Below are 70,441 nucleotides of genomic sequence, written 5' to 3'. Positions count from 1 at the left end.
CTGCCATGGAGACCTCCTTTCCTCCCAGAGTGCAAGATGCTGCTCCAGTCCTTTTATGAGCAGGACAGAGAGCACAGGCAGCCCTGTGGGGACTGACAGGACTGGGGACACCAGCTGCCACCCACTGGGGAACCGGCCCAGGGGGGGCTGAGCTCTCTGCCTGAGATGTTCCAAGGGGGCACGAGGTGATGGGTGAGTCCTGCCTGGTGGGACACAGCCCAGGGAGGGGTGAGCTGCCAGTGTCACCTGGGAGGGAGCAGAGAGGAGAAACTGGCTGGGAAATCGTGTGGGGAAACATCCCCCTCTGCCAGGAGCCTGGGACAGACCAAAGCTCAGAGTGCTGCAGGTGCTGCAGGTGCTGCAGGTGCTGCAGGTGCTGCTGGTGCTGCAGGTGCTGCTGGTGCTGCAGGTGCTGCAGGTGCTGCAGGTGCTGCAGGTGCTGCTGGTTCTGCAGGTGCTGCAGGTGCTGCTGGTGCTGCAGGTGCTGATGGTGCTGCAGGTGCTGCAGGTGCTGCAGGTAAATCTGACATTCCTCTGGGGAGGAAACAGGGATGCAGCAAAACCCCAAAGAGGCAACAAAGCTGCGCTCCTGCTTCAGAGGGGCAGAGCAGCTACAGGGACAAGAATGCAGGCAGGGAAACCAGGCCATGGAAGTCAATGCAAATGACTTTGATCACGGAGTTTCAAGCCCATTTGCTCTGTAGGAAGCACGGCTGTCAGCAGGGATAGGCAGTGAGAGGGGTGGGATCTCACAGCTTTGTGAGATGAAATGAAGAATGTGGCAGATGCTTTTTTTTTTTCCCCTCCCCTAGCTTCTGAGGGCCCTTAGCATCACTTTGGGGGCTGATTTCAAGCTCCAGCTCCATGCTTCTTTGTCGAGCTAAGTGGCAGCACTCTGGGTAATGCTGGTATTGCTCCTGCAGGGCGAAGGCATGGACTCCAGACAGGACTGGGGATGGTTTTGGGCAGGCTTGGAGCACAGGAAACCCCAAGAATGCCCCTGGGAGGTGCCTGGTGAAGCAGCAGAGCCCCTCCAGGAGCCACAGGCAGCAGCATGGGAAGGGAGGGTGGTACCTGCACAGGGCTCTGCGCCCGCCCTGGGGAGCGCTCCAAAGAGGAAAAGCTCCAGTTATGTCACTCATCATTTCTAGGCATTTTTAAAAAGAAATCCCTCTGGGGCAGAGGCTCTGTTTTCATTCAGAGCCACACATGATGGGATGTGTGCCTTTGCTCTAGTTTCTGAGCGCCACTGTTGTTGTAGGTTAATTATCATTAGTAATTAATCATCACCACCCACAGAAAGGCTTTTCCCTGATGGTCAGGAGTCACACAGAGCATTAACAGCTTTTTTTCCCCAAAAAGCAGGTCCAGTTTGATTCAGGGGCTCTTCTGGCCTTGGCTGCTCCTCACAGCCCCTTGGAAGGTGGTCGAGGGGAACCTGGGTTGTTGTCCTGCCTGGTAACTTTTTCTTTTTTAACACAATTTAAATATGGGTAGCTAAATTCTCTCCATGAGAAATGTTGCACAGATTCTCCTAGACTAAGTCTTGATGACTTTTTCCTTCTTTTAATAAGTTTCTGATGCAGTGATACAGCTGAAAAAAAAAACAAAACCAAAAAAAATCTGATGATGCATCCAGTGGCAACACATCAGTTTTCAAAGATGTAGCTGAAAAAAACCCCAAGTAACTGTAGCTACTGCTTTCACCATCATTGAAAAATAAAACCAGGATAAAGCCAAGGGAAGGAAGCGGCATCAGGATGTTTCTGCTGGGGAAGGGGAGACCCCAGGAGCCCCAGTGCCCCTGTTGTCACACAGCCATGGGCACAGCCATGAGCTGTCTCCCCTGGCAGAGGGATGGCAGCATTGTGGCCTCTCCACAGCACTCTGGGGCTGGTTTATTTTTGCCCTCGCAGATCCAGCCGCCAAGTTCCTAAAACAGGTCAGGCATATGGGACCATGGCATGAGCAAACTTGGCTGGCTCGAGCTCAAATTTATAAGGAACTCAGTTGCCTTTTTTATATCTTTTTTTTTTTTTTTTTCTTACCCCCCCTCTTCCAACTCCAAGCAAATCCCAAACATAAATTATGGCAACCAGGCTCTTCCTGGTGCCTGCAGCTGCTCAGCAAAATTGACTTTTCCATCAGCGCTGCCGCTCGGAGCACAAACCCGGCAGCTGAGCACCGGACCCAGTTGGAGCCCAGCTTTTCCCATTCAACAAAAGTTCAGCCAGCTCGGAGCATTTCAGACTCAGCGAATTATTTTCTGACAAACCCGTGGGTTTCTTGGGAAATTTCCGGCTGGCTCTAATTGGGACAGCTGTTAAGGCGGCAGTTTTCACAAGAGCCAAGAGTCGCTTTCAGATGAGCACAGCTCTTAAAACGGCTGCTGCTTTGATAGCTGCTCCTTGCCTTTCTTGTCTGATTATTGGGCTTAGTATCTCCCTGCAAGCTTAAAAAAAAAATTTGAAAAAAATGAAATCCACTTTGCCTGTCTCATCTTTCTCTTCTCTTCACCCAATATTATCTCCTGCCCCTCCTCCTACTTCAAGGAGACTCTGTCAGTTTGAATTTGACCCTAAATCTGAGCTTTGCAAAAATTAACGTGTAGAGCATTTCAGATTAAGAGAATTTCTCTCTCTCTCTCTTTATTTTTTAGCCCCCCCAGGGTTCACAAACGCCGTTGAGAAGTCAGAGTAAACATTTGCCTTGTTGCTTTAACATGGGAGATCTTGCCAAGAGAATTAACAGGGCCTGTCTCCACGAAGGGAGAAAACTCATTTCCTTCTGATGGGGGTACTGAGAGACTCGCTGGCTTTCGGTAATGACTTTGTTTTTAATTTAATTGTTTTTCTTTCCTAATCCCACATACATTTTTGCCATTTAAGCAAGGAAGTTGAATAAAGCATATGAAGGTTCCTAAATAGCTAATTCAGCCCCAGAGTCTATGAGCTGGAAATTTTATGTCCTTAGGGAGCCTTGAGGGTTTGATGGAAGCTCTTGATAAATCCAGATTGAATCTTGCTCTGATCTGCTGGGAATTCCCACCAAGCCCACCTTGCTCCCCACATGGCAATGGGAAGACCTGGAGCCCCAGAAGCCCCAGTTTGTTTTTATTTTTATTTGCAGATAGGAAAATTGCTTTGGAGCAAAGTGAGGAATGGATTAAATTTGGTTCATATTGAATCAATTTATTTTTTTTTTAATATGGCTTTCCAGTGAAAGAGGAGAAATGAAAAAAATTCATCTTGTCATTTCAGTATGTTGTTCAAACCAAAAGAGTGGCTCTTTTTCTATTCTTTTATTTAAATAAAGTTAAGTTTTAAATGAACAATGGTGTGCTGAAGTGGAAAAACTTGAAACATTTAATTTAGAACACAGATCAATGAAACATTTTGGCATTCTTAAGCAAAGCATTTTATTTCAAAACAGGTAGGAAAAAAGTATTTTGATTGCAATGGGTTTTGCTTGGACTGTGGTTTTGTTTGTTTTTCTTCTCATTTAAACTAATTTGCCAAATTCTGCCTATATTTGCCAATTAATTTGATGCCCCAGGACTCTGCTGTGCACCAGATTTGCGGTTCAATTGAAACAAAAAAATCTCAGCACGCAAATCATAGAGCTAATGAAGGTCCCCTGATTTCTGGGTCCTGATGTGCAGGGTTTTCTCACTTGTGCCTCCTGCCAATGCCCATGGGCAGCTCTGCTGTGCTCATGACTTGGGAAAACACACACTGCCAGTGCCATCCCTCTGGTTTTCCTCACCAGAAAAGGTGCCCAGGACCTCTGGAATTCACACCCTGCCTCCAGCTGCCAACCAGCCCCACCCCTGGGTGCCAGAGGGAAGGAATTTAAATCAAGAGAAGTTTATATTTAGAGCTGGGGGTTGCTCCTTCATCAGATTTCGCTGCCTTTAAGTAGGTCAGGCGGGAGACCCGAGATATCCGAGTCCCCTTCAAAGGCATCCGTCCGTCACTTATTATTCCAGGCATTTCCCTTTCACTCTGCCTTCCCTTCACAGCCCTTTGTCGCTGCTGCTGGGCTGTGCTGGCTCTCTGTCCTTCCCAACACTCCATCCTTTCATTGCCTTCCCCACTCCTCCTCCCTGCTGGCTCTGGGACAGCCCTGGGGACAGCACGGTGTCACCAAGGCCGCTGCTCTGGGCTGCAGCCAAGGAGGCTGGAGGGGAGGCTGGGGGCTCCTCACAGCACCACGTCCTGCCACAGCTGCTGTGGGACCTGGGCACCCGGGGGCTTCCATAAAACCAGCAGTGGTGGCAGTAAAAACACCCAAAAGGCAAAAGGATTCCTCAAGCCTCCCTCTTTAACCCTGTTCTAGGAAAGAAAATTTCCTGCCCTGCTCAGCCTGAGAGCACCTGCCTGCTCTCCCCAGCAGCCCTGGCACTCAGGGACCCATTCCAGCCAGTTTTCCCCATAATCAATCCTGCTAATAAAGGCTCTGGGCACATCCAGGGCTCTTCCTGCACGTTCCTGGGCTGCCACACAAACAAGTGCAGACGAGGAGAAGGTGGGGTGCTGTCACGGGGCTCTGGGATGCAGCAGCCTGTCACCTTCATTACCCACAAGGGCTGAAATCCCCTCCTCCAGCACGGGCAGCTCTGGCAGGGGCGAGGGGATGGCGTTGGAGCAGCCCCCGAGGCTGCTCCTCCAGCAAACACTTCAGAATGCATCACGTTGTGTTTGCCCAGCTGACTGGGGTTATTTGAGTGCTCGTAATTACAGATTTTCGCAGGGTGGTGGCAAGGAGCTGGCACGTGGAGGAAAAGGGGCTTGGCTGGTGATGGGCAGGTCAGCAGTGGCCAGGCTGTACTGGGGCTAGGGATGGACCAGACCCTGCTGAGGGTCACCCCAACACACTCACCAGCCAAAACCACCATCATCAAGTCATCCCCACCTGGAATTTTTTGGAGCCATATCCTTTGCTCACTCCCAGTCTATTATGTTTTTCAACCCTCAGTGGAATTACATTTTTTTTTTTTAAACTCAAGGCCTCCTTCAAGCTGATCACAAGGGAATGCTGAGTGCTTGTTTTTTAATATTCTGACAGGTGCTATTTTGCTATTTGCTTGTGATGATTCAGGACATTTGCATGTCTTTGTCCTTAATTAAAAAGCACTTCACCCTTGCTGCAGGGGTATGGAAGATTTCTCTTGATCTGTTCATTTTGGGGGACTTTTAATCAACATATCCACTCTGTAGATGCGGGTGCCTTTCTGAGAGGGGGTGAAGCAGTGTGGAGAGCTGCGTGGGTGTAATTATGGCTTACTCTATTTTTTTTTTTGGGGAGGGGGGAGAGAGGAGGGTGAATTTTACTGCAGTTGAAAGGCATTTTCTAACATCCTGCTGGAAGACAGGAGTCCCCTGTCCACCAAGCACATGGGCAATGACAAAGGTAAAATTTGCTGCAAAGGCTGGAGCTGGCAGGGCTGCCTGGGGAGTCAGCACTCTCTGCCTCCCTGACACGGGCTCTGGCCAGGAGCCTGCAGACAGACCGTCCCCCAGCCTGCAGCACCTTCTTTACACCCCACCCCACCTGCACAGACAGCATCTGGCTCAGCTCATCTCCATCTCTGCCCTGCAAACCCCCGGGGCTGGGCACAGAGGGGTTTGTGCCCCATTTTCTCCATTTGGAGCATGCCATGGATGATCCTTGTTCTCCTCCAAACACAAGCACTTTTTGCAAGGTGAAAAGGCAGCACCTTTCACAGCCAGGCCTTTTTAAATGGCAGCACATGCTGCCTTGGGCTGTCAGGGAGGCTAAAAGTGAGTTTGGAGGAAGGGATTCAGCAGCAGCAGCTCAGCCAGCAGTGACAAGTGCAGTCTGAAAGCAGCTCCTGCTGTAGGAACCTCCCAGGCCTTAGGGGAGGATATCAGGGGAGGGGAGACCCTTCCATGGGTGTCCCTTGTTTGGGATGAGAAGGTGCTGGCATCGGGTTTCAGGGATGCAGAGGGGCGAGGCAGCCCCGGGCAGGCTGGCAAGAACAAGGTGCTGCTCTGCCCGGGCTCCTTGCCCTGATGATGGGACCCAGGCAGAGGCCAGCAGCCCGAGGTAACTCCTTTCATCCCCCCGGATTCTCTGCGGGTGTTCTCACTGACTGGATCACCCTTGCAGGTGGGGCAGTGGAAAGGGGCTGCAGACCCACCTGGAGGGTGTCAGCCAGGAAAAAAACACCCAGCCCCTCCTGTGCTGCCCTCAGCCCCATGGGGAAATGGGAACCAGGCTCTGCCTCGGGGACCTGAGCCTGGCTGGCAGAAGAGAGCCCAGGGAAGGGGTGGAAGGAACCCTGTGTGCTGAGATCCCATAACTGCTCTCTGATATTCCAGCCTTAACACTTCTGTCTCCTCCTAGAAAATACCAGACTGAAAAACAGCTCCAGCAAGGCTCAGTGTTTATCTGTTCTGCTTTTCCAGGCTGAGGAGCACAGGCTCGTGGGAACCTTTGAAGATTATTTCTCTTCAGTTTTCTGAAGAGACTTCAGCCTCCTCTTGAATCTTTTTATTTTGCCTCCTTTCAACGCATCGGCCCGATTTCTCTGAGACTTAACAGCAATGAACAAGATTAAGATTGGAGCTTAGAGAGTATTAGGAGACGATCTCTCCTTCCCTGACGTGCTGGCAATTGCCAGATCCCAGTGCCAGCATCCCTCTCTTGGAGAGGAGCTCCGCGTGAGGCGTTTCTGCTCCGCTGGCTCTGGGAGCGCAGGAGCTGCAGGGCAGCTCACGGTGTCGGCTCCTCTGCACTTCAGCTGCCTCTGATTGCTGCAGGCACAGGGGCTGCCATGGAGGGGGAAACCAGAGGGGAGAGGGGCGCTGGATGCAGCAGCACTGGCTGTTGGTGGACGGGGTCTGGGTTTCCACGCTTTTGGGTGGGAAGGAAGATGCCGGAGCTGGGGTACCTGTGTGCCCAGCAGCCACAGCAGCACAGCCCTGGGCAGCACAGGGTTGATCTAGGTCAGTGTTTCATCCTAGAGCTGAGGAACAGAGCAGTGCTGGCATTTCTCCATGAAGTCCTGGGAGCACGGACTGAGGAGCAGTGGGGACGCAGTGCTGGGGGAAAGGTGCAAAGGACAGGGCCAGCAATGGACAGAGAGCAGCTGGGTGGGGTCTGGGCTGGGGAGCAGCTCTGCCATGCACTCAGGCTGGCAGGACCATGGGGGGCTCTCAGGAGAGGCAGTCCCATTGATTCCCCCATCTGGGAGTGGATAACAGCAGCACACGCTCCCTTCTCCCCACATGAATGATGCTTTGGGGCAGGGGTGCAAGAGGATCTGCCTCTGCTGCAAGGAAGGAGCAGTGCTGGTGGAGAGCCCAGCTCCCTGCGGGTGCTGGGGAGCCCCACACTGGATGGGCAAAGTGCCTCTGGGTCTGCCAAGCCTGCTCCCAGCTCCCTGCTGAGCTCTTGCTGATGAAACCCTGTTGGGGTGGCACTGAGGGCCACAGTGCCACAGTCCCAAGCACTGCCTCCCTAAAAAACCAACAAAAAACAGCCCCTCCAAAACACATCCCTGCTTTCAGGCATTTGAGAGGGAAAAGCGTTTCCCTCTCTTGCACAGGAGACACTGGAGCTTCATGCAGGAGGAAATGAAAGAGGCCTGGAAAACGTCTAAGAACTCCCAAGAAGGGAAGAGGCGTGAAAAAATGGGCTTGCTGCAGGCAACTGTCAGAGAGCTTCAGAGTCAGACCCATCACAGACAGCAAGGAACAGCTCCTGGGACCCCAGATCAGGCAGCACCTGCAACAGGAGGGACTGTGCTCTGCCTCAGCTCGGGGAGGAAAGCTCCTTTCCCTGTTTTCTCCGCTTGTCAACAGTCCTGCTTTATCCTCAGGCTGACAAAATGTCAAACTGCCAGCAAAGCGCAGAGCCGGGGCGAGAGGAGAGCGGAGCACAGGGCTCGGATCAGCTGCAGGAGAGGGCTGTAATTGAACATCCACACTCGGACACAGATGAGCAATTCCCATTATTTACTGGTGTATAAACATTCCTGGGCCAGTGTAGAGAGAAGGCATTGAAATCCCCACGCCCCTGGGCAGAAATGTATACAGGCATTAACAACAAAAGGCAACCGTGCCTCCCTCTCTCCTTTGCTTAAATCCTTCAGGGTCAGCAGGTGCTGATGTGGCTTCAAAACTTCCCTCAGGGCTGCAGCAGAGGAAGGGCCAGGCAGAGTCACTGCTGGCCACAGGGTTTTGATGGTCAGCACCACCTTCCACGTGTTGGCTCTGCTCTGAATCCCAGCCTGTCCTCTGGAGAGCCCCAAGTTTTACCCAGCTGTTGAGCAAAACCAGGCAGGATTCACTGTGCCAAACACAGTTTGCTTCCCAGTGACAGTTTTTGTTGGATCCATGACCTTCCTGGCTGCTTTTCCCCTTCCCTGAACCCCTGTAGCATGGGGTGACAAGGAGTAGTGCACCTCCACCCAGAAGCAGCCACGTTTCTACAGTGAAGAGAAGCAGCTCTTCCCACAGCTGCATGTCCCCAAAGTTTGTGTCAGCAGTTGCACAGTATTTGAAATAAGGATGGGAGTTGTTCTGGGGTCTAAACTACCAGCTCATGGTCCTGTGCTGGACGTGTCACATCAGATGTACAGATGGCATAGCCGTAAATTCCACTTGATAAAGGTATTGAAACACCTGGTGCTCAGTTTGCTGAGATTTCCCCCCTTTTTTCTGTCAAATGCTGCCAGTTCTCTTCCCCTTCCCAACCTTTCCCAGGTACATTTTCTCCTTTTGCATTTCAATCCCTAGGACAGCTGTAACATGTTAAGCCCTGGGCTGGGGAGGGTTTTAGAAAAGCAGAGCCATGAAAACGCAGCAAGTGGCACCTTTCCCATCTCCAGCAAGAGCTCTTCTGACACACACAGGATCAGATCACCTCACATTTGGTGATCTCTTTCCACTAAGAAGCTAATTTTGAGGAGGGACTGCCTGCAATGGAAGGAAAGTAGAGACTCCTTCAGGCCTGACGCAGAGGATGGAGGTAAAGTTCTCGCTCTCGTCAACGCTCTCGTCACCCCCGGGACAGCTTGCACCAGCTCCTGCTACGGCCTGGGCTGTCCTCCCACACCCTTCACTCTCCTTGGAAAATATTCACGTCACATTTGTTCAGGCTCCAAACACATTTTTTTAATCTGTCAGCACTGCAGGTTCACTCCAGCACCTAAAAACCGAACTGTGCCCTGTCTGCTTCATCTATCATTGCTGTCCATAAAGGTGGGGAGGCAGAGCCCAGCTGAAGCTGTTATTGATGTCATGTGAGCCCAGATACAGCATCTGCTGCTGTGCCTGGTGAGCCTGAAAAAGACAAAACCTGGGTTATGTTGAACAAATGCCCTGGTAGAGTAAACAAATGTTTCTGCTGTGCAGGACATGCCCCAAGTCAGAGAACAGGGCCGAGCCTTTGCAGGGTTTTTCATCCTCCAAGTTTTGCGGAGGGACCCTGTAACCAGCTTCTCCTCAGCTGTGCCTGCCCAGTCCCATCCAGGCCTGCCAGAGCTCATCCTCATGGGTGCTGCTGCAGGAGAGTGACCAGCCCCTGCCTTGTGCCACAGCACACAGCCCTGGCCGTGGGGAGAGGGCTTGGCCTGACCCTGCCTGCTCCTGGGGGATGCTCTGGCTCGGTGACAGCTCAAGGACCAGTTCATTGCCAGGAGGACAGAGAGCATCAAGGACAGCGGCTCTAACTGTGCTCTGTCCTCAGCCGTATGACGTGGAGAGCGAGGGAGGAGGGGGAAGGCGAGCTCACCTCCGTGCAGCCCTTCAGAGCAGTCTGCTGCATGGCCCTGGCACTGCTGCCTGCCAATGCCCTGGCAGCTCCTTGTCCTGGAGTGCCCAGCTCTGCCAGCAGTGCTCTCAGTCCTGCCCTGCCCCTGCAGAGCCCCCGGGATCTGTCTCTGTCTGGGCTCCTGCGGCTCACGCTCCTCCACCCTCACAGAGACATACCTGTCTGAGGGAGACTGTGCAAATGCCAAGGGCCTGAGCTTCCTCAGAAATGAGCTCCTGAACACCTTGAGATGATACTTTTCCCCACTTGTATCAGCTTTCCCTCTGATGTAGCCTGGATGAAGAGAAGCCTCCTGAGGCAAGCAGTGAGCAGCCCTTTGCATGGGCAAGAGGAGGCAGAGCCTTTTATTTTTTGCCTCCTGCCTTCCCCTGCTGCTCCAGCCTGAGCCCCAAACACACCCCCAGCACAGCAGCAGGCAGCACACACCCCAAAAAGGGGCTCTGAGAGAGCACAGAGGGGTTTGGAAAGGGCTGCAGATGTGCCCAGGCTCATCCCTCCGAGAGCACTGCCATCCCTGCAAGGTTTGGGATCCTTGGGCCAGGGCTGGAATTGTCTCCTTGTCTCCCAGAGCTAAATCCTGCAGGAGGACTGCACAACCAAACCCTCATTTGCTGTGGCAGCTTGGCCCCCCAGGCTCTGGGCTCATGAGGACTCTGTAAATAATAGGTTTTATTAGTTTGCCGGTTAAACTGAAATACCAGAAGGGATAAAAAACATCTTGAATAAAACATTGCATCTCCTGTTTAAGTTTCGAATCCCATGACAGTAGACCTCAAAACAAATGTCTCTTCAAAGTGGAAAATAGGGTTTGCTCCCTCCCAAAACATAAGAGCAGGACATTTTGTCCTTCTCAGCATTTGGACTGAGGGTGGTTTTCCTGGTCAGAACCAATCATGGTGAATTTGAAATGGATTTCTCCCCAGCCAAGCTTGTGCTGCTGATAAATAAGGTGTTTGCTTGAAAAGCAGTGCCCTTGCTCTCCAACACCATCAACAGGCTTTGTTCTTATCCTTGGTTCCAGGGAAAGACTCAACACCAGCTACAAAATGAAACTCCTGGAAATGAAGAAGACCAGAGAGGAGAAGTGCTTGGAAGCTCCTGGTGCATAGAACTGCCTGGAAGGTGTCCCCAAGACAGCCTCCTGAGGGGATGCTGTGATTCCCTAACATTTCCCAGCCCATCTCCACTGCTCCGAGCACAGCCCTCCCCAGATCTCTCAGTTCTCAAGTAGCAGAACGGAGTAGTCAGAAGAAATCAGTCCTGGGAATTTCCCCACGTACCACTTCACATCCTGCGTCTTGAGGGGGAGCTGAGAGCACATATATGAACCCCTGGATTTTCTGTGGTCTGCTCGTGACCAGAATCCTTGACAGCTCCATCTTTCCTGCAGCTATTCTTGCACCTTTCCCAACTTCAGCTTCATCTGGATCCCTGAAGAACTTCTGGAACAATCCAGTGGCTTGCTTTGAAGCTTAAAGAGCTCTTTCCACCTTCACTGCTGCTTTGATATTCATTATTTACTCTTTTGACATGTGCTTCCTGTAAACTCTGCCATCCAGAGCCGGCTTCTTTGCATGAAGTAAAGGCAACATCATCTGTAGCTGCACCATTCCAGGGAAATGCCATCTCGGAGCCCTGATGCCTGCAGCTGCCTCTTGTGGCTCTGGGGCCACTCAGATCTCACATCCAGGGCTTAACGTGATCATTGCAGCAATCAGGAAGGGACAGAGCCTCAAAAAACCACCCAGCTGTGCTGTCACTGTCTGCTCGTGCCCCTGTGGGATCCCCATGGCTGGTCCTGGCTGGGAGGCGCTGGGTGTGCCTGGGGAACGGGAATCTCCCTGCCCTGAACAAACGGGGCAGCAGCAGAAGGATGCTGCAGAAGGAGAGCAGAGGAGTGATTTGCCCCTGCCGGTGTGGGGAAGGCTGTGCCAGGCCCAGGAGTGAGAGGAGAGTCAGCTCTCAGTAAAAGGGATGGTCCCACTCCAGTCCAGAGGAGCTGGATTTGCCATCAGAATTACCAGACCTGCAGGAGATGCAGGACCAGGCCTCTCTGGGGACCAGCTCCTGCACCCCAGCCTGTAACTAAACAACAAGGGACAATTATTGGTACCTCGTGTAGGTGTAACAAAGTTTGTTCCGAGCAACTCTTGCCCAGAGCTCCCCAGGAAGGAATCTGTTCCTCCTGTTTGCCAGGACGTGGGCAGAGTAAAGAAATGCCCGGGTACATCTTGGCAAAGCCTGAAGGCAGAGAGAGATAGGCTGGGAGCCCACAGCCCCCATCTGTCCCACAGCTCCTCCCCACACACCCTCCTGGCTGTTTTTGCGGGACAGCAGCCCCAACAGGTGGGAAAGGACCCTCTCCCGGCTGCATCTCGCTGCCAGCTCAGCCCAGCGGGGCCTGACGCCTTGCGTAATTTAGCAATAATTACCCACTCTTTCTTTTTTTAGACAAACACCCCAACAGTTGTGCATGGGAAGGGGAAAAAAAAAAAAAAGAAAAAGGAAAAAAAAAAAAGGCGAGTATTAAGAGAAATCAAACGCCTTGTTACGCAGAGGGGGAGCGAGAGCTCCTCGCACCAGCTGACGATGCTCGCTCCCCGAGCGGCAGCGCGGCTCCGGCAGATGCGCGGGTGCCTCTCGGCGCCCCCCCGCCGGCGCTCAGCCCCGGGGCTGCGGGGGAGGCCGGCCCCTGCGCGGGGAGGCAGGAGCCGCTGCCAGCCCCTCCCCGCCGCCGACCGGAGAAGAGATGCCCAAGTTTGCGGAGCGCGGGCGGCGGCGCGGAGCGCGGGGCGGCGGCGGGGCCGGAGCGCGGTGCTGCGGGCAGCGGGGGGGCCCCGGAGCCGCCCCCGGCCCGGCCCCGCGCTGAGCCCCGCCGGGCGGGCTCACGGCCGCCGCCGCCCCCCGGGCCGCTGCTCGCCTCGCAGAGATGCCCGGGACGGTGCTGCTGCTCTGCCTGGCCCTCGGGCCGGTCCTGCGCGCCAGGTGAGTCACCCCCCCAACACACACCCCCGCCGACCGGGACGCCCCCTCCCCGCCTCAGTTTACCCGTCGGGACAGTGGGAGGGGAGGGGGTTGGAGTGGCAGCGCCTCTCCCCACGCCGGCTCCAGCGGGGATTTGGGCACCCCCGTGCCCCCGGCTGTTCCTTCCAGCGGGTCCCGTCGCGGCAGCGCCGAGTGCCTGCGCGTCCTCTGCGCCCCGGGCTCCCCCTCCGCATGCCGGGATGGAGAGGACATCCCGTTCTCCACCGGCCATCACCCCGCTGGCTAATCCTGCCGGGGGCCGAGCCCCTGCCGGGGCTGCCCGGAGCAGGACCGGAGAGAGCTCGGCGCCTCCGGGGAGCTCCATCCATCACCAGCGCCTTTCCACGTGGAGCCGGGCTGGGTGGGAAGGAGCCCACCTCTCACTCCATGGCCTCGGGCCCCCGCAGGGCGTGCAGCCTGGCAGCGGGAGGGCACGGAGGGCTCCTGCCCTGCTCCACAGGTTGGCCGCAGGTCGCGGCTCTGGCTGCCGCGGGGAGCCCGAGGCCAGCCCGGTGCCCCGAGCCGGGCCGGGCAGGTGGCAGCGCTTTCCCAGGGCCAGCCGTTCGTAGCGCTTTTCTGTAAACAGCGGTGAAAGGGCCCACGCACAAGGGGGTTTCAAGTTTCTTTTTCCTTTTTTTTTTTTTTTTTTTTTTTACAATTCCTAGCCCTGCTGATGAGTTTAATGGCTAGATGGGGAAAGAACATGTTGTCAGCAGATTGTTACCCCCAGGGCTTGGGGGAAGAGGGATTTTACTGGCTGAAGCTAATTGGCAGAATAAGCCGCCTTAAAGCCGATCAAATCCCATTACAGATGCAGTGAGGGACGGGGAGCATGAATCCTGCTACTAATGGTCTGCTCTGCCAGTGCTTCCCGACCCCGGCGGTGGGCACAAAGTCCATCCCTGCCGTGGTCCGGCATGGCTTGCCCTTCCCAGGGTGGAGGAGCAAGAGCTGCCCCGCTGCTCGTGCCCTGACACCCAGCCTCTCCCGTGCCCCGGCACAAAACCCCTCGGGAGGAGATCCGTGCGGGTGCCAGGGGGCACTGGAGGGGTGATGGACCCGTGGTGGTCCCGGTTCCTGTGCCCCACCGTCCCTGCAGTGCATTGCCACGAGCCCTGCCTTTCGAGAGGATGGCTTGTGAGCTGCAACATCACACGGAGGAGCAATTAAATCATGCATTCACATACCCTTGAGCAGGAATGTTCACCCCATAGCTGGCCTGGCCTCTCTTCTGCCCGGTGCCTCAAGTCTGCCTCTGCCCTGAGCCCTGCTTTGCCAGGAGCAGTGGCTGTGGAGGTTGTGGGGGGTGGGCATGATGGAGTGGGAGAGGAGAAAAAGAGCAAGTTACATCAGGGTCTTGCTCTGCATTCACTGCATAAAAATGAACCTGGATGCAGTTGTGGAGGGTGAATCTCCTCTTCCCTCATGGTAGGTGCTGGGTTGGGGAGCTCTGTTCATGTGATCAGAGCTGTGTATGTGAGCTCTTCTGGTGCAAGCAGCAAGACCCTTCCCCTGGTGCTGGAGTGGGCTGGATGCTTTTTGCCAGGTGATTCAGGTCCCCCCAGCTGGTCCCGCCAGCACAGAGACTCATTCCCCAGCATTTCCCAGGGCACTGCCTCAGCTGGGACCAGGGCAGCCAACTCTGAACCCTGAGGGCAGGATCCCTGCACAGCACCACAGCAGATGCTGGGCTTGGCAGGTGGTTGAAGCTGTGCAGATTGGACCACTGGGGCTTCATGGAGTGTGTTGTCAGAGGTAGGAAGACATGTGAGAGGGGTAAGAGGCAGTTAGAGGCCCTGTCTTTAAATCCTCTGCCTGCTTCTAATTCAGAGTCATCTGCCTCAACACCCCTGTGCCTGCAGCCCTAGGAGGCATTGGGATGGGTGACTAGAAGGACACGTTAGAAGGACGTGATGTGGTAATTAGAATTGACCACGGTGCTTTTCAACCATGGGAAATGTTGTTCTTGCATTTTGCTGCTCTCTTTTCCTTGGGAGCAGGGAAGGCTTTCAGCTGTGTTTGCAGCAGGGCTGGACACAGCCCGGGGATCTGCATCTGCGCTGGGAGGCTCCTGCCTCAGGGCCACCACCAGCTCGTGAATAATTGCGGGTGTGCATCCCAGGCAAGCACCACCGGCTGCCCTGGCAGGCAAGGAGCAGAGGTGTCTTCAAGGGCTCGTGGCACATGTTGCTCTTGCCCTCCTCCTGCCAAGGGAACACCTTGCCAGACAGCTTGGGCGCTGGGGGAGGGAGCCAGCCAGCAGCTCTTCAGGTGACTTTCCCCAGCAGTGTGTTTGGAAGCCTCAGCCAAACAGGTGTCTGCTTGAGTAAAAGGGGATCAGGGAGCCGAGGCATGGCTCTGTCCTGCTGTAATGCCACGGCTTGCCCAGGGAGAATTGTCCAACCTCATCCATACATGTGAGCACATGCGAAAGGACACCTCCCTGCCGTGCCAGCCTCCTGCTCGGGGCACCAGCAGGAGCTGCCTTGGCCACAACTCCTCTGTCAAGACCAGGGATTTCCTCGTGATGCCCCCAGTTCTGCCCTGCTGTTACCCCCCTGCCCACACTGAGGCTGTGTCCCAGCCCCATGGCTCGGCTCTGAGGAGGGTGTTCTGACATCTCAACAAGCAGAGGTGAGGAAACACAGCTCTGCCTTTCCCCCTGGCTGCACAGAGACATATGAGAACTGGCTGTCCCCTGTCACCAAGCCAGTTGCTTTGTGCCTGGAGATGGAGCTGCCAGGCCAGCAAGTGTTCACGGCACGTTGGGGATCTCTGCAGGTCTGCAGTGTGACATTTCCATTAGCAGCTGGAGGGGGGATGCACATGTCACCTTAATGCCTCTCCTCTGCAATAGATCTTGGGCTCTTCCCTTCCCAGTTTAAAGTGGGGCCACCAAGAAGAGAGAACGGGGAGGAGACAGTGGCTTGCATAGGGTGGCACGAGAGTTGCACTCTTGACCAGCAAGGGTTGATGTGTGTCTGTGTGTGCACAGGCACTCAGAAAAAGCATATTTTCTCCAGTAAAAGCTGGCTTGCTTATGCTAAGATGGCTTAGTATGGTTTAGTCGACTAGGATTAGCTGCATTAGCAAAAAGCATATTTTTGGTAGTGTCCTTGCATCCGTAATAGGGATGTGACTCCCTGGAAATGCTACCCAAGCCTTGGGGTGTTAATCAGTGACACTAAATGTGGGGAAACCAGAAAACTGAGAGCAGGGTAAGCTCAGCCAGGGTTTGCTCAGCCCCCAAAAGGATGTTTCAAACTCTGCTGTGGCCTTACAGTTTCTCAGAGGACCAGGATTTTTGGCAGGGCAGGGGGATGCGCCAAGTTCAGTGCTGGCAGGTGACTTCAAGTAAGGTCAAGGGAACAGTGAGAAAATGCCTCGGTGTAGCTGTTCCCACTTTGCCGGAGGCAGCCTGCATCACCCAAAGCCCCGGCAGCTCGGAAAAGCAGCTCGGATTGCTGTCCCTCGCCCCGGGCTGCGCTGCGGGGACACATCCCTCTCTGTTTCTGTCAGGAGCGGGGCCAGCCCCCGATTTCAGCCTGTGCCGCTCTGGGCTGGGCTCGGGGTGCTCCCCGGTGCCTCCTGCAGCTGCCGGGTGCCGCAGGGCTCCCCGCTCGCCTCGGAGGCAGCGCCGCGGCGAGAGCGCGGCCAGAGCGCTGCTGGGCTGGGGAAGCGCATCCTGACAGCGCTGCTAAACACTCCCCAAGCATCGTTCCGAAGTGCAGCGCAGTCAGCCAGGGAACAATGAGCTGATGGAGCAACACCTAATGCGCGGCGGCAGGCGGCCAGCTGCGCGCAGCCCGGCCCTCGGCGGGGGACGCGTCCCGGAGCCGGAGATGCAAAGAGTTTTAAAAAGCGAGTTTTGTCTGGGGTTCTGAAAGAGGAGCGTCTGATAAATCGGCCGCAAGGTGTCAATTGAATGCTTTTTCGCCCCCTCCGAGCGCCTCGGCCGGGCTGTGCTCCGCAGGCGCTGGAGATGCGGACCCGCGGTGCCCGATTGCACCTCGGAGCTGCGAAGTGTCAGCTCCCGCTGCCAGACCCTCCCTGTCGCCGGAGCAGGTGACACTCTGACATGGCAGACGTCGAGGGGGCTGTGCCGGCAGCGGAGCATCCTCTCCCACATATGGCTGTGTCATTCCGGGGACAGCCTTGTGAATGAGCTGCCCGGAGCGGCGGCAGGTGGTTAGAATTTCCCGGGTGACCGTGTGGACCTAATCTAATTAGACGGTTTAGGAAAACTCCTTTAGGAAAAGGGAGGAGTGCCGAAGGTTTAGAGAGGGCAGGTTTGAAAGGCAGTGAGAGAAGCTGTTGCTAAGTGGATCGTGTCCGAAGGAGGATGGATACGAGCTTTCCTCGCCCGGCTTGGAACTGGGAGATGGGGAAGATGGGACATTTTTAACGGGAGCTCACGCCACAGGCTGGGGAGGAAGGGTTGGTGAGTGCAGGGAATGGATTGTGGCAGGTCTTGGCCTGGAGGCAGAGGAGTTTGCATAAGGCTTTAATTTCCAGGGATCTGTGCAGGGCAGATGGCTGGGTTCCAGGCATGCCAGACGTGCACGATGCCTGGTAGTGTTAGGACCTCTTTTCTCTGAAATTTACTGCAAATGCTTTGCTCCCCAAAAACACTGTTTTGTCACTGCCTCTCTCCTCAGAGGAAGCCTGCTTCAGGTGTCAGCAGCAGGCAGAGTAGTGGAGGTATTTGAGGTTAACAGGCAGCTCTGGCAGCAGGAGCTGCTGGGTGGGATGAGCAGGAAGGCAGGGAAAGCAGGGACTGGCTCCCACGCCTTGAGGATGAGCAGTGTGTCTCCAAAGGGAGCTAAGGAGGAGGTGGAGCACTCTATGCTAGTCTTCCCCCCTGGTGGCAAGGCCCCTGCATGTCTGGTGACCCTGAAGTGAGCAAAGGTGCCAGGTGAGCTGTGTCTTCTTAGCAGTGTGGCTGAGGGGACATCCCTGAGCTCCTCGTGCTCTGCCTTTTACCCGTGCTGCCTCCTCCTCCTTTGGTATCTCTGAAACACAGCTGTGCCCCTGCTCCCAGGCAGTGCCAGAGAGCTGCCACAGCCATGTCCCTGCCCTTTGTCTCTCCTCTCCAGGTGTGACAGCACAGAGGAATATGATTATGATTACCTCAGCATCAATAAAACCTGGGTCCTCACGCCCAAGGCACAGGAGACTGATGCCACGCAGATCCTCAACTCGCTGCTCAAGAACTATGACAACAAGCTGAGGCCTGACATTGGCAGTAAGTGTCCCCTGGAGCTCCCTGTGGCCTCGGGTGGTGACCTGGCCTCTCTGTGCCTTGTGTTTTCCATGCTTTGGTGCCCGCTGTAGTTGGGATTATTGCTGCCATAGGGCCATGCCCATCCCAGATGTTCCCCTTCTCTCCATCCCTCTGCAAATGCTCCTGGCCCTGGCTGATGGTACCTGTTTTCTTGTCTTTCCAGTCAAGCCCACGTTCATTGATGTGGATATCTACGTGAACAGCATCGGGCCCGTGTCTGTCATCCAGATGGTGAGTGCTCGCGTGCCTGGGGGTCCCGGCGCCCCCTCCCCACGGCAGGGCCTGCACGGGAGATAGAAAAGGTAGAAAACTCTCTGAAGCTGTGTGAAGGCAGATCTCAGAATAGAGCAATGCAAGAGTACAGATATGCAAGGGCAGGGAACAATAAGGCTGTGGTTTTGAGTGGTGTAGAGATAGGCCTTAGAAAAAATGGTAAGCAAGAAAAATATAAATTTAATAATGAAGCTTTATCCATTAAGCTACAACGAGCAAACATTGTTAGAGGCAAAGTGTGCGTGTAATTTTAATGATTGGCTTAAGCAAATGCTTGTAAGCTTTTAACATTACCCCTATTGGCTAGAAAGTTTTTACAAAGGCCTTGTAACCAAGAGAATTTTGGCTGCTGTTGTAATGGCATGAGCTCTCAACATCTTTCATGTCTCACCTTGTCCTGAGGCTGATGCTGAATAAAAAGCTCGAGGTTTGCCTACCTGCAGCCCCGTTATTGATAAATAAAGACCCAACAGGCCTGGCCCAGCACTGTGGCACTTGTGTCATGCTGGCCAGACGTGGTGTGAACTCAATGCTGGCTTGAGAAGAATTTTCCTCTCCTTTAGCAAGAGGTGCTCTGACCTGCTGGGAGCTGGAAAGACCTGAGCACCATCCTTGGTTAGAGGCAAGGTCCTCAAGCACCCTGGGTGAGCTCAGCAACCCTCCCATGCCTCAGGAGCGGGATGATGCTGCTCTTTGCTCTCTGCTGTCCAACACTTCTGCCTGGTGGCTTCGCCCTCTCCTCCCTGGGAAGTGTGTGGGCACCAGGGTACTTAGGGCAGGGTTGAACCAGGGCAGCATGTTTCCAGCAGGACTGAGAGAGGTAGCTGGAGACAGCAGTGAGAAACTTGGGTGCCCAGGCCTGGCCTGTGGTGCTGAGCAAGGGGAAAGCAGAGGTGCCTCTGGTCCAGCATCTCCACAGCACAGAACCTTAGAGAGATGCCACTAGCAGGATTTCTCCTCACGGCTCAGGACCCAGCTGCACCAAGAGAGCTGTGAAAACACTTAGCAGAGACACTCTTTGATCCAGAGAGCAACTGTTGACTATTTAATTTTCACAGGAAACTTTCATTATTATTATTTTCCCCGAGGAGTCATTTTTTTCCCCTTTTCTAGCAAGGAACAAATCTGACTGACTGTCAGGTTTTGAAAGACTTCTTCAGTCCACTGTGCAGTGACCTGGAGGGGACAAAGACAAGGGACAGCCAGGACAATTTGGCTTTTCTTATTTCTCTTGATGCAAAACACAGCAGGAACAAAACCAGTCCCCTTAAACTGGAAAAAACAAACAAAAAAACCCAAAAAAACCAAGTTCCTAGGATGGGCACCTTATTTTTAGTTTCCAAAGTACAAAATTTCCAGGGAACAAACCCCTCTGGGGATGGAGGGATGGTACAGTAGCTGTAGTACCAGTTCCACTCCGAGGAGCATTTTGAGGCAGCCCTTCTGGCCAGCCCCCACCGAGGACGTGCCCCCGAGCAGCTCCTGCTCACAGGCCACCAGATGGGCACCCAGCCCAATGAGGGCACCATCAGGAGGCCCAGCAGGGATGGCCTCCAGGCTCAAAATTTCCTTGCATTGTTCCAAGCGTGCCTGGTCTCGAGGAGAGGAACCACTGAGCTGTGTGGATGTCACCCCTGGCTGCCAGCACAAGCCCCTCCAGCCCTTGGGGTGTGTGGCCGTGAAGCCAAAGTGACACAAGAGCAGCAGTGCAGGGGCTGGGTGTGCTCACCCCTCCTGCAGGTACAGCACAAGCTGCCTGTTCCACCTGCTTTGAGCTGCCCAAGGATGTGCCAAGAAACCCACACAAAACCCAGAGCACACCCTCATCCTTCTCTTTCCCTCTCATCCGCTTCCATCACCCTTTTCCAGACCTGCTGGAAGCTCTGCTGCCCTCGCTGCCACGGGAGCACTGCAGAGCCATGCAGGTGGTAGCAGCAGAGAGTGGTTTCTAAAATCCAGTCTGCATCCAGAGTTCATCTTTCCTCCTAAACAGGGATACTGCTGCTAGGCTGGTTTCCTAAGAAACACAGCTTATGCCATGGTGATGGGGATGTGAGAACGTACGTACGTCCATCCCAGGCTTTCAGGATTTTGGATCTGCTGGGCTAACACCAGCCAAAAATGGCTGCAGGTACAGGAGCTTCAAGCACATTCAGTATCTCTGGTATTTTTGGGAAAACAAGATGCCAGGCAGTGACAACAGCCACCCCCACCAAGGGGAAAAGCTGTTGTGTGAACTCAGCCCTTACTAGAGACCAGGAAATCATGTGGAAGAGCTCAACCCATGTGTTTAGCTCTTTCTAAGAGTCAGCAGAAGCTTTTTCTCTTCATGAAACGGGGTTCCACAAGTGCACAGGACCCCTGGGGCAGCTGGCACTCGGAATTGTCAGCATCTGCAGGGCTGATGGGGAAACTGCTGCCATGGGGCTGATCCACCCATCTGCAGCCTTCCCACCTGAGGAAGGGATTGCTGTTTGTGTGGCCAGGAGCTGCTCAGGCAGGGAGGAAACTGCTCCGTGTGGACAATTTTAAGGGGTTTTGTGCCTTGGTGCTGCCAGTCCAGGGCTCCCTGCGGGGTCCCAGCAGTCCCCTGTCATCTTGAGACACCTCTGTAGGACCCCCCAAGCAGACTCTCTAGGGGCATCTCTCATTCATTGTTCCCTTGTTCCTTCTTAAGCGTGAACCTGTGATGCCCTTGAACTTTGACACCTTTGCCCATGAGATTAAGGTGATGTTAAAGGTACTGAGGGCAGCTAGACCCAGGTCTCACAGTCTCAGATTTCTGCTCTCTGTACCCTGTAGACTTCCCCCTGCTCATGGGAGAGGCTGCATCCTGCTACGTGGTCTCCTGAAACACGAGGAAAGGGCAGTGACAAAGCTGTCACAGTGTCACCTCCAGACTTGGCTGCTTTGCCCAGTTGTTTTGTGTTTGTTTGCTTTTCCATGCTGATGCAGTGAATTAAGTTGTTCTGTGGGTCGTGCCAGCCCCTGGCAGGCTGGCATCAAACATATGATAGATGGTATTTGCTGGGGACATGTCATTCCCACTCTGTCCCTGTTCTCCCAGCCTGAGACCCTCTGCCCTCTCCCAGCTGCCAGGCCCATCCCACGTGCCTCATCTTGCCTTCTTCCCATACACAACCTGAGGAAATGCACATTTCCAAGGAAAGGGAGCTAGAATTTGTCTCAGAGCTAGATCTCTCTTGAGCCCACGGTGACATTTCACTCTGCCACAGACAGAGAGGCTTGTGTAGGCTGGAAGGTCCACTGGAGGGGAAATGTCCCATTGATCTCTTTTAGGTGCATTGCCATGACAGCGCCTTACGTAAATATTTCTCTCTCACATAGACTGTGTAGAAGACAAAAAACCAAGTTCTGCTTTTAAGAGACACAGCAGCATCACTGTGGCTGTTAGCTTGGACCACTGTGGCCTATAAATCTGCAGCTGAGGGCTCCAGGATGGCCCGACATGCTGCTGGAGTAGAAGGCTCCAACTTCAGCAATCTGGTTTAAATACTGGTCTCCTGTGCTCCCCTGCTCATCCCCAAAGGGTTAATGGCTCACTGCTGTCTTCATCCTGCTGGTGCTCTGTCAGGGATTGGAAGCTGGCCCTGTGTAGCCACTGCCCAGCCTCCAAATGATAAATCATGTCAGGATACAAAACTGATTCCGGTCCTTAAAAATGAATAGGTGATTTGAAAATGCCCTGTGCTGGGTGTGAATTCTGCGTCTCCCTCATCAATCACTTGTCATAAATAACATTAACATTCAGGAGTCAGCAGAAGGTGGGCAGGTTTGGAGCGGGAAGAAATGTAAAGTGATTTCCTGATATCTTTTGTGCACCAGAATGGCAGTCTTGTTTCCCGGTTAGGTGGCTGAGCAGATTTTATTCTCTCTTCCCTGGGGAAAGGACCCTCTGTGCTCTCCAAACAAAATGTGGCAGTGACCAGAAACAGGGCTAGAAGATGGTTCAGTAAGAAGTGGGACAGGAGGAAAAGTGGGACCATCAGATCTCTTTATTCCAATCACTGCATGGACTGGGATTTCCTCCCCAAGCCCAAGAATCTGTGGGTGGGACTGGGGCTCTTGGCACTTCTCAGAGCAATGGGAAGCTGTGTTTACACCATCAGGGGAAGGATACACCGGGCCACGAGCCCCTCCAGAGCTCTGGCCACCACTGAGCCCTGGCCAGCAGCCCCTGGAGCCAAATGAGCTATCACCCATGGTGCTGCAGCTTTCCAAGCTGTGTGGTGGAGCTGCATGCCCACCTAGATTCCATTAACACAGCACTGAGGTGTCCCTGGCTTATCAGCAGCTCAGCCTGATGGAAAGACCCACCTCTATCCTCCAAGCATGTTTGTGGGAAGAGGTGCCAGGGAGGGCTGTGGCAGCGTGGAGCAAGGGAAGAGACTTTGGGTGCAAATTTTTCGCTGACTGGTTGTTTGCTGGAGGGATTTGCTCCTGGTTTTGTTTTGTAATGGCTTTATTGCTATAGATTATAGCTTTAACTGGTGTCAAGGGCACCTAGAGCTCTGGATCACCTTCCTTTAGGGATGCTTAACTCTCAGGAAATGATGCTGTAGAAGTAAAGCGGGTGCCAGCTATTGGGGCTGAGTGTCTTCCAGCCCTGAGGATGTCCCTGACGTGTCCATGAGGGACAGTATGGCTGAGAGGGGGAGAAGTGCTTCTGTTCTGAGCTCGGGGATGGAGCAAGTCTTGCCCAGAGTTTCTGGGCCAGAGCTGAATGTCCTTTTCTTCCTTTCTTACACAAAACTGGGAGTGAGGCTGGAGGAGCCAAAGACTGAGAGCATGAACACTGTGGTGGCCTCCTGGACAAGGTGAATGGAGACATTTCAGTCAGCCAGGGTTACCTGCTTCAGGTGTCTGGGATCAGAGGCACTGCAGTCAAGGGCTAGTTTGGGTGCTGATGTTTGCTATGTGTGAGGAGATGCCCTTGTGTGCCAAATTTTGTAGCAAAACAGAATGACAGCAGCTCTTCTGCTCCTCAATCTCATTACTTAATGATAATAAAGATGGAAAGAGTAAAACTGGCCTCTGTCATTCACCAGGGACCAGATTCTGCTGTCTCAGAAGTGCCTGTGATTTCCAGCAGGGTTTCTGAGCTCCTATCTCAATTGTTACAGCAAATTGTTTTCTTATCTCTGCCTGTGAGTGGGGGGCTGGAACCTGGAGAGGGTGATACATCCAAATACAAGTGTTGGCTACTCCCCCCTTGCCTCTCTAGGAAGGAGATGCTGCACGCTATTAAATTCATAATGCTCTGCTTGGCTACATTAGTTACCATGCAACACACTCACGAAATTGAGGGTGAAGAACATATTTTCCCACATCTGGAGTACTGCAGAAAGCGTTTAATAGATTTGCACGTAGGGTGCATTTGTGGAAACACTGTGAAAAAGGGGGAGGGAGAGAAGAGGGAAATGTTTATTCGTTATCAGCTGATGAATAATTAATTTACAAACATTGTCTTGTTAAATATAAATTAAATCCTCATTTGACACACTTTATAATTTAGAAGTATAAGCCCAGCATGAAGGAGGAGAAGTCCCCACTGACTCCTTTCATGTAAATCCCGAGGAGGCAGGGAGGGAGGCTTGGCTTTCGTAGTTAAAGCCGACAAGAGGTAGTGCTTAGGAAGGGGGATGATGTGACAGAGAGAGCTTGGGGACCTCGGGCACTTCATCTCTGCTCGTGGGGAGATGGCTGAGAGGGGCAGGGAGGCAGTGGGTGTCTGCAGAGCCCTTTTCCAAGGATTGCTGCTCCACACTCGGAGCTGCTGGCTCCCGGAGCGAAATCTGCGCCGATGCCGCCTTATCGGAGAGCGCAGCCAGGCAGGAGCTGCTTGTGAGCGGCTGAAACAGAGCCCCCCGAGAGGGGAGCAGGGCTCTACAGGAGCTAAGCCACCCTTGTGCAGAGCCCTGGGGCAGCTGGAGGCCAGGGAAACTGAGCCACATCCCAAAAAGTGCTGCGTTGGAAGGCAGCTCGTGTGAGCGTCCCGCTGCAAGGCTTGGGTTAATGCCTTCCGTTCTCTCCAAAAGATGGGGAAACCAAGACCAGTAATAATTGTCTGGCTCTGAGGAACACTTAAGTCTTGATTATACTTAGCTTTGGCTGCTTTGGAATAAGTAGGAAGGAAATGAATTGAAAATGGCACGCTGTTTAAAATGCTCGACTGTGTTCCTCTGGAGCACAAGATAAGCCTATAGGTAAAGGAAATTTGCTACCTCCCCCCTCCTTTCCTGATAATAATAGGTTCCAGCAGTTGCACAGCACTTCTCAACTGAAAGGACTTAAAAATCCTTCACAAATCATCTGTCTGGGAGGCAATAGCCCAGATGCACCCACTTTAGGGTGGATTGCAATGCCTAAAGCACACTGCAGTGCTCTGCCAAGGATTGCGGGCTCTCCTTGGCCTGCCCGCTGTGCAGCGAGAGTTGGTCATCAGCACAAATCCGGTGAGGTTCTGCAGGACACACTCATGGGCTAGCTGGGGTTTTGGCCCCTGATGTGTATCACAGACATTTCAAGTCTTGGGAAATGGGTAGGGTTCACTATCAGCCCCAGTGCTTTTTCTGCCTTGTTATTTTCCATGCCTGAGTGATGGCTCGGAGCTGCCGGTGCAGCACTTATTACATCTTCACAAATACTGGTGTGCTTGGAGAGTGCTCACATCTCCTGATTCCTGGGTGCTCAGGAGCAGGCACTGTCCCTCATGCTGGTGCTCACACAGCAGTGAGGCCAGGTTCAGGAAGGGCAGCAGCTTTCCTCAGGAGAAGTTTGTCTTTCCATATAAAACCCCCACCCCGAGGCCCCTGAGGAATGTCACCAACCACTTGTGACTTCTGGGACAAAGCATGGCCTGCAACAAGAGGTCTAATGAAATAAATAAGTTGCTCCCATCCTAAACGTATCCCAGGAGCTTCTGGAAGTGTTGAAGTTTGCTTCCAAAACAGAAAAGAGCTGATTTATTCACTATGAATAATTCAGCCAGCTCCTTTTATTATCCAGAACATACACTAATCCCCTCCAGATATTTTCTGTGAGACATCCATGTTGGTATTTTATTTACAGGCTGTGCAGAGAACTCAAGGAGTCTGTTATCAGGGAAGAGGAGTGAAAAGCTGGAGGTTTGCATCTGAAATTTGGAGCTAAATAAAACACGAAAATCTGGACAGTGGCCTCCTGGGGGCAGGAAAAGTGCTTTTCCTCGGGGACGTTTCTGGAGAGCAAAGCCCTAAAGTTAATTAACATCTGTGCTCGCAGCCTGGTGCTAAATGGGGAGTGTGGCTGTACTTAAAGGTTTCTTAAACTGCAGCATCAGTCCTGGCACACAGGTGCCTCTCGCAGCCCACGGCTCGGGCAGCCTCTGGCCCTCGGGCAACACGGGATAAATCAACATCCATAATGAAGTAATCGGCTCTCGTAAATTCCTTCACGGATCCCATTTCCGCCCTTCTGCTGGCAGGAATGACTCAATCCCTCATTCATTTTGTGCCAGCCTTTGGAGAAAACTCGCATTTCTTCAGCTGGGCTGAATGCAGAAGGGATTTGTTCGCCCTGAACCTTTGCAGGCAGCCTGGGAAGGATGCTCCAGTGGGTGCCTCCCAAGGAAACGCCGTGCTGGCTCTACCTGACCTGAGAGCATTAATTTCTCACTCTTATCCACAGAAAACCCTTCCTACAGCCTGGGGTCACAGCAGCTGCACCTGGTCCCACTTTCCAGAGGTTTCTGGAGCTTCCTGCTTGTTGAAGGGTCCCAGGGACACTTCCAGTGACCAGGGCAGCCTCCTTTGGGGACCCTTAGGGGGTCTGGCCCAGCCTGGAGTGATGCCTCTGCCCACCCTGGCTGCTGGCTCTCCGTTTGGCAGGGCACTGAAGCAGGTTTTGCCGTGATCCAGAGGCTGCAGTGCTGCACGGTGGGAATGCAGCTTTGCCCGCTGCATTGGTGGGGCTGCAGAGCAGGGCTGGTTCCATCCACAGGCACCCTGCAGATCCCCAGGCTGTGCTCAAGGACAGGGCAGGAGGCCTCTGTGCCATCCAGGCACTGATCTGTGCTCTGACCCTCATTAAATTGATTCTTCCAAGTCAAAGGGAGAGCGCTGCTGTGTCAAATTTGAAAGATATATAGACTCTGAGCTCTACCAATAGCTGTCACTCGCTGGGCTGAATTATTTTTAAGACAGAGTTGATTTATCTGAGCTGAAGGCTTTGGATGTCTCTGCAGGAGAGGATGGGGTGTTTCAGGTGTGTGAGAATAGAGTCAAAGAGATGATCAGAGGGCAGGGTTTGAGGTCAAGGTTTCTGGTCTAAGGCAAACAGCAGCATCATAGGAAGGATAGGCTCATTCTCCCCTCCCACTTGGGACAAATAGCCAGAATTCTTCAGCATTTCCAAGGAGAAATGGGTTCAGGGACAATCAAAACATTTACATTTAGTTTCATCAGATTGTTTTGATTTGCTCTTCATATGGTGATAAATCCTGTCCTGCGTAAGTAAAGCAAGAAAATGAGTATTTGGAAATAAACGTCAAAGTGAAGTGCATCAACTAGATAAGGGCAAAACGAAAGATTTTGTTCGCTTACTGAAGAAAAATAAGTTTTTGAATGAAATTATAAGGTTGAGGTAATTCATTTTAGGGTTTGACAATTTTAATTTATTTTGAGCAAAACTTTTTTTTTTTTTTTTTTCCCAGTAGAAATCAGTTCTATTTATTTCCTGCATTCCCAGATGAAACCATCCTACCATTTCCCTTAAAAGGCTGTTGTGAAATCTGCCTGCTATAAATGTGTCACAAAATGGAGACCATTTCTCAGAATTCAGTGGTTGTGGGTGACCACAATCAATATGCTTCAAGGACCTCTTCATGCCTCAGTGCTAGGGGTGGAATATTCCCATTATTGGATCCCATCTCCATGCACAGGAAGGGTTTAATTGCCCTTGGTACAAATTAGAAGTGAGAAGCCAGCATGAGCCTTCCTGGGTTTTTGTTTCTCCTCACATCCCCCCATGTCTCCACAGCCTGCCTTGGTGTCTCCGTGGCTCCAGCTCGGTGTCTGAGGTGGGATATGGTCAGTGAGCGGGCAGGGGGATGCTGCAGCCATTTCCCACTGCCCCACCAACTCCCAGCTTCTCAAAGCCCCAGAGGGCTCATGCTGGCTGCCTGGGGCACTGGGGGTGGGGGAATAAAGGGACGTGATGGCTGCGGACCCTGGCATAAGCCCTGTGTGTCTCCACGTGCAGAGAGCTTCGTGGTGAGGATCTGTGTGTTTGTTCCCTGACCTGCAGCTGGCCAGGAATGGCTCCATCTGATCAGCTTTGCTCAACAGGGGAATTGCAGGTGGTGGTAAAGGCTCCCCCCAGGCAGATGCCCGTGGGAGGTGTGAACCAAAACACTTGGGAGCGTGGGCAGGGGAACACCTTGTCTCCATGTGGCTGGGGAACAGGGGAGGTCAGAGCGGGGATTCTCCAAATGTTGGAAGCTTTGTTTCCGACAGTTCCCCTCAATCAGGTTCTCCCTCCCTCCAGATCTGCCACCTGTGATGCCTCCCACAGCAGACTGTGGCCTTTAGTCTGTCTCTCTCCTCCACAGACACCCAAAGCCACCTTAGTAGTGTTGGAAAGGCAAGGAGGGGAAGCAGAGCAGCAGGGTAGAGGAGTGGGGAAAACTTCAGGGAGTTGGGCTGGTTGTTCCTACAGCCATAGGGGTGGAGATAAAATGATAACTGAGTGATCTTCATTTGGTTCTTGAAAAGAAAAGCTGAAGGCAGCTGTAACATTCAAGATAAACCATTTCCTTCCATGATCTGGCATGTCCAGGGATTGCTGTTTCTCACATGAATCTGGACCTGATGAGAAGGCAAAATGGGCCCTGGTTCCTCTCTCTGGATCAGCAAGAGGAGGGATGAAAATACCTCGCTATTGCTGCTCTCACAAAATGCCAAAGCCAAGTCCAAGTGCTGGAATTTTGTAAGGAGCACTTAAAGATGTGCTGTCCAGCTCCTGGGAGCTTTGGACTAAGCCAAAGATCCCGAATTGTTTCGTTTCTTTCTGTGCATGATTCTGGGACATACAAGACCTGTCAGAGTATTTCTTAGACCACTGTGTAGAAAACAGAGCCTTTATCTCTTTCACCACTTCCCAAAGATGTTCTAAAGTCATTGAGGGGAACTGGGGAAGGTAAAGTGGTTGAGTCTCAAAGGAGGCACCTACAGTAGGCAGAGACTGTACAAAACTGCTGGGAGATGGTAAAAAAGGACAGGGAATATCGATCCCTCGTTTCTCAGGAGAGTTGCTTGCACCCACCAGGTGCTGTGGGAAGTGAGCAGCTCTCAGGAGCAGAGCTCAGCAGGTCCTGCTTGCCCAGGAGTGCTGACCTGACTGCCAGATGACCTCCCCACGTGGCCTGAAGTGTGGATATCTGCCTGGAGAGGAGAATCAGCTGGCCTGGTAACCCTTCTGCAGCTGCACTCCAGCTGCTTTGCCCTCCCAGGACCCAACAGGGCAGGCAGAGAGAAATTGTTCTTTTTCTGTAACCTGATTCGTTTCTCCCAGTTGCTTTCCACAGCCTGGTGCTCCCTTGAAATCTCATTAGGGCTGGGCTGTGATTGTGTGGTGGCTTGAGAAGAACTGCAAAAGGAAAAACAAAATGAGGCAGAGAAAAGGAATATCAAGGAACTGGCAGGGCAGGAAGAGAGAGGTGGTAAGCACAGCAAGGGGGCATGAGAGACAACATGAAACAGATTTCCTTGAAAGAGTTGGTGAAGCAGAGTACACTGTTCCCATCTTCATCTGGAGCCAGGAGAGAACAGGGTCAGGAGTGAGGATCTCTGCAGAGGGCACAATCTGCTCCCCTTTTGTGAAACCAGAACTTTCTCGGATGTTTTGAATGTCCTTTTTTTACCCCCAAGGGTGAGAATTAGACAGGGATTTATACAAGTGTTTTTTCTCCTGGCCAGTGCAGGTATTTCCATACCATGGGTGCTTTCTCAGAGCCAGTTCTGATCCTCCACCCTCTCTCTCCACGTGCTGCCAGCAAAGGTGGTTTGACAGAGCTCCAAGTGGTGCTTGTTGGTGGTGAGTGGTTCTCACGGAGCAGGGCTGCAGCAGCTGCTCCCTCCCCACTCCTGGGCAGTGTTGGACTGCCCATCCCAGTGGTTCCTTTTAGTCACAGTGGGTGGCACGGGAATGGGAAAAGCAATTAAAGAAATTCCAGCTTCTCATCTGAATCATCGAGTTAATCTCATGCAGTGAGAACGTTTGTCCTCCAGCCCTTCCCAAGGAAATTTCCTTTTGTCTCCTCAAACACCCCGTGAGCCAGAAGGAAAAATGAACAAGAGCACCTGCCCAAAGTGCAAGATATTCTCCTCCAGTTATCCTATGTGCTTCCATCCTCACCTCCTCTCCTTCCCCACCTGCTCTCTTCTTCCTGCACGAAGTTCCTTTAATCCCAAACATTGCAGGGAGCAGTTAAGCATTTAGCAGTGAGGTGTGACATGAAGACGAGACTTTGGACAAACCCAGCTTTGCTCTGCCCAGGTATTTTCCAGAGGTTGTGGAAACTGGGCTGCATCTTTGTTTGCATCAGAGGGTGCTCCCACATAGCTTTGCACCCACAGCATGTCCTGTTCTGAGAGTGGAGGAAAAAAATCAAGCTAAAAGGAGGTGGGTCCTTCCCTGAGGTGCTTTGCATAATATTTCAGTGAAGTGTTCAGTTCCTTCCCCTTTAATCAATTCTGCCCCATCTGCATCGAGCATCCCGTGTCCACAGCTCTGCCTTTTCAGTAATAACCTCATCAGGGACAGTGCAGACAGACTTGTGCTTCTGCAGAGTCTGGCTGATGTCATGTCTCGCCTCAAGGACTTTCCTGGGTCCTCTGGGGAAGGGCTGTTAACAGATGTTAAAACACACACGTGTGGGTCTTGTGCCCCTCGGGCTCCCCGGGAGAGGCTCCCTGTGCCAGCCCTGTTCCCATGGAAAGAGGAACAGGCACCCCAGGGCTGCATGGGCGGAGATAACATCACTGCAGGGCAGGAAGAGATGGTACAAGGGAACATCTCTGAAGAAAGGATTTGGGGTGGCTGGCTGTCAGGGGTGTCAAACCTGCCTTTTAGATGTCCCCACCCACACATCCCTGGCAGCAGGAACGAGCAGAGGTGAGGGGGAGCAGGCAGACAGGGATCTGAGAAGGCAGCACAGTTTTGAAAGCCCTGTCCAGTTCCCATCTGCCAGCTCCAGGGGTGAGCAAGCTGTGACTGGGAGAGTTTGCAATGGACACAGCAGCATTTATAGCATGACTTGTTTGACAGCTCCTGGCACGAGCAGAGGACAGGGAGATGGTTTTTAATAGCATGTTTGTATTATAAAAAGAACTCTGTTTCAACTGAGATTCCCTGGACAGAGGCAAAAGACATTCAGGCAAGGACAGCACTGCCGGTGTTGCTGCAGAAGTGAAGCAGATGGGAAGTTCAGTGTGTCACCTTGAAAACACAGATCATCACAGCTCTGCTCCTGCTGTCCTTGAGAGCTCCCCTGGTCACTCCAGCAGCACGTCCAGAAATCACTCTGGGGTCTGATTTGGAGGGAACAGGACTTTGGAAGTGGAATTAGACTTATATCATATTCTTTTGGTCTTTGTGTTGGAGAGACAGATCTCACCCAGAGCAGGAACACGGAGGTGGCCACAGGTCCCACGCTGCTGATGGAGAACTGGGAGAAGCCTGGAGCTGCCCTGCCAGGCCATGGAGTGGTTGGTGTTGGGCACAGCACGTGCTGCTGCTGCCTGTCCCCTCTGCTGGCTGTGCTCACACATGTCACACCTAGATCACATTCCTGCCCACCAGCTGTGGGGACAAGAGGTGGTGCATTCAGATGCCAAGATTATCCTAAAATACAGTGATCTTATGTAGGTCATTTACTTAGTCTTGAAGCCATCCCCAGACTTTTTACTGTTGTTGAAAGTGTTCCCTGGGATGTGGAGACAGATGTGTGGTGCTACCCTGGATTTGTCTGAGATGTTTGCATGCTGGGAGGGCAAGTGGGGTATCCTGGAGAGGAAAATGCTCACATTTTCCTGCTGGGAGATGCTGGGCAGGGCTGTGGGGGATGGAACATGGTGAGCACAGCTGTGTCTGAAGGGGGGACCCTGTCCTGCAGAAGAGGGAGACTGGAGGAGAGGATTCCTGGCTTCCCTTGATCTGCACAGACTGTCCTACCAGCCCTTCAAAGAAAAACACCCCATTCCTGGGTCTCCTCCAAGAAAGAACTTCTGGGAATTTCCTGAATTGCAGCATCCCTAAGAGTTTGCCTGTAATATTTGCTTTGCTTGGCTGCATGATTGGCAGCATGGACACATCACATTCACGTCAGAGCACCTGAAATGCTGTCCCTGCTTCCCAGGAAAGCAGCCTGCTTTATTGGACTGCAGTGAGGGATTTCCTTGGAGGTGAAGAGGGAAGGGAGCTCGATGAGTAAAAACAAATATCAGAACAATGAAAGCTAGAAAGCAACTGTCTAGGATATTAATCTCTCAGCCCCACTGTTATTTAGGATTTTTCACAGAGTATTCTGAGGTGGAAGAGACTAAACCATCTCTCCAGCAGAGGAAAATTGAGGAAGGTGTTTCCAGGTCTCTGAGCCCTCTGTTCACAGGTTTTCTTGTTGCTGTTGAATACAAGTGAAGTTGCAAAAACCACATTTAAATCCTGCATTTTATCCTAATTTAGGAGGCCATCTAAAACATGTTCATCTCATGGCTTTGCTCCTCTCTTTGGAATTTGACAGAAACTGAGCTGCTAACACAGAAAACGAAGCTCATAGATGGAACAGAGGAGCCACAGGGTCCCATCCCCTCTGGATCCCACTAATTGCACCCTGGAGAGGGGCCAGCTGAACTGAACACCCAAACTTGATAAAAAACATTAGAAAAGGATGTTTTGGGAGAGACCAGCTGTATTTATTTGGTGTGTAAATTAACCTGAAAATACACACTCTTCACTTCAAATCTTGTCATGCAAACCCTGTGAGTTTAAGCTGTTGTTCTGAAACTCAATAGCCCTAAATTATATTTGCTCTGAACCAGGGTGGAACTTGGTCCAGAGCAGAGTTCATAAAGTCAAATTTGACTGGAAATATGGGCTGATTCCCCATCCTGCAATAACCCAAGGAGCAGGCCCTAGGGTAGCACACAAGCCAGCTCCTGTGCTGGGGTCAGGCTGATTTCTTTTATTTTGGACTGAAAATATTTAGGGTTTTCTTAGAAATGACTTTTTCCACAGCAAACTCATAGCTCTTGAAAAATGAAAGGGTTTGAGAGCGCAATAAAATCTTTCTGTTGTTATTTTTTTCTTCCAGTATGAAACACCCCTGCCAGCTCCCCATCCTTTTATTTCTCACAAATGTTCTTTTACCGAGCAGCACTCTTTCCATTAAATGTTTTCAGGCTATGCCATTCTCTTGGAGCTGCATTTCCACCAGCATCTGTGCAGCCCACATGAGGAAAACCAGGGCTGATCAGGGATGTGCTGCAGTGCCAGGTGGTGACAGCGACCAGGGGCCAGCAGGGACGTGCTGAAAGGCTGGGTTGGACATGAGCACACTCAGCCAGCACAGGCAAGGCTGCAGGGCGTCCCTGAGCACGGGGTAAACTCACATGGCAGTGTTTAGGGTAGGCAGCACTCGGGGTTTGCCCTACGTGGAGTTTGATTTATTATTTCATGACTGAAATTTGACGTAATATTGCATGCGTGCCAACGTGTGTGTGCTACCCCACGTGTGATCCAAATGGTGTGGCCAAACTGTTAAAGCAATTCCTCCTTACTTCGTTAGCTCCTTCTGTTAAAAACACTAAAAATGCCTGTGCTTTCACAGAGAAGTTAGCATCCTCCATGTGCTGCACAGCAGATGGTGCAGTAATGGTGGAGGCGTATTTTACAATAACCCTTTTCCACAGGGGGAAATCGAGGCATTGAGAAGTCTCTTTCTGATGGCTGAGTGTCAGGGGTGGAGAAAAACTACAGGGCTGCAGGAGATGGTGAAACAGTGCCCTGAGCTTTACAGGCTGAGCTCATCCAAACTCCAGCTGCTCTGCTTCCATCAGTGGACTCTTCCAAGGTCAGGAGGAGTAAGAGGTTATTTCCACAAGACAACCTGGACTGCTGCATATTGACATCTCCCTCCAGAAGTCTCTGCCCCCCTTCTAAGGGCTGTAAAGGGCTGTAGGAAGCCCATGGGCAAACACCTCCTGTTTTAATCACCTTGGCAGATGCCTACAGCTGAGTGGGATCTCAATAATGCCCAGGGAAGGGTCTGAGCACTGTCCCCCAGCTGACCAGTGCAGAACCCCAGCCATGCAAAGTTCCTCAGCATCAGAGTGGGGATTCCTGATGGGAACAGCTGCTGAATTCCTCAGGAGCTGTAGTGGTTTAACCCCAGTGGGCAGCTCAGCCACACAGCTGCTCACTCACTCAGCAGTGAGGGGGAGGAAGTTAGAAGGGTAAAAGTCCTCCCAAAGGCCAGAGCACTTTTGTATAAATCTTGCCTCAGATAATTCTGAAAGAAAATACATTTGTAAATGCCAAAATTTCCCAATGGGCTCCCTACAGGGAGGCAAGGGAGCCAGCTCAGCTACTAAGTTCTGCCTCGTGAATAGCTGTGCTAATAATAGCCACTGAAATTAGATCAAACCACAGGACAGTGACAATAACAGCTCCGATTTTTCAGAAGAGCTGAATGACTTGTGACCACACCTTTTCCAAAGGCTGGCTATGAATGGCACAAGAGGAGCTCTTTAATGCTGATCCCTCCTGAAAAGCTGGGCTTGACAACAAATGCTAAGCCCCTGGGATAGCTGACCCTCCAGTCTTCCAGAGTGTTACCATTGATTATCCCAGACTTGAGTGCTGAACTTTACAGCAGGACATAACTGAGCAGCCAGCCCAGAAGTGAGATGTCATCAGTGACTCCAGTTGGGAGTTAAACACTGATAATGACATCTAAGATGAATTTATCACTGCATTTCTGGTTGCTTTCTCCTACACCAGAGATATTACTTAGGAGGAGCTATGTAAACTCATCTGAACTCAAACGGGGTGTGCAGTGATGGGGGAGAATATGTCAAATATTGTGCTATTTTGGCCCCAACACTGTGCCAATGCTACTTTTATTTCACATTTTTACATGTCTCCATCACCACACACCCTACATGCGAGCAGTACCCGGTGTGATCCAGCACATTCAGGTGTTGGGATGGGCTCTCCCAACCCCCTGGGTCTGGGCAGTGAGGAGCGTTGGCTGTGAAGGCTGCTGCTGTCCTTAGCTCTGGGTCTGCTCACATCTGTTTTGAATGAACTGTAGAGGCAAAGCCACCCCTGTGAAGGTGCTGCACCTGTCCCCATTGTCCCCACTCAGCCATCCCTTAGGACCCTGTCACCTTTGCTGATCCCCGTGTCCAACGGGGTGCAGCATCGTCCCGGAGAGTGACTGGGCTGCCTGGCAGCAGCAGCTCTTCCCTCACCATCTCATTCCTCTGCAAGAGACATGCTGGGGACCCATCTCTCCTCACTGTTGGCTGCCAGGGGAGTGAGGATGAGGAGGATGAAGTGCTCTGCCCTGCCCATCCCCAGCAGGACACGCTGTCCGAGGGAGTGCTGCAGCTATTTCAGCTGGAGGAGCCGGCTCGGAACCGGCAGCGAGGGGAGGATGTGCTGCAGTCATAAAAATTCCACCGAGATAAATCAATAGAGGGAGGAGGAGAATGAGAGGGAGGGATGGCAAAGTCAGACTTTCTTCGACTCTGCACACAAAAGAGAGGGAGGAATGGGGGTCATGCAGGTTCAAGAGGAGTGGAAGGGACCAAAGATCACGTCAGGAGCTATCAGGAGCAGGTGACTGACTGCAGCACACACTGGTGGAACTGGATCTGGGGTCTGGTTCAGACAGCTGCTGAGTGCCAGACTTGTTCCTGCGTGGCATTAATTAGCACCTTCTCAGGCAGGCTGGAAAAGAGTTTAAGGAGCAAACTGACTTGCAGCAGTGAGCAGCAGAGTGGTGGGCTAATGGTGTGGGCTACTGCCAGTCCAACCCAGGCAGGAGCTGCCTCCCAGAACTGCCAGTTATCCATGAGCTAGGACACACTGTCTTAGCAAAACTGAAGGCCCTTATTGTGGTGGAAATTCTCTTTTCTGTCAGTGAAAGACAGGATTTTTAACTGGTTGCACCCAGAGCTGGGACCATGCAGCCCCAGCTTTCTTTTTGACTCTCCAGCAAGGGGTATCCACCCAAGGACCCAGAGTGCTCTGGGTTTTCCTCTGAACCCTTTGCAGTGTAAGTCCTGTAGCAGGGGGTGGATTGTCGCTGGATTTATGCACAGCACTACTATTGCTCTGTGTACAAATTAGGTGTGTGGAACAGGGCTGGGCTGTACCTCAATAAATAACAGAAAGAACTTTCTGCTTGCCTCCTCTGCTAAGCTGGTGAGCAGCTTTCCCACCTGTGATAGAAAGGTGTAGCTGAACCTAAGGCTGGATTCAGCCAACATCCACACTGCCCCTTCATGTCTGTGCTTAAAAGGAGTATTGAGTTGAGTTGCCAGGAGGAAGCCCAAGGTCTTCTTTGTATGGTTCTGGTTTTCCAGGCTCAGCACACCAGTAAACACAGAGTCTTTGGCTCTTCCTAAGTGTGCCATGGATGTCCTGGGCCTGAGCTAATGGTGAGCCTGGGAAGGTGTCAGTGGTCACCAGCACCTGCTCCCAGACTGAGAAAATAAATTTCCTGGCTGTGACTGCCTGCAGGCCAGAGGAGCAGGCTCTGCCTGGCCTGAATCCCTCTCAGAACATCCCACTCTTCCTTGTCTTTCCCAGGAATACACCATTGACATCTTCTTTGCTCAGACGTGGTACGACCGGCGCCTGCGGTTCAACAGCACCTTGAAGGCGCTGACACTGAACACCAACATGGTGAGCCGCATCTGGATCCCTGACACCTTCTTCAGGAACTCCAAACGGGCTGATTCCCACTGGATAACCACTCCTAATCAGCTCCTCCGCATCTGGAATGACGGAAAAGTGCTCTACACCCTCAGGTACATCCAGCAGGCTCTGCTGAGGGGAGGGAACAAAGAGATGGTCAAGGGGTTCCCTAAATTAAAATCCTTTATAATGTTGTCTTGGTCAGTCCAGCTATTTTATTCTGTTAATAAACATTTGGCTCTTTGTTCCCATAACTTCTCACTTCCATAAACGAATCTGAAAAGTTGACTAAACAGAAGGGCTTTTTGAAGGTGAAACTTAGATGTTTTTCCTCACCTTGAAAATATCCAAACATATATTTTTGGTTTGGAATGTTCCTGCAAACAGACTGATCTTCAGCAAATTAGTTCTCAGGGAAGTGAGAATGCCTCTGTCACATTTAGGTGTTGGAATCAAACCATCTTCACCAGCTCAAAATCTCTTTCTCTCTCTCCCTGTCTCAGGCTGACAATCGAGGCTGAATGTCTGCTCCAGCTGCAGAATTTCCCAATGGACACCCACTCCTGCCCTTTGGTTTTTTCCAGTTGTGAGTATACATATTTTTAAGATAGCTTTAGAAGGTGAGCAGAGAAACTTCAGTGGAGTAATACTTTCCTGGGGAAACCATCCTCCCTTTTAGCTACGTTTTTTCACCTAATTTCTATGGCACCCTTCCTGAGCCATTACCCTTCATGGCCTGAAGCTTCCTCCCACTCCTGGGCTAGCAAAGGTCATCAGGGACAGATTCACAACATCTCTGAGTTTCTCCTTAACTGGGGTGGATGGTTGGAGGAGATTATTTCACGCACCTTCTGGTCACTCCAGACAGAACACGGATATATTCTGGTGGACAAATGGCACCAATCCTGCCTTGTGTCTTCCCCTTCTCCTCTGAGTGAGGTCTGCAAACGTTCTGCTCCAAAGGAGGGTTGCTCAGACCTCCCCTCTCAGCCACTACTCCTCCAGACTCTTCAGCAGAGAGGCCTTCCCATGTTATCACATCTCCTCTGGTAATTTTGCAGGGAGCCTTTCTGCACCAAGAGATCTCTGTCCTTGTGCGTGGGTGGGAAATCTGATTTAATCATCTGAGCTCGGGTTCTCCTGCTTCCCCTGCTACTGAAGAGATGCAGCTCCGAGCTCTGAGGTGCTTCAGAAGGAGGCAGCATGCTGAGGAGATCTCATCCCTTCATGTCCCACCACTCCTCATTCTTTGCTAATTAATGGTGCATGCCGTACACGCTTGGTAATTAGAAACACGCTGTTAGTTAGCTGCCAAGCTCTTACTCCATCCTCCTCCAAGGGCCTTACTCCTGGGTTCCTGCTTCACAGCAGGCTTGTTTTCTTATCAAGAAAGCCAGAGGCAGGAGAAGCTATGCTGCAGCCTGCAGGGCCAGGTTTTCTTCTCCATGGGGAGTGCGCCCCTTCTTTTCCACAGATCAGCCCCGAGGGCAAGAGGTACAGGGAGCACACAGAGCAGCCAGAACCATGCTGGCAGCTTCGTATTCCTGTGTACTCAAGCCTGGGATTGCAGTCATGAGGTGCCAGCAGCCCCAGGGAGCTAAAACCCTTCAAGATTTCAGGCTGGTGGAGTCACAGAACCGCAGAACACTCGGGGCAGGAAGGGGCCTTTGGAGATCATCCAGAACAGTCCCACGGACAGGCAGAGTCACCTAGAGCAGGTCACACAGGAATGCAGCCAGGTGGGGTTCTGAATCCAGAGTTTTGACTCCAGAATCGTGGGAGAGAGACTCCACAGCCTCCCTGGGCACATTGCTCTGCCACCCTCTGAGAAGCTTTTCCTCAAACCAGCAGAGTCCTCTTGGACCAGCCCACATCTCATTCCCAGCAGTGCAGTCCTTAGAAAGGCTCTGTTTCTGTGCCTTCCCCATCCCCAGGATCTGAAGGCCACGAGGGGAGATGCAGTCCCTGCTGCCATTCCATGTGGGAATGCGTCAGGGAATCGAATCAAAAGGCACCAGAAACACCTGCCTGAAGGGTTCATGTTTGCAGAACAGCCCTGGTGAGGAGCCAGTGCTCCTGCAGTCAGGGTGGTGCCCGAGGTGGGGGTGCCTGGCATGCTCTTCCACTGATGCCTGTGGATGGATTTTCCCAGATGGATACCCTCGGGAGGAGATTGTCTATCGCTGGAGACGCTACTCCATCGAGGTCTCTGACCAGCGCACCTGGAGGCTCTACCAGTTTGACTTCACGGGGCTGAGGAACACCTCGGAAGTCCTCAGGACTGGGGCAGGTGAGACAAGGGCAGGCAGCCCACAGGAGCACCTGTGCTGGAGGCCTAGCGGGAGGCAAAGGAGTGGGGATGGAACAACAGCATGGTCAGAGAAAAAAAACTAAAAATGAAGGATTGGACCTTGGCTAGAGGGAGCAGAAGTGATGGGGGTGAAGGGAGAGGAGAAGATGGAGCAAGGAGAGGCCAGAACCACTGAGATCTGTGAACTGTGGGGTGACAGTGCTGATGTAAATGAAGCTATCCTCCCTAGGGTCAGGAGGGAGAGGAGAGGGAACTTGAATCCCCTCTTGTTGCAGTGTGTGCACGCTGTGTAATCTCTGGGTGCTGCTTATGACTGGAACGGGGGTGGAGAAATCACAACTCACAGGTCTTGATCTTTCCTTCTGTAAACTTGTGTCAGGCTGATGAACGCTTGAGCTGTGCTTTAGGAGACAGGGACAAGGCTGCATGTGTGAAGAAACTAAATAATGGAAGCCCTTCAGCTCCTCCTCCTCCTCATAATAGCTCACATCCCCTTTCCTTCCCACAAAACAACTGAGGAAAGCCTCTGGATTCCTGAAGGTGGAGTGAGCTCATACTTTTAAGCCCTCTGAAACTGCAAGGAGCAGTGCTTCTCCCACTCTGCAGGAAGCTGCTGCTCTCAACAGTGACAGCCAGGGTAGAAAGGCAGCACAAACTGGGACAAGAAGTGAAAGTGTCTTGAATGCACCAGCGGCCCTCTGATGCTTGTAATTCTCTTTTTTTGGTAATTGCTTGCAAGCTCCATCTTAACCCCAGAGCTGTCAGGTGGCTTTCTTCCAATATTCACTGTGAGCCTCTGAAAAAAGAAAGAACTGCCACTGTAAGTTGCCAAATGAGCAATTAGGATGTATAGCAGCACATGCCTTTCCCAGAGGCAGAACCAGACTCTCAGTGGAAGTGATTGAAGGACACCTCCTTTGTCACAGCTCAGGTAGTTGGTTAGCAAGCCAGGCCATGCAGCCTGTTACAGCCAAAGAGCTTCTATAGAAAAGAAATCCTCACAGCAATCAGCTGAGGATAAATGCTGCCTGCAGTTCCTTCCCTGAAACTTTTCCAGACTCTGTGCTTTTCAGTGTCCCTAGCCAGGCCAGTAGGAATGCAGCCTGCTGGCCATATGGGCAGCCAGGCAAACAGCCAGTTGGGAACCACAAAGTCAGCTCTGAAATTAGTCACAAAGGCATCAAGCAGCTCAGCTACAGAGCCAGCCAGGTAGCCACAGAATCCAACCAGCCCCAAAACCAGCGAGTCACCAAACCTACTCAGCCAGCCACGTTAACAATCTGGGCAGCTACAAAAACAGATGGACAGGCACTTAATGAGAAAACCTCATCAGAAACTCCAAAGTGTAAAGCTTTGCTCCTTTTTCTGCTCTAGGAAGCCCCATGTTACGATTCCAATGTCTCTGCTGTTTTTTCCTAGGGGAGTACATGGTGATGACAGTGTCTTTTGACCTAAGCAGACGTATGGGTTACTTTGCCATTCAGACCTACATTCCCTGCATCCTGACTGTTGTTCTTTCCTGGGTTTCCTTCTGGATCAAGAGAGACTCCACGCCAGCCAGGACATCTCTGGGTAAGAGACAGGATGATGCATGTCTGATGCTTGTCAAACTATGCCAGGCAAGCAGACTGGCAGTGTTGGACTACAAAATCTCCTGAAGCACTTTGCCATTTTCTGGCATTTTTGAGCTTACCAGAGAATATTCCCCTCCTTCAGCTTCCTGTGTGTAACACTCCAGAGCTCAACCAAACCTCCAGCTGTGCTGGCTTGGGCTGCTGGATTATCTCAGGAGAGCACCTCACTCTCATGGCTTCATCTGAAACCCAAGCACAGCCTTTTCCAAGCTGGCAATGGGATATTCTCATGCACCAAAAGGGAGAGGGAGGGGCTGAGCTGTGGCATTGCAGTGCTGCCCAAAGCACTGCACATTTTCCACGTTTCCTCACAACTTTTCAAGGTTTCTGTGTAGGGCTGCTGACAGGAAGGTTGTAGGGTCAATGGGCAGAGTTGCTTGGCTGCACCCACAGAGCCCCAGGCTCTGGCAGGAGCTGGAAGCTCTGTAGGTACAACCTTCTTCTGTCAGTCACCCCACGGGACCCAGAGAGTAGCTCTGCCTATTGTTTAGATTTTTCTCAGCAAACTGCTCCTTGAGGCAGGAGAAACACTTCTGTTGATTGAATGCTGCTCTGATAGGTGCTGGGGAGATCTTTCAGAGGCTATAATACGCTTTGGCTGCATCTGCATTTTGCAGCAAGCTGTGATTCCCAGCTCTGTCCTTCCTATCAGCCCCGCTGACTTTGCCTTTAATTGGAGGTAGCATTCCCAGCCCTGCTTGCAGGTCTCTGTGGAGAGGAGAGGAGGGGCCATCAGCTATTCAGAGCCCATCCATGATGGCCATACCTCCCCACCTCCCTCTCAAATTAATTACTTTGGTGCTCATGGAGAGAGGAGGAGGAGGAGGGTGTCATTTCCAATGAAGGTGAGGGTGTGCCATAGTCTGTGGCTGGTAAAGGAAAGAACAGCGAGAAGAAAATGTGCATGGTTCTAGTGACTGTCTCAAAAACCAAAGGCAAGTTTCCCCAGGAGAGGGGCCAGTCTCTATGGGAGGGGACTACAGCCCATGAAGAATATTGTATTCTCTCCACAGCCCCTGCTGTACTTAATAAAAGTGATCCCCAGCACATTTTGAGGCTGCCAGCCTACATTAGGGAGATGTACACTGGACCAGTTCCACTGGCACTTCAAAAATACGGAAGTCACATCACATCTCCTAATGCAAGTATGGCAGGAAAACATGAAAATCTCTTGCCTTGCTCACCCCCAGAGGCACTGAGGTGACCTCAGGAAAGGGTGGCAAGTGGATTTAGGTGGATGCTAGAGAAGGAGAAGCAGGTGGACTTCCTGCTTCTTCCCCACATCCTGAAAATCAGCGGAGGAGATCACAATACCAACTCCTGTAGCTGATCCTTTGCTGGCTCCCGACACTTCATCTCTGGAGGTAGAAACGGGAGTGTTGCTGCTTCTGCAAAACCAATTCCAGGCCCCACTCATGTCAAAAGAAATTCCTTATCACCTCCTACGTGATACTTGCCCTCTGCATCAAGGAATGGATCGATTGTGAAGAGCTGTCTCTGAAGAGTAGCCAGGAGCAGATTGAAAATTTATGGGTAGGAATGGGACCAAGGAAACAAAGGGAACCTTTATGTGGCAGGTATCTACTACAGGGCAGCCTGGTGACCAGGGAGCAGAACAGCACTGGCAGATTTTTCAGGACATTTTCCAAAGAGCACAAGGGTTCTCAATCCCTGGGTGTAGGAAATCAGGAAAGGAAGGCAAGAGACCAGCATGGATGTGTCAAGAGCTTCTGGTCAGACTAAAGGACAAGAAGGAAATGCACAGGCAGTGGAAGCAGGGACAGGTATCCTGGGAGGAGTACAGGGACACTGCCCAGTTGTGTAGGGATGGCGTTAGGGATGCAGAGGATGCTCACAGGGGCTTCTCCAGGTTTGTCAGCCAGAAAGGGAAGGTCAAAGCAGGTTGAATACCACTGCCAAACTGGTAGAAATGGACAAGAAGGAGGCTGAGGTACTTTTTTTGCCTCAGCCTTCACTGGCAGCCTCTCTCCCCACATTCCACAGTGGATGGACTGCCAGGTGGGGACTGGAGCAGCAAAGTCACTCTCACTGCAAGAGAAGATCAGCTTTGAGACCACCTGAAGAGCCTGAACATCCATAAGTCTATGGAACTGACAAGATACATCCCAGAGCATGGCTGATGTGGTTTCCAAGCCATTCTCCATGATACTTGAAAGGTCATGGCAGAAAAGGGGAAATATTGCACTCCTTTTCTCAAAGTCTAGACAGGAGGACCTCAGGAACCACAGAACTGTCAGCCTCCCCTGAGTGCCTGGGAAGATTGTGGATCAGATCCTTCTAGAAGCTGTGCTGAGGCACATGGAGGACAGGAGGTGAGGGAAACCCTGCCTGACCAGCCCAGCCTCAGGCAGAGTCTGAGTTTTCTGCTCGTTCACCAGTCCACATTGACAGTCTGTGCCATACCTGAGTTTTGAACATCATTCCTTTTCACAGAGCATGGGCAGAGGGTTCCTCAAGACCACAGTGTGGATGAGCAGAGCCAAAATAGGACCAAACAACCAGAGCAGATGGAAAATGGGGCTGTTTTGAGGGGTGGATGGGTGTAGGAGACAGAAGTGCTCCTTGTCACTACTCAAGCCAGCTGTTTTCTCTCTCAGGTATCACCACTGTGCTCACCATGACCACCCTGAGCACCATCTCCCGCAAGCACCTCCCCCGTGTTTCCTACATCACAGCCATGGACCTCTTCGTCTCTGTGTGCTTCATCTTCGTCTTCGCCGCTCTCATGGAGTACGCCACGCTCAACTACCTGGTGGGAAACAAGAAACCGCTGGAGCACAGCCACAGGAAAGCCAGGCTGGTAGGTCAGAGGGGCCAGCAGAGCTGGATGCCCTTACAACCCCAAGCTGTTTAAAAATATCCTTCCTGAGCCTGCGTTGGAAACTGCTGCTGTGGTTTAGTGCCTGAGCCAGACTGAGTTCAGCCAGTCCTCAGACCACTGTCTGTACTGGGTCTGAGAGGTGAGGCACAACCAGAAAAAGCAGCTGAGGCTCCCTTAAAACAAGGAGACCCCTGACAGAGCCAGGCACCCTGTGCTCTCTTCAGAATTGCTGGAGAGCTTATCAGAACAGCTTAGAATGACTCACGTGGCTGAATGTAAATGCCACTTTAAGACACCTGTGTCATTTTGATCTCTGGATTACAGAGGTATCTTAGGTCACAGAGATGCAGAAACCAACCTCTTTTTTGTGGCCTTCCACCAGAAGACCTCCTGAGTGTGGGGTAGTGAACCCATTATGGGGATGGTGGTCATCATTCGCCTCATCCTCATCCTCTATCATGAGATCTGCCCGAGCTGATGGCAGGTACTTCTGACCCATGAGCTGAAAGAGGCCTCTGAACTGGGGCAGAACTGAAACAGAAACAGATCTCTTCTGGGCCAGGCTCATTTCCCAGCACATCCCCCATATCCATCAAAACCCCCCACCCTCATATCCCAGGCCAGAGCTCTTCCGTGAGGGTCATGATGGGCTGAAAGGAACCACACACAGCCTGTCCTCAGCTTTTCTCCAGGAGCTGGCAGCAACCAGCAGACACATCTGGGCTGTGTGCTGTGTCCTCAGAGACAGCTGAGCTGAGGGAAATGAGGGAATTGGCCAGAACAGATCGAACAGGTCGTGTTCTGCACTGACTATTATTGGCACAGATGGGGAGTCGGTGCAATCAGACCTTTGCTGAGTAGGGCTGTGCCCTGGGATGCCAGGAAGAACACTCAGAGTCAGGCAGGGAGCTGCCAGTTCCCCCAGTAGGCAAATGTGGTGATTCACAACCAGGTGCAGAGACTGGGGATGATCAGTCATCCCTCTCCATTGAACTGCACCCATGATGATCTGATCTACTGCCAGTTGGGTGGGGGTTGGTGTCCAGAACATGTTTTGTTGCTTTTCCCACCCCTTTAACCCTCCTCCCTCTCCCCCTCACAGCCACCCGCCGGTGCACAGGTGATGCCAACCTTCACCACCATCAACATCAACCACATCATGCACTGGCCCCCAGAGATAGAGGAGGATGAGGATGACGACCCCGGCTCCCCGTGCCTGGAGGGAAAGGAATGTGAGAGGTTCTTTTGCTGCATCGAGGACTGCCAGACAGGAATGTGGCGGGAGGGGAGGGTCCGCATCCACATATCCCGCCTGGACTCCTACTCCCGCGTCTTCTTCCCCACCGCCTTCCTGCTCTTCAACATCGTCTACTGGATTGCCTATCTCTATCTCTAGCCCTTCTTTGTCCTCAGCTGGGACGGACTGGGCACCAGCAAGAGGGGCTTCTCAAGGAGCACAGATAGAGAACAGCGTCTCTCCTGTTGTAGTCAGCTGTCAGTCTGAACAACCCGACCTGGTGATTCCCTCTTCCTGCTCTCTCATCTCTTCTGAGAAGAACCAAACAGCTTTTTTTTAGCCTTCTAACATATCTTTTTAGAGAATCTACCCTTCCCCAGACAACCTTCTCTCCAGCACCACCAGCACTGTACTCCTTGTAAGATTACCCAAAAACATCCTATTCCCATCTCAAGCATTAGGGATTTTGTCAAAAACAAAAACCTTAATGTGTTTCATTTTTCCATCCAATCCTAATCCGAAATTTCAAGGGAAGTGACGACAAATGGAGTTTTCTGCATAATTATTAAGACTGGAAAGGAAATACAATACATCTTAGTACTTCTGCACCACTTCCACCAGAACAGACTTTGTGGGGTGCTAGAAGCCTGGAAAGGTCAGAAGGAAATAGTGTGGAACAGGACAGCAGTGCAGCTTTCCCACAGGAGCTGGGCTTGGCTAAAACGTTTTGGGCCTGCCCAGACATCTGATGGTGGCACTGACGAGGATGAAGTTGCTGCAAGCCTCCCCCAGCTCCCCGCAGAGTCTCTATGAAGCATTCCTCACGGATCACTCCAGGACACCCACCCACTGAGGCACTGCTGATTGCCATCAGATGCTGATGAAAAGCACTTCACAAGCTGGAAGGGCCCACCTGCCTTACTGGAGCAGACTCTTCAGGGCCCACGGTGACATTCCTGCTGTGTGACCAGGACTCGGAGCAGGCTCTGCACAGCCAAAAGAGGGAAGGAGTCCTGGTGAGAAAGGCCAGGAGAAGCCTCCTGAGCCTGTTGTGAGGTGGTTTTCTTCGGGCTGTGAATTAGAGGGGCAGTGCTGTCCCACGCAGTGACTCTCATTGATGCCACCAGATCTGCGCTGGGTCGTCGGAGCCAACCTGAGGAAGGGGTACAGGAAAGGGAACACACCCAGCTGCTGTGAATTCCTGCAGCTCAGATGGGTTCCCTTCTTTTTTCATAATTGCATAAAGCAAGAGTTTTCACTCTAACTGGATGGCCCCTCCCAGTTGCCATCATCACTTGGCCTGTTTCCTCATGAAGTCAGGAACTGGAGTGAGTTGTCCTTGGTGGATTTTAAGAAGGACAAGCGTAGTGAGATGGTCCCATCTTAAAGAGATGGAGAAATGCACAGTTTCAGCTGGGCAGAAACTGCATAATAAAGAAGAGGAAACTCAGGCCCAGGGTCCATATTGTGTCAACTGGCTGCCTCCCCATTTACACCAGCTGCTGATGTGGCCCACAGCATGATTGTGAAAAGCAGTGGGCCGTTAATAGTTACTTACGTGTAAATTAGAAACAGAAAAGATCTTTTTTTTTAAAACAGCATGTTTTAGAAAAAAATTAGAACTTAAAAGGCTTGCCAGGAGAGGAAAGCCGGCATGGCTGCAGAGGAAAAGTTAGGAAAGGCTGGCTCACAGGTCAGCTAACGGGGGCAGGAGATTTTACATATTATTGGAGAGCAGTTTGATCTGGTTTAAAGACGGATTTTGACACTGATCTGAATAAGGAAGTGTCATGTTTAATTCATTCACAAATGCAGCCTTACCTGGGTTCCAGATGAACAGCTAGAGCATCTTATTAAGTATACAATAGTACAACACTCAGCTAAGTATAACCTAATAGGGTCAGACCAGCAGAGCTCTGAAAGGGGAAATTGTGCCTGTCTAACCTGTTACAGTTCTTTTAAAATACCAAGTAAGAGATAAAGGTTACTCAGAAGCATAATTTGCTTAGCTACTCCGACAGCTTTTGAAAGGGAGGAAAGAAATTGTGGCGGGCGGTTCTAACTGAGGAAATTGATTTAGCAAAAGAATTATTAAGGAGGTTCTAATTAGAGGAAATTAACTGAGGAGAGGGGGGAAAAAAGAATTGTTAAGGAGGCTCTAATTAGAGGAAATTAATGTTTTAGAGAGAAAGACACAGAGAGGGAGAAGTCTAAGAAAAGAATCAAAACAACTTGCAGACAAGGGAAGCTGCTGGGTGACAGTGCCGACTCCCAGCCAAGCTGGTTGATGCTCTGCTCCCAGTAGCAAAGCGTTATTAGATGTAGCAACAGAAAAACCTCCTATGACTCAGCCCTACACCGACAGGGAGCTGGATTAAACAGGGTCCTGTGATCTCTGTGGGGAGCCAAAAGGAAAGAGCATCCTAGATTAAAACTGGCTCACACGGCAGACTCTGAGTGAAGCACGTCCTCACATTTGGGAAGGCAGCTGTCAGGGGGTGTGTGGGAGGGGACGCCCCGGTGGCAAACCAGGGTCTGTGCCAGATATCTCCTCAACAGGATGGTGGCTTGGAAGGTGTGCAGGCAGTGGAGGCTGCTCTGAACTCAGGCAGCAAAACGAGGAAGAAGTGCAGCTGAGAAAGGGAAGGTGGAAGGGAAAAATTACCAATGTGCAACGGTGCCCAAATGGCTGCAGTTTGCTGTGGCTTGGAAGCTCTTGGTGAACACACATGATTATCATGGGCAGACATGAAGAACAGACTTCAGCCCTGAGAGCAGCAACTTGTTGAAATGAGACCTTTTACAAAATCAGCCAGGAGAGAAACGGGATGTACAAAAACCTCAGAGGGTGACAGGGACTCGGACAAAGTAGACTGGAAAGATTGTTAGATTTCACCAACAAAAGATAAAGCCAACACACACCTAGGCAGTTTAACCAATGATGGAGGATTTGACAGAGGAAAATAGTCTAGCGTGGGCTGGAGCACAAGGAAGCTGATTACTAAGGCTGGGGAAGGAGGAGGGAGGGGGCTTTTTGGCTTAGGGAAATCTGTGCCCATCATCCATAGCACAATAAATAAAGGCATGCACAAATTCAATCATGTTTTTAATTTTCTATAGTATCTCAAAAAAAAAAAGAAAAAAAAAAGAAAAAAAAAAGAAGCTAAGAAAAGCCAAAAAAGAAAAATCTGCCATTCTTTTGAAATTACTTTACAAGGCTCCAGTTTCCTTATGAAATGCTTTTCAGGCTATCAGGAGGGAACACAGGGCACAGAGACATCCAGTAGCCATGAGCTGCCCTGCTCAGTGTGGCCCTGGGAGCTGAGCCCCTCTGTGCCCTCCTAGGCTGGCATTAGACACCGAGCAGCACCACGGGGCTGAGCTGTGCTGCTCTGGGCAGGGAGGACAGAGGCACCAGGGCTGCTGCAGAGCACTTGGGTTGTTTCAAACCACCTGGAGGCTCTGCTGCCTCCTCCTCCCATGGAGGTTTCAACATTCTCCACTTCCCGGGAATGTGGTGGAGGAGCTTCATCCTGCCAGCCTCGCCAGCCAAGTGGGCACTGGGCTTCCCTCACCTCCCTCCTCCCTTCCCAGGACCAGCAAGTCACATTCCCACCCCTGCATCCCCCTGCCGTGGTGACCACAAACACATCCCAGGCCAGCAGGAGCAGGGCAGTGAGCTGGGGCACTGGGGAGCCCACACCTCAGCTCCTGGGGCAGCTTTGGAACAGGGATGGGGAAAGGTCTGGAGCACAAGGGGAAGCTGAGAGAGCTGGGGGGGCTCAGCCTGGAGAAAAGGAGGCTCAGGGGGGACCTTATTGCCCTCTAGAACTCCCTGAGAGGAGGGTGTGATGAGGGGTGGTCTCTTCTCCCAGGCAACAAGAAACAGGGTAAGAGAAAATACACTGTAGTTGTGCCAGGGAAGGTTTAGGGATATTAGGGAATTAGGGAATATTGGGTATTAGGGAAAATTTCTTCATTGTAAGGGTGGTCAGGCTGTGTTAGAGGCTGCCCAGGGCAGTGGTGGAGTCACCGTCCCTGGAGGTGTTTAAAAGATGTGGAGATGTTACTTGGGGAGATGGTTTAATGGAGTTCTTGGCAGTGTTAGATTTACATTTGGAGACAATGATCATAAAAGGTCTTTTCCAACCTAAATGATTCTATGATTCTATCACTCTACTATCTCAGTATCTAATGATGGGGACTGGAAATTATGATCTCAGCATTTATGTCTTGTGGCCTTTGTTTGGAATATAAAAGGAAATCAGGAAAAAGGTTGATTTTTCATTTCTCCACCTCCAATTCCTATTCTTCCCCTCCAAATTATGCCAGATAAGGAACCATTTTTAGCCTGTATGCTCTTCAGGACAGGGATTCTGTTACTGTGTGTTTGTACTGGGGCTGGCACTCTGGGGCTTGGTCCTTGACTGAGATTTCTGGATGCTTCTTATTATACATAATAAACAACATTATACACTGCCCATCCTCACCACTGTCTGTCTACACCTTGTGAGAAGGGTAAAAATTATCCCCTGTCCCCCTCCTGATGGCGTTACTGGAGCTGGTGGATTTATTTATTTCCCCACAGAAAATTACCTTGTTGGAAAGTAGGGAAAAGGTGTCACTGATATTTTTGGGTTTGTTGTTTTTCTTTAAGAAAGGCAGAAGTTGCTTCAGGTCAGCACTGCTCAGGAGCAGCCTCAGCCGTTTAAAGCCATCATTTGTAAAGCAGGAGAAGGCCTTGCTTGTTCCCCTCAGCCTGATGCCATTGTAAATAAAATAACTGATGTTCCCCCAAGTGTCTTGGGGTGGAGGGAGTTTGGCAGTGATATTTGGTGAGCTTTATTTCAGCCTTTCTACATCCCCACTCCTGCTTTTGGAGCCACCATAACCCAAAGGACAGCCCCAGCTCTGGAGAAGGCCTGGCTCACGAGCCACCCCCTTGTCCCTGGGCCCACACAGCCACATCTGCAGCACTTTAACGTTTTAATCATTTTTTCCCCCATTCCTGCCCCACTTTTGGGTGCCAGTGGAGGCATTGCTGTTTGTTGAGGCACAGGGAGGGAAGGTGCTGCTTTCTGAGTGCCCTGGGGAGAGACCCCTGGCTTGGCACCAGCCCACAAATGGAGCACCCCCACCTCTCCCTGGCACACTCTGTGTCCCTCCAAGATTTAGCAGCTCCCAAAATGTTAAAAACATGAGGTCATGAAGGGGGAGGGAAGGGCAGAAGAGAAAGTTATATTAAGTCGTTACTTTTTATATTCCTAATACACATTCATTATGACTTGTCTTCCTCCTAATGCCTCAGATTTGTAAGCCTTGGGAAGACTGAATTTGAGGAGAATGGCAAAAAATGCTCCATTTTGCCTCAGGGGAGACACAAACACTCCTGCCTGCACGGGATGGGAGCTGCCTCTCCTCATGGAGAAGTGGCTCCATCACCCACTCTGGCAGCCCATGAGGGGCAGGAGGCACCTGCTGTGAAGGGCTGGGGTAGAACACACCTTGCCTCACAGTGTTCTCATCAGAGTGGGTGAGGAAACCCAGGGGAAATGTTCTATTGCCTGCAGACCTCCAATAAAAAAACAAAAAAGGAAAAAAAAAAAAGGAAAAAAATATTTTTTTATTTTTTATTTTTTTATTTGTTGTGCATGAGAAAATTGACTCAATTTTCTGTCAGAAGGACTCTCAGGTCTTTCAGGTTGTTTTTTTGTTGGTGGCACTTGACATGATTTTACCCCTCTCTACTTGTTTTCTTCCCCTTCTACCCACATCTTCCAGAAAAAGTAAATTAAATAGAGTCTGGGCCCTCTCTGTCCCAGGCACACTTCTGAGGCTCTATGACAGTAAGAACAATGCAGGATAGAGGAGAGGTAGGAAGCCTCAATAATTGCTCTGAGCAGGTCGGCATAGCAACATCTCCAGGGAGAGCGCTCCATGGGGTAATTTCCATTCTCTTTAAAGCCCACTTGGGCTGCTGGAGTGGTATAAAAGGGACTCAGGAAATGCCTGTTAATTAGGATGAGCAGCTTCAGGAACATCAGGCCACAGTGCTCTGAGCTGAGCCATTTATCTGAGAGAACTCAAGGCTCTTGAGGACCTCCTCCACAAGGCACAGGATGGGACACATCAAGGCAGGCAAGTTTGGAGTGAGGTGGCAGAGCCATCTATGAGGGAAGTGCCCCAGCCTGGCTGCTGGATGGCTCTGCAGCCCCTCTCCCGTGCTCACACCACCCTTTGCTGGGCTCAAGAGGCACAGAACCATCTTATCAACATGGGTTGTACGTGTTGTGAAACCCCCAGGGCGCGTGCTGCGTGCCCCTGGGTGAGGTTTTGGGATGATGCACATGCCATGGATGTCTGAAGAGCCCCGAGAGAAAGCAGCCACTGTGGACAGGAGGTGGCAGCCACGGGTGTCCCCATGATCTTTCATGGACTCCTTGGAAAAACAAACCAGGGACATTGTCACAGCTGCTGGGATATGACTTTTATTCAGCTGCCATAAGATTCCTGCCTTTCATCATTCTGCTGCATGAAAGGCCCAAGGAAGGTGATAAATCTGTAAAAATGAAACCCATCTTTGCAGCAGCCTGTATCACACACATGGGCAGAAACAGGCTGTAGGGAAAGGTTGAGTCATTGCCAGGCTGCCATTGGGCTGATTTGCATCTCTGGAGTGTTACTGACCCTGACAAAACTCCCCAGGAACTTTTGCTGCCACCTCCCCTTGCCAAAAGTGTGGTGAAACACAGATGTCTCCTTCACATTATTCTGCTTCTCTGGGTGTTTTCATCTCCTCAGGGTAAAACACTACCTGAATCAGAGATGAGCTGAAGGCAAGGCTGCCCATCTGGGACTGGAGTACCACTTTCCTGGTATATATTGCTCTTCCTGGAGAAATAACTTTAGATCTGGTCAAAAAATCCCCGTGGCAGCAATTCAGTCCCTCACTGCAATCTGCTTTTCAAGATCATGCAGTCCAGGAAAATGTCCTTTGCCATACTGACTGCTGGGCCAGGTTCAGGCAGCTCTGAAACACGTTTTAAGGCTCATAGTCTCTTCCCATTTTAGCCACAGAAATTCCCAGTAACCTGAAAGAACATATATAGCAGCAGAAATTCGGCAGGTCAGGAAGACAAGGAACCCCTGCCCAAGAGTTTACAGTGAGCATCCTGAAAATGCTCAGTATCTGCTGTGGTCCTTGCCATTCCTTGAGGAACATCCTTCCCCAACCAGCCCCTCTGTCACAGCCAGGCCACCCCAGCATCCAACAGAGCTCAGGAAAGGAAGCCAGGACAATGTGTGAGAAAGAAAAGCTGTAGTAAGGGTTTTTAGTCGGCCAGAACTGTCACACCACCAAATAACAGCTACAATAACAATTCTAGGTGACTGAATTTCCAAGACCACACATTGGCCAAACAGGTAGAAACATAGAATTGAGGAATAGTTTGGATTAGGAGGAATCTTTAAATTCAATTGGCCAAACAGGTAGAAACATAGAATTGAAGAATAGTTTGAATTAGGAGGAATCTTTAAATTCAATCTAGTCCAACCTCCCTGCAATGAGCAGGGAAATGTTCATCTGGATCAGGTTGCTCAGAGCCTCAGAACCTGACCTGGGACGTTCTCAGAGATGGAGCTTCTACCTGAGCAACCTATGCCAGGTTTTCACCACTCTCATTATTTAAAAAATTTGTCCTTGTGTCTAGTCTGAACTCTCCATTTTTTAGTTCAAAACCATTACTCCTTGTCCCTTTTTGGCACTAAACCGCAGAGCAAAAGGAACTGCACAGCCCCTGTGCCCCCTCTGCCCAGCACCACTGGGATATTAAAGCCTAACAGCCGCGTGGAGGAACATGCTGAGTTCATTCAGGCATTTCTCATTAGTTTCCCATGACTTCTCAATATCCTGCTACTCAATATATTCATCTGGCAGCAAATTAGAGATGAGGGAAAAGCGTCTCTCCCTAAGTCATCCAGAGAACACAAAACGACGAAGCAAAATCATAACAGACAGGGAAACTTCTTGTGAGTCATCATCTTCCCTCCTTCCCCTCTCCCTTTGCAGCATTGCTGACAGCCCCAGGATTGCTCCATGAAGCCTGGAACCAGAAGGTATCTATTCCTGCTTTATTTTTTTTTGGGGGGCTTTCATTTCACATAAGAAAAGGAAGAAAGCAGCAACCGGATCTTTGTGTCTCTCTGCTTCCAACACCTCGTACATGCTCTGCTGAGATTGATGGCCCAGTTATGCCAAATCCATGACATAAATTAACTGTCCCTTTCCCATCATGCCCAAGAAGATCTTACCCACCTACCATCCCCAAAAAAGGAACACCAAACCAACAAAAAATAAAAATAAAACCCAAATGAAATAAACCAAACAAGTGGATTCATCAAAGAGAACACCAGAGCAGTTGTGATCAGTGCAGAACAATCCAGGGGTGCTACACATAAAAGGAAGGAAAATGGTCTCATGTCTGTAGAACAAAGAAAATGTTTTTGTCAGATCTTCAGATCAGTTTGTGTTCAAACTGCAAGGTAATTTCAGTGGCATTGGTTTTGCTGTATCATACCACATATTTCAAATTATAGCTTGATCATCAACTTTCACTGCTCAAAAAGGAAGATAAAAACTTGCTCTGGGCTGCTGTATTTTAAAGAACCATTTCTGATTTCTTTGGCCAAATTTTCAGAACAAATACATTTGTCCTTGAGATATGTTTTATTTGATCTGCATTGATATTCACAAAGTAACCCACTTCTCCCTGCCTGAAGGGACTGAAATGTTTGCTACAGGGACTTCAGATAAGCCATTAGTAAATGTTGCTGGGTTTAGGGGTTACAGGGTCACCATTCCATGTGGACCCAGAGGTGGCCAACACTCCCACAGTGTTAAGGACTTGAATTCAAATTCACTAGCAGTGTATATGTATATATTAGGGGAAAACTTGGCAGGTTGAAACCATCCCCATCTTTCATTAGCTAAAGCAATAGAAATATCTAGTCTGGAAGTCTTGGAATCCAAAAGTGCAGAGAACTGGGTCCATAAGCCATCCCACCTGTGAAAAGAGGGAGGAAAATCAGTGAGGTCTTGGCATGGCAGTCTAGAAAACGAATGCCAGCTAGAAAAGGACTCAGCTCATCCCTGGTGTCTGCCACCTCCTTTCTGCTCTGGGACTCCTTACACTGAGGCTACTGCCCTTGTAAACTGGAAAATTGATATTAAGTGATGTGCAAAAACCATCCAAAGACACGGGAGGTTGCCCAGCCTCTTTGTTCCCTAAGCCATATAAACACAGAAAACCACTTTTTGACACCAAATACCTCTTGCAGTGACACCTTTCACCTGCTGATTGTCTCAGCTCCTCTCCAGGAGGGTTGGTTTGTCTTTTTGACTCTTGAAAATACCAAGTGAAGAGGAGACACCTGGATTGCTGGAGCTCTGGGGTGTATGGACCATGCTGGCTTTTACCATCTTGGGCCAGCCAGAGGTCCAGGCTCTCCAGGAGCAGCATCCCAGGGGAGCAGAAATTCATTTGGCTGATACATGAGCTGGCAGGAAGAAGGAAGAAAAGCAGGATGTGACTTTAGAAGAGGTTTTACTCCAAAAGGCAGCTGATGAATGCAGGTAAGTCACCTGACCTCACATGTAGTACATGACTTTGGATGGAACAAGCACAGAGGTGAAAATCTAAAAAAAAAATAAATAAATAAAAAATAAAATCCAAAAATAATATAAATTTTCGGCCACCTAAAAATGTATCTGAACAGAAACAACTCACTGTGATCAGATTCCAGAGCAAAGCCAGAGCTCTCCTCAGAAGATCAGACCCTTTGTTGGTGGCCTAAAACAACCTCTGTCAGGATAAAGCACAAGGACCTCACTTTCAAGCAATTAAAAGGCCTCCTGACCCCAAACCACCCACAGCAGCTTGCTGTAACATTTCCCAGAGCCAGGCCTGGCCCTACAGTCCCACGGCATGGAGGCATTGGAAAATTGCTCCAGAAAGCTCCAGTACCTGGGAGCAGGTCTCCTTCACCAGAAACCCTTCTGTTCTCCCTCACTGGGCCCCAGAAAATTACATTATACCAATCCAGCTACAGATGACCCCTAAGGGGGTCTCAAGTGAAGAAGAAATAAATAAACTGAGACATTTGGCTTTTCCTCCACGCAATCCAGGGCAGCCAGGACACAACCAAGCTTTTCCTGCACCCAGAAATGGGAGAAGGTCCCTGGCAGGACCCTCATCTCCTCATCTCAGGGACTGCTTATTGTAAGGGCAGATTATTACAGTGCAAATTTGATTTTAGCTATAACTGGAAAAAGTAATCAAAGCAAATGCAGCAGCTCGGAAGGAATCAGAGTAGGATTAGAAATAAGAATAGCTCCTGCACTTTGACTTGCTGTGATAAAAATAATAAGAACCTCAGTTTTCATGCTCTAGGGCAGAAAAATGATCTCTGAACAAGGTGTCAGAAATAAACTTCCTGTCACAACAGCAGTCCTCAGCTGCCCAGGCCACAGCACAGGGTGTGGGGATGTGCAGTGGGCACTGCCGCAGACACAGCTGGCTGGGCTTGCTCAGGAGCTGCTGCAGCCACGACAGCGTGAGGTGGGCTGCAGTCAATCAGAAGGAAATGAAGCAAGGCCATCGCTCCCTTTTCTCTTTGCATTTCCTTGCTGAATCCCAGTCCACACCAAAGGAAGAGAGGCGAGTTTGTGTGCTGGATTCCAGGGATCCCCTCACTTTCTCTGGCTTGTTTATTTGTTTGTTTGTTGTTATATTATTCCACCTCTGTGCAGAGATGGATCACTGCCACCCCTCGCCTCCTCTTCCTCCCCAGGCTGAGCCTTTTAGTGGAAATGGCCTTAGCTGATTAATAAACTGGCTTGAGACTGCTGATCTCTTTGGACCATTAAACCTTTCCCCAGCGACTAGTCATTAATCCCTCCAAAAGTCCTCCTGGATGAGGTTGTTGTTAGCACCATCAATCCTTTTTAAGGCCTCAATTTGCAGCAGAAAGGAGCAGGGAAGTGCTGGAAAGGGTGCATTTGTCAGGCGGTGCCATCTGTTCCAGCTAAGCCGGAGCTCAGCGCCTGCACCCAGGTGAGGGCTGTCCCTGTGCAGCTCAGAGCATCCACCTCGGGTTCCTGTGCAGCTCAGAGCATCCACCTTGGGTCCCTGTGCAGCTCAGAGCACCCACCTCGGGTTCCTGTGCAGCTCAGAGCACCCACCTCGGGTTCCTGTGCAGCTCAGAGCACCCACCTCGGGGCAGGACAGGCAGCTGGGGCATTGAGGAAGGCCCAGGAGAAAAGGAAGGCAGGATAAAAAGCTGGCTGATTTCTCCCTGAATTGCAGTGCCTTTAGCTGGGGCCAGAAGGCTCCAGTACACGCGGTTACCGATGAATTCCTGCTGGTATCTGCAGAGACTGTCAGGAAAATTACTCCACAAACACCAGAGGTTCATGTCCAAAGAGGAGACAGAGGAGTCCCTTTACTTTATTTGAATAAAGGGAGAGGCCATGGGGCATTCCCCTGGGGTGTCTCAAATTTTTGGAGGATGCAGCCTCCTTTTTATCCCAATTTCCCGGCTGCATTTCCCTCTGTCTTTCCCCATTGGCTGAGGTACCTGAGAGGTCCAGACTTCCCAGAACACCTGTTATCTAATATTCCCCTCTAATGCACAACCCTCCCTCTTAATTTCTAATTCTTATGGAATTTATGGTGTTTCCCCATTGTTTCTTTCATATTCCAATATACAATTTCATTTATCAGCAAACCTACACTTTGTTTGTAAAGGCAAGTATCTTTTTTCCATTCATCAATCAGTGGAATCCTCCCCATCATTTCTTTTATCTCTCAGTGTTAGTTTTACCTACCAGCAGACCCACAGCTTGTTTGTAAAGACAAATCTGTCATTCCTCTCAAGATTCTTTCAAATAAACAGGGCTGGGACAGCAATCACCCACAGCATTGCTACTTACAGACCCCAGCAAGTCTCCTTGTCTTAGCTCCTCTTCCTAATTCCAATGCCTGCATTATTAAAACAGCCACATCTTCAGCCAGAAGACTTGATTGGTCTTAATGTTGACTCTGGAAAGTGGAATTTCCACCACCCAGTCCATACCCCCCTGCCACTTTCAGCCTCTTCCCTCACTGCCAGCTCACTAGCCGTGATTATCTTTCCTTAGCTCTTCTAGGACTTTCTCACATCCTTAAATCTCATTACTTTGAGCCATGCTTAGGGGCTGGGAAGGAGGATGGTGGCAGCAGAGGTGCTGAACTGTCCCCGCCACTGATGGTGGCAGCATGGAAATCACATCTGCAAAAGGACAGCCCAATGTTTCTGCATTTTAACCTAAAACCCCACAGATATTTTTTTTTCCCTCCCCTGTGTCTGAAAAGTTGCAACTTTTGAACTCTGGGTTTTATGTCCACGTGAGGTTTTCAAATGAACATTTAAGATCAGCTTTTATAGATATGAGGTCATACAAGCCTGTCAGCTGTGGCTGCTCACAGAGCAAACCCTGCCCCAGTCCAGGCTGTGCTCCTGAATCTTGCCCTGCTGTTAATGCTCCACTGGCACAGCAGGGAAGGCAGTGAGGGATGATGCTGGTACAAAACCTGTGGGCAGCAGTTTCTGGTGTCAGTTGTGTGAGGGATGGCTGCCTGGTGTTCAGGCAACATCACAGAAAACAGCTTCAACATTGAAACTGGTTGCTTGATTTTACCATGATGCCTTCGCTCCCAAGGCATGACCCAGAGGGGCAATGAGAGGCAGAACCCCTGGCACCAGCACAGCTTGGAAAAGGATGTCTCCATGCTTGGCCAAAGAGCTGATCAGTGCTATGCTCTTGATTAGACTTCCCATGCCTCTGTGCTTCATTTGCCAGCTATAATTTGGAAATGACCCTGTCAGTTCTGTCCTTTCAGTGTGAGGCTTCTTCTACCACTGTCCTACCATTAACCAGCAGAACTTCTCCACATCCTCATCAGAGGGCCAGGTATGTTTCCTCACTACCAGCACAGCCCCTGTCCTGCCTGAATCTGCAGATGAATGTGAACAGGAGTTTCCAGAAGCCTTTGTGGCTTTGGCAATGGCTTGGTTGGTGTTGAGCACACCACGAGGAGCCAGCAACAGCTGGACTCCACAGGGGGAAAAAGGAAACAACCACACACACATGCAAAAATCATCAGTCAGGCTCCTTCTAAATGATTAATGCAGTGCACAGAGAAAGGCTTTTCAGCTCTCAGATCTTCACATGATTATATAAACCTTAACTCATTGCAGCTACCGAGGACCTGTGTTTGTTTGTGGGCATTAGCAGCTGCTGTGGTGTTATAATTAGAGCAGAGAGTGAGGAGTCCCATGGGGAAACAGAGGAAACCCCAAATTGCTCAAGTCATTTAAACATTCAGGGAGATAAAACACTGCAGAGAGGTTCTGGAGTGAGCAGTTCTCGAGGGAGGGAGGGGTTACAGCCACCACAAAAGTTGTTTCTGCTCCCTTGGGTCCAGACAATTAATTATGGTTATTAATTATTTAGGATCCCACAGTAATAATTAGTGGAATAATCACCTCAGCCACTGAAATCATAGAATCACAGAATTATTTGGGTTGGGAGGGACCTTAAAAATGATCTAGTCCAACCCCTCTGCCATGGGCAGGGACACTTTTCACTATCCCAGGTTGTTCCAAGCCCCATCCAATGTGGCCTTGAACACTTCCAGGGATGGGGCAGCCACAGTTTCTCTGGACAACCTGTGCTGGGTCCTTCCCACCCTCACAGGAAAGAATTCCTTCCTAAAATCTAATCCAAACCTGCCCTCTGTTAGTTTAAAGCCATTGCCCCTTGTCCCATCACTGAAAATCCTCATCTAAATCCCCTCTCAAGCTGTTTTGGAGCTCCTTTAGTGTCCCTTGAGCCTTCCCTTCTCCAGGCTGACCAGGATGGTCCTACTGCCCTGTTCCCCAGCCCTCTCCTGGGCATCTGTCCAGGGAGAACTTCCATATGACCCCAAATTCATCCCTAGAGAACAGCTGTCCCCAAATCCCTTTCCCATTTTGTGCTGGTGACTGCTATGGGCTGTCCCAGGAGAAATCCTCACATTCACAGGAGGATGCTGTGATTTCTCCCTCTCTTCTCCCTGGCTGTGGCCATCATGGCCCAAGAGACATCTGAGAATGAGGACATTGCACTGATCTGAGAGGTTTTGCTTCATCTTAGGGCTTCACAAGCAGTTCCTCAGTGAGGAGTGACCACACAGGGGTCACTTCTCATCCCACAGCCTCCCACCTCCACCCACCCATCAGGAAAACCAGGACAGGGATGCCCCAAGTCCCCTCCAGCCCTTCTCCCGTCCACCTCATCAACCTCACGCACGAGGATTCAACTCAACCAAAAATTAACATATTTTGCAAAGCCCACACCCTGAAGAAACACCAGCCAGCTCACACCATCAAAGAAACAACACTGAAACCCAAGAGTCAGCTCTTCTTCTCCACATCCAGCCTCTCCTTCCCCCCAGCAGGCAGATCCCAAGCGCTGCTGACAACATCCAGGCGCTGGTGGTGACCCAGCAGGTGACACGGCCCAGCCTCCTGGGGACTTGTGTAATGGGGAAGTGTCAGAGATTAGAGACAAGAGAGCAGCGGCTGCAATATAAAAGCAAACTGAATAATTAAAGAGAGGAGCTGTTCCTTGCAGAGAACAAAATGAAAGAGTTGTGTGATTTGAGCAGAAGTGACCTTTACACTTCATTACAAGGAGGTGGCGTCCTTATAGGGTTATTAATATTTCCAGCTGAATTAGCTTGGGTTAAAAATGGCTCAAAGGAATGAAGAAGGAGAGGGAGAGTGAACAAAAATATATCATTCTGTCTTTTTCTCCTCCTCTTTGCTTTTTTCTTTTTTTTTTTTATTTTTTTAATTTGTTGACTTGAAAGCAGAAGGGGCTGAGTGGCCACCAGGCTTCATTAGAAGCAGGGAGATCTGCAGGGTGACCTGGCTGAGGGATCTTTGCTCCACGCTGGCTGTGCCTCAGAAGAAGCCTGTGGTGCCTCTGTGGATGTTTCCACACTCACAGGCAGGGCACAGAGGGGGCTGTCACTCACCAGGCTGCAGAGACATCACAGAATGGATGTTCAGGTGGCTCTGAGCCAGTAGTGGAGCTCAGTGTTGCTGCTGCTGGATGGAGTCAGCAGGATGTCCTAGGGCAGACCTGCTCCTGTGGTTACTGTTCACCACCCTGGGGGCCAGCTGATTCCCCTTCCCACAAAACATCACCGTGGAAATGGGCAGCCCTGCTGAGCACAGTGTAACCCACCACAAGGGACAGACAAACACCCTCCCAGAGACAAAATCAGTAAGGCTATTTTAGCACAGAAATCCTACAGAAAACAGAGCTGCTTCAGTGCTGTGGTTTCATCCAGAAACAGGAAAGGACCTTCACCTCAGCATGTCCCATCATGACTGCCAATCAAGTCCCAGAGCACTGGGGGAATTAAATGAGTAAAGTTCAGCAACCTGAACCTAAATCCAAGCTGCAATTTTGCTGCTCAGAGCCTCGAGGTGAACACTGTTGTGCTTTTTGCTCTGAGTCTCATATTAGTCCCATCTCTGGATCTGGGATGCAGAAGTGTTGCTACCTTGATAACACAGCTTGTTTCTCCACAATCCTGGCCTGAACATTTTCTTTTATTTCCTCTCTCTGCCCAGCAATAGCAGGCATCAGGAAAACCCACCAGAGCAAACAGAAGGGGAGAGGAACACAAAAGCAGGTGCACATCAATAAGGAGGGAGGCTGCTGTGGTGGAGCCTGCAATCACTCCCAGGGGCTGCATTGTCACCACAATCCCTTCCACACCATCCATCCCACCCTCCCAAGGCACAGCAGGTCGCCTTGCCCTGCTCCTCTTGTGGAGGGGGCTCTTGCAAACTTAATGCAAAAGCACAAATCAAATAAAGACTCAAGGCTTTTGAGGGGATCATGAAATGGACACGGTGGCAGCTGCATCTCCTCCAGTGGCTGCTGAATCACAGCCCCTCACTTATTTACAGGCCTCCCCAGGGAGCTTGCAGGCGAGTCGATGACAAATGCCAAAGAACATCCCTCACCCCCACAAGGTGTTGTTGTTATCCTGGCTGCAAAGGAGATGCAGAGTGAGGAAACAGCACCCTGTCAGCTGTGCCAGACGGCTGGGGTGGAGGCAGGCAGAGCACCCAAGGCACTTCAGCCAGCAGCCAGTGCCTCCAGCATCATCACCTGAGTGCTGCTCCCAGCAAAGGCTCTCACCCTCCCAGGTGCAGCTCGTGCCCATTACTGATTCCCACAGTTTTTGATGCTATCTTCACTTTGACAAAGGGCAACACTCCTGTGACCACAGTAAAGAGGACACTGGTGCACAAAGCAGATTTATCTGGGCTCTGAACCGGTTCCAGGGACGGAGGCCAGGATGCTGATGCTCCAGAGGAAGAAGCAGGAGATGCTGAGACCCAAAGTTTTCCCCTTATTGCTGGAGGCTACTGCACATGGGCCAGGCACTGAACAGTTCCAAGGGCAAGAGAGGGGGAAATTCAGACTTAATACGGCCTTGATGCTAAGAAAAGGCATAAATGTGAGATGAAGGAAGAAAAATGCTGAATCTTCCCCAGGCTGGGTCAGAGAGGTAGGAATACCTCTCAGGGAAAGCAAAGGTGAACAGCACCACCTTGTTCTGTCCTTAAGAGCATCCCTCCCAGGTGATCTCCACCAGGGCTCTGCTCCAGGGGGAAGAAATTATTTCCTTGGCCGTAGCACCAGGGAGCTCTCTCTGGGTGCATCCACAAACTCTGGTGCTGTACAGCTGATAAAAATAGGAGTCAGGCAGCAGGATCTCCATTATCAGAGATGATTCACAGGCCACAGAGATCACAGTTTGCCTTGTAGATGTCACTGGGACCTGGCAGTCCAGGAAAAGCATCTCATTTATAAACTGGGACGAGTTATGACTGCCGAGGTATAGCCCACACGGGAGCTGCTGCCTGCTTTCTGGGCTAGAATGATTCTTTAAATGATACACGAGGCTGCAGGACCCCTCCCCAGGGCTCTCTAGCTGGGAAAAGGCCACCTGGGCAGGTGTGCAGAGCCCTGTCACTCACAGCCAGGCCAGGCTGTGCGTGCTGTAAATTGCACTGGGCTGCTACAGCTGGATTTTATTTCAAGTCACCATTCATAGATTAAATCTTAAGTGGTTGTTTGGACTAGACTTGCTTTCTGTGAAAACTGTCACACAGGCTGGAGAAGCAATGGGATTTACAGGGAACACCCAGGAACTTGCTCTGGTGCAATTCCAGGCGGCCCCAGTGAGCAAGGGAAGCTGGAATTGCTGTGGAGTTTCTGGGATGAAAATCTCAGGTCTGACTTAGGGCTGAGCTCACAGTGAGGCCAACAGGGCCACTGATAAGGTCTCTCCATCGACTCTTCAGTTTCATGATGTTTTTAAGTACACAGTTCCAGGTCTAGGTGGAATTAGCTGATGGCATAAAATGTTTTTGAAGCTGGAGTCAGACAGACATAAAGGTCATCTACGTTCTGTTTTCTTTGTTTCAGCTTTGTTTAGCCAAAGCCATGACTGATCTGAAAGGACCAGAGGCAGCAGCAGTCCCCCACACCTGGCTGAGATCCCCTGGGAAATGCACCTGTAGAGCAGTGGGGAGAGGAAGAGGAAGAGTTAGGAAGAGGAGAGGTGCAGCAGACTCCTTGATAATCTCGAGTCCCACTTTAACTCCACTAACACAGAAAGCAATAACAGCAGTAGCTCATCATCTGAAGACTGTGACACGAAATTTATCTTTTTTCATTGCTTTCACAGCAATTTTGCACTGTGTTTGATAGCTGATGTGCATATCCAAATTCATGCAGCCCCACCACCCCTCTCCCTCTGCCTACTCGCACTCACCCACGCTCTTCTGCGTGTGACTCAGGATGAAAAGGGATTTAGAAAGTTGCAGGGAACATTTACAAGCCACCCACCGTTTCACCCCCAGCCTGGATGGCCACATTGGCACGTCCAGGTTGCATTTAGAGGCAAATCCCTGGGACAGGTTTTTCTTCTGTCCCCTGCACAGTCAGGCACAGGAGCAAAGCTGCCCCAGCTCTGCGTTTACTGCAAGGCTGGTTTTGCTTTAAACCTTGGCAAATTTCCCAGCTTCTTGCTCAATTCCTTGTCCATGTATGAGTCCAGGAGTGGTCAGTGCAGCAGACCCCAGGCTCCTGCAGACGGTGTCACAGCAAGGAGGTCCCTCGGTCACCCTGGGCACTGCAGGAGGGTGGGAGACGCTTGCAAAGCAGCCACAGCCTGGCCCGTTCAGGAGCTCCAGCACAAATGTGATTGTGTGAAAGTTTGTGGCTTTTTCTGGGCTGGCTGGGTTCGCTGTGGAGCCTGTGAATTCTCCAGCAAAATCTCTGCAGCGCTGGGGCACTGGTGCAGGTCCCACCAGCACAAAACCAGCAGCAAAATTCCCCCAGCAGCAGCTGCCAGGGACTGAGAGGGGACAAACTAACCAGATTTGGGTGACAAAGCAAAGGCAATCTCCCTCCTTAACACAGCTGCTGAGGAGCCATTTAGGGGAGTGTGTCACCACTAACATCATCCTGTTTCCATGGAGACCAGATTAACAGAACTGTCGAGAGAAGCTGCACTCCTAATCTCTCCCGCAGAAAAGAGCTTGCTGATACCAGAGACTTTTAAACGTCTTTAATCCAAATTCAGGGTTTTCCTTTCCATGTTCCTTTTAATCCTTCTAGAGGTTACCAGCCCCTTTCAGCCCCGAGCCCAGCACAATAGCATCAAACAGTGCAGTCACCCACAGCCTCTGCAGTGCCTTGCTAATATAAAATTTGTTACCTCTCTCCAAAAGTTTGGTTGTTTTAAAAATAACAATTTTACCAGGCCATCTTGTGCAAGGGTCCTGAAAAATTATGTCTTCATTGGTGCACTCAGCCTATTTTCTGCAGATGGAATTGGGCCCTGAGGACAGAGATGGAGGCACCTTCTTCCATCAACAAAAAGATGCTGGTTCTGCTTTCTGCATTGCATGAGACACTTTCCATTGACTTTGTTTTTTCTCCTGAGTTTTTTTCTCTCCTGTGTAGCAGCCCAGATAAGATCAGGTCCCACAAGAATGCTGGATAATTTGCCCACTGGAATGGTTCATTTGCACAGCCTAACCTAAGGGTTTAGAGAATCACAGAATGGTTTGGGTTGGAAGGAACCTTAAAGACCATTTGGTCCAACTTCCCTGCCATGGGCAGGAACACTTTCCACTGTCCCAGCTTGATCCAAGCCCCATCCAGCCTCACCTTGGACACTGTCAGGGATCCAGGGGCAGCCACAGCTTTTTTGGGCAACCTGTACCAGGGACTCACCAGCCTTACAGGGAAGAATTTCTTCCCAATATCTGATCTAAATCTACCCTCCTTCAGCTTAAAGTTATTCCTCGTCAAAAATCCCTCTCCAGCTCTCTTTTGCTCTCCCTCCAGACCCCAAATTTGCTTCTGTTTTGGGAGGTAGGAGCACAGTTACCCTGTTCTCTACTTCTACCAGCCATGCAGAACATCAGCTTTCCCTCCAGATCTTTTTGGTTCGGACTGTCCTTTTCTTGATGGACAATTCTTATCTCCAAATGCTTCAGGAGTTCCCACACCCTCCCTTCCCACCCAAGGCAGGAATCCACATTTTTCAAACCACCAGGTAGGGCCTTTGCCAAACAGCTTTTGTTGATTTTTTAATTTTTTTTTCCCCCAGAGGGATTCACTCTGATTAAGCTTCCTGTACCTCTCTAAGTCTCCAGGCAGGTGGGACACCTCCTCCAGCCCTTTGTGCTCTCCACTGAGGGCCTCACTGAACACTCCACCTGTGGCTCATAAAGCTCTCCAGCTGTGCTGACTCAGAGCCATTTGGAACATCTCTGCCTGCTAAACTGAACAAGGCATCAAAGGCTCTGCCACCTTCCTGTTGCTTCCAGAAGCTAAAAGAAATCTGACTACTCGTTTTTCCTTGCCTTTACCCCAAAAGCTTGTCAGGAGGATCGTGACACGGTCTGACAGTGCCAGGAATGATGGAGAAGGAGTCAGTGTGACTGGGAAAGCACAGTTCAATCTCAATTTCCTTCCTGCTCCCCTTGCCAGAGGGGTTGGTGATGTTCTGCACATCTGGAGGCAGAGCTGTGGCTTTGCAGAGCCCTGCCCCAGAGGCCTGGAGCTTGTAACTACAACATCTCACCTACAGCAGCCCTCTGGCCCTTCCCTGACATCCTGCTGTGCTGCTGTCTTGGCACACTTCACATGCAAGCCTGGGGCTCCCCAGAAGCTCCTCAGAAGCTCTGAAACAGGCACAACCTGGATCTGGAAAAGGCCAGGCTGAGGCACATCTGTGTCCTGCAGCTGTGGGCAATGAAGGGTTAGTTTCTCTCCAGGCTCTGAAGGCACATCTCTGAAGCACCAGGCTATTTCTGCTCAGCATGTCTGATTTCAGATGAGAGCTCTGCTGTGGGATAGAGCTGGCATGTGGGATAAGAGGGAATAAAATTATACACAGGATATTTTGGTGCAGGGTTTCCTACACCTACTTCCATTGTCATCCTCTGACTGAAGGCTCCATCTGGTTTGTTCATGGCTGGGCACAGAGGCTGGAGGGCAGCAGGAGGGGAAGCAAGGGCTAGGTTAAAGCAAGGTGCTGCACAGGCTCTGTTTATAATACCTGCAGCTACAAGAGACTGACTTTTTGGTGGTTTGGTTGTGGTTTTGGTTTTTTTTTGTCTGGGTTTGGGTTTTTTGTTTGGTTGGGGGGAGACTTTTTGTTTCAGTGGTTACATTGACACTTTTGGGGTCTTTTTTTCTGTTTTGGTTGGTTGGTTTGTTCTGGGGTGGGGTTTTTTTTTAGCTTTTTTTGTTTGTTGGTGTATTTGGTGTTTTGGGGAGTATTTTTTTGTTGCTGCTCTTGTTGACTGGGCTCTGCCTCATACCCACAGCCTCTCTTGTCCAGGACTTTCATCTCCTCCATCCCACCCATCTCTCTGAAGAGAGGATGCCCAGAACAAGAGACAAAACTGCAGAATATTATTATTATTATTAATATTTTTATTATTATCCAAGTTTGGAGCAAAGAGGTTGCTCTGTCCCCACCACAGCCACGTCTAGCACCGCAGTGCCCACATGCAGGGGCTCTCAGAGAGGATGCTCTGCAGTGTCCCTCGGGGCCAGCACTGCCCTGGACCTGTCCCTGGGGGTGTCAGAGGAGTGTGGGTGGCAGCAGGGCTGGGGACAGCACACAGGCAGAGGGGGGACAGACTGTTTGAGGTGCTGGGGCACCTTCCTGCCGTGGGGACAGCGAGGGGACCGTGCTGAGCTGGCCCTGGCTGTCGGGATGATGAGGCTCCAGCAGGAGCTTGTTGTGGCTGGCAGGCAGGAGCTCAGCCACAGACACAGGAGGGAAGCAGGGAGGACAGGGGACAGGCGAGATAAATAGGTAGCGTGAGGATAATAAAGGAGGACAGCTGGCCTAGAAAACTCGGGAGATAAATTGGCAAGGGGAACAACAAAAAATAAAATAATAATAATAGAAAAAACCATTTAAAAATCCCAAAATTAATTCCAAAGCGTGAGGCTCCTGCTGAGCCCGCAGGACAGAGGCACCTGGTGGCACCCACTCCAGCAGTGGCTCCACAGTGCTGAGCATTCCTGTGAGCAGCTGCCACAGCCCTCCACAGCAGCAGGGTTAAAGCCATGGAAAAGCAGGTGGCTGTCCCCAGCAGCAGGGGACCTGCTCAGCAGGACAGGGGTGGCTGCTAAACCCACAGCACAGACCCATCAGCCTGGGCCATGCCGAGTCTCTGGTGCCTGGAAATGCAAACAGGGCTGAAGGGAGCAGCAGGGACCTGTCTTTGCCTCCCTGTCCCAGCCCTTTCCTTTCCTTGCCATTGTTTGAGACTCCAAACCCCAAGAGAGGAGCTGGGCAGGGGTCCCTGCACTGCCCTGGTGCAGCACTAAACCCCACAGAGCTCTGTGGAGGCCAGAGAGGAGGGCTTGCCACGCTCTCAGCTGGGCCAGGGTGTGTACACCAAACACCAGCAGCCACCACAGCAACTGAGCCTAAAGGATATTTTATCGTTCGAGTCCTGCGATGCACCACAGCACAAGATGTTCATTAACCTCTTCAGTGGCAAAGACACCAACAAATGCACCCTTCTGACCCGAGCAGGATCTCACAGGAGGTGCCTGGCCCAGGCAGACACAAATCTGTCTCCCAGTCCAGCATTTTTCCCGTGCAAATGAAGCTGGCACAGAAACACTCAGCACTGGTGAGTTCACAGACAGCACCACGAGCAAAGCTCCCCAAAGCTGAAAACAACAACGGAGGGGAAAGTTACAACAGGGTGAAACACAGGACCAGAAAAACTGTGAAAGAAAGCAAAGCAGAGCCTTTATTCCCTTCCAGCCACCCTGTCCACAAGCCTCTCCCAGCACGGGGAAGGCAGCTCCCATTTCATCCTCCCCACAGATACTCCCAGCCCTCCCTCCAGGACCTGCCTTGGAGAAGTGAAACAGTCAGAGCTAAGTGGCAGCTTCCCATTTCCCATTTCCCCAGCTCTAATTGCCAGCTGAGCAGACGGCTAATCTCCCAGAACGAGCTGTGATAAGGGTGCTGCTGAGTCCCCGTAATTGCTTAAGAGCTGCCATCGAGGCTGCCGGGAATTGCCCGATTATTCTCCCCGCTTCCTCCACACCCCACGTTTCCTCCCTCCCCCCCCTCTCTAAGTTTTGTAAATTGGAAAAGAGCTGGCTTTTTTTTTTATTTTTTTTATTTTTTCCTCCTCTCCAAAACAGCTGGCACAGGATTTCTCGGCAGTTCAGCAGGGATGAAGAGATTATATCTGGGCCGGCTAATCCTGTGTGGGCAGGGAAGGGAAATGGGGGGAGCAGCAGTGAGGATCCCAGTGGATGCAAAGGGGAGGGAAGGCTGCACTCAGAGGTGATGGTTCCAACAGAATTCATCCCAGCAAGCCAGCACTGGCCCTGAGTACAAATCACATCCATTTCCAGCTTCTCAATGGCTCTACTGAGTAATGAATCAGCTCCTCATCCCAGCTGGCTGAAGCATCCACACTCTCACAGTTACCTTATTCAGTGCTGAGAAGTTAAAACCTTCCTGCCAAGGCCAGCAGGCTGGGGAGAGTCAAATACCCAAATCCCCTCTGAGTTCAGCAGTGAAAAACAAACAAAAAAAAAAACAACAAAGCCCACAAGACAGAAAACAAGTCCCTGTAGTGCAGATCACCTGCATATCTCCATTTGTTCAGCTGTTTTCCTCCAGGTGAGGCAGGGGGCCAAGAAGTCATTTGGTATCATCAGAGAGGCAAACAAGCCAGGCCACTGTCTAATCCAATGCTGATCTGCACACACAGGCAGCAGGACTCAGCTCCCAGCCCTTGGCTGTCTTCACAGCTGTTTCAAGCTTGGTTTTCTCCCTAAATGCCCCCTAAATGCTTCATGACTGTCCCTTAGATGCCACTTCCAAGCCCCAGAATGGCAGCTCTTCCTTGAACTTACAACACAGGCAGAAGTCTTCAGTGCCACCAGAAGGACTGAGAGACTTAAAGTCCATTAATTTTAATGGGATCAGAGTTGTTCTGTAGAGATCCTGGAAGTGTGGGCACAAGCACATTAAAGATGTAGCACACCCAGTTTGGACACCCAGGTGTGTCTGGGTTCTTTTTTGGCTCAGCACTGCCAGCTCATGCCCTGCCCCAACTGCAAACCACAACAACCACTGCATCTCTAACTCCAGCACATCTGGAAATGGCTCCACCTCACAGCCCATTGCTCCTGCTCTCCCCATTCCAGACCTAGAAGGCACAAGGTAAAACGAGTGTAATGCCAGTTCCTGCCTGGGTTTAATGCTGAAAACCTCTCAGTGTCCCCTCTCAGTGAGCTAACACTGACCCCAAAGCCACTGAACACAAATCCAACCCATCCCACTCACGGCAAGCTGGAAAGTGAGATGAACCATCAGAGGGTGAAGATTTTCAGCAAGGGGGAGAAAAATGGAGCAGAACAGGAGAAAAAGATGACTTAAAATCCCACAGTGTGCCTTCAACTCAATGAACATCACCCCTCTTGTTACAGGAGAGTTACAGGAGAGGAGTCAGGGATCACTGAGGCAGATCTGAGCTAGAAGTCAATTTACTGAGTGGGTAATAGGCTGGTAAATAAGATAATATGTCAGATTAGCTGATCCCTCAATACCCACACATCCACTCATAGCTATTATACTTTGATAAGCAGTAATTTGACATATAAACAGAAATATAACAGTGAACACAAAGCTATAATTATTAACAAGACTACAATTAAGTGGAACATCTCATTCATAGCCCCATGGCTATTGGTGACCACCTGAGCAGATTTTCTCACCACTGATGTTTCCCATCTTTCATCACTCTCACAGTGATATGGTGGGTTGTGACTGCATAGTTAAAGCTGCATCCCACAATTTTAATAAAAGCTACAGATATTTGAGGGATTGTGCATACTCCCTATAAACAGAGAATCACAAAGAGCTCTCATGCAAACACACCCATGCCCAAGACATCCAAGTAGAGTCTCTGAGGTCTCTCTGGGATGTATTTCAAAAAGACAAACATTTTGTTTGGTGTCAAGACAAATGTCTCAGGTTAACAGCATTACACTCCCAGATAAATCCTTGTTGTTTCTGCACAACACACGTGGCAGCACTGACAGTTCACCATTTGTTCACATTTAGCTGGGCCCATGCTCCAGGTTCTAACAGAGTACAAGTCCATGCTGATTCAATCCCAACACCATGATTTGGTTTATATAGTCATTTAGGTTGGAAAACACCTCTAAAATCATCAGTTCCAACCATTAAACACTGCATAGAGCTAAGACAAAAGCTGTGGCCCTACTGCTGGGGGGGTTATAAGTGAAGTTTAGTAGATGCCACCAAGATCAGAAACACTTCCTGAATTAAACAAAGTATTTTTGAAATACTTTTTGAGTTGAAATTATTCACCCAAATTACCTTTTGAAACTCAGTGGGTAAGGTGCCCTCATCACCTTGCCTTATTGCTGTAGTGGGTTGCACCTGCAGCTGAGCTGGGATACAGCTGGGAGCTACAGAAACATTATTCTGAGTGCTGCCAAGTGCATTTACAATTATCTGGGGGTCTTTTTCCTGAATTCTTTGCCATTTAGACAATACACCAACCAAGACCCATTGACTAGTTCCTAACACCAACAAAGAAGATTTTAATGGGTGTTCTTGCTCATACAAATCACTTGTTGCCAAGCTTAATTTATTTGCCAAACCTGCAGTTTGCAGGCTGTTTATTTAATACTCCTAATCCTGTTCCTGGGATGCCAGTCACACCTTTCTGGGCTCTTTTTGGAGAGGTGAGGGCTCACCTGTGCAACCCTCTACAGGTGTATTTAGGAATGCCAAGCAGGTAGGTTTAAATGCAGAGATTAAACTGCAGTGACAGTTCCACGGGCCTGAGGCTCTGTTATGGATTAAGGATCACTTGTTGCTGGCTTTTTAATACCATTGGGCTCAAATTCAGAAATTAAGATTTTAACAGGTCCAAGAGGTAGTAACCATCATTTGGGTTAAGGTAATTTTTGCTGTGCCAATATAAACAATCCTAGTTTAAATTAAATTATATCTCCAGGATAAACAGATAAATTATATCTGGTACTATTTCTTTTTCCATGTATTCCTCTGATGTAACACTCACTGAACAGCTCCCAGCCTGGTTAGATCTATGCCCGGCTTTTTAAAGGAACCACACTGAAAATTAAGCAAGTAAACCTCCACTTCATTTTTGGGGCATTGTCTTTCACACCCTTGTGCTTACATTTCCCTCTGCCAAATCCACATTAATGGGTGGGACTCCTAAATTTGTAGAATTAGGGCTTGTTTTTTTGATTGAGTGCATTGCAGTGACAGGCTTAAACATGATTACAGCCATTACCTGATTGATTTGT

The 70,441-nt window shown here is 50.7% G+C and overlaps 1 protein-coding gene across 1 annotated transcript; it reads left to right on the top strand.

Moving 5' to 3' along the window:
- Positions 1-12,691: 12,691 nt before the first annotated feature.
- Positions 12,692-48,880, top strand: LOC107203773 (gamma-aminobutyric acid type A receptor subunit epsilon). Its single transcript, XM_015626154.1, has 9 exons — positions 12,692-12,786; positions 17,922-18,070; positions 18,273-18,340; positions 36,260-36,480; positions 36,871-36,953; positions 38,520-38,657; positions 40,098-40,250; positions 42,931-43,133; positions 44,257-48,880. The coding sequence occupies exons 1-9, from the start codon at positions 12,731-12,733 to the stop codon at positions 44,548-44,550; spliced, it is 1,365 nt and encodes a 454-aa protein (XP_015481640.1). The 5' UTR covers positions 12,692-12,730; the 3' UTR covers positions 44,551-48,880.
- The last annotated feature ends 21,561 nt before the right edge of the window (positions 48,881-70,441 follow it).

Source organism: Parus major, chromosome 4A (assembly GCF_001522545.3).
Source record: "Parus major isolate Abel chromosome 4A, Parus_major1.1, whole genome shotgun sequence".
Lineage (NCBI taxonomy): Eukaryota > Metazoa > Chordata > Aves > Passeriformes > Paridae > Parus > Parus major.
Note: the sequence above shows the minus strand (reverse complement) of the source record. Positions and strands in the feature narration are given on the sequence as shown.

Excerpts from the sequence above, each read along its gene's own strand:
- LOC107203773 (XM_015626154.1), top strand. The coding sequence starts at position 12,731 with ATGCCCGGGACGGTGCTGCTGCTCTGCCTGGCCCTCGGGCCGGTCCTG. Across the intron at positions 18,341-36,259 it reads CCGTGTCTGTCATCCAGATG|GAATACACCATTGACATCTT; the intron begins GTGAGTGCTCGC and ends TGTCTTTCCCAG. Across the intron at positions 40,251-42,930 it reads GCCAGCCAGGACATCTCTGG|GTATCACCACTGTGCTCACC; the intron begins GTAAGAGACAGG and ends TTTCTCTCTCAG.